This window comes from Acanthochromis polyacanthus, chromosome 5, assembly GCF_021347895.1.
Source record: "Acanthochromis polyacanthus isolate Apoly-LR-REF ecotype Palm Island chromosome 5, KAUST_Apoly_ChrSc, whole genome shotgun sequence".
In the NCBI taxonomy this organism is placed as follows: Eukaryota; Metazoa; Chordata; class Actinopteri; family Pomacentridae; genus Acanthochromis; species Acanthochromis polyacanthus.
This window is the reverse complement of record NC_067117.1, coordinates 27763645-27835733: the sequence shown is the minus strand read 5'-3', so window position 1 is coordinate 27835733 and position 72089 is coordinate 27763645. Positions and strand designations below refer to the sequence as shown.

At 39.6% G+C, this 72089-nt stretch overlaps 3 protein-coding genes and 1 long non-coding RNA gene across 6 annotated transcripts; 3 read left to right on the top strand and 1 right to left on the bottom strand.

Annotated features, from left to right (window-relative positions):
• Positions 1-2771: 2771 nt before the first annotated feature.
• Positions 2772-5587, bottom strand: barx1 (BARX homeobox 1). The gene is made up of 4 exons (XM_022202995.2): positions 5386-5587; positions 4025-4316; positions 3385-3469; positions 2772-3095 (listed from the first exon to the last, which is right to left on the bottom strand). Exons 1-4 carry the CDS (start codon positions 5585-5587, stop codon positions 2928-2930), a joined length of 747 nt encoding a protein of 248 aa, XP_022058687.1. The 3' UTR covers positions 2772-2927.
• A 6931-nt stretch (positions 5588-12518) lies between these two features.
• On the top strand, positions 12519-32924 carry ptpdc1a (protein tyrosine phosphatase domain containing 1a). Of its 2 annotated transcripts, XM_022202997.2 has the most exons (10): positions 12519-12735; positions 16930-17025; positions 21700-21871; positions 22188-22268; positions 22396-22514; positions 26028-26165; positions 26255-27366; positions 29856-30041; positions 31585-31695; positions 31768-32924. In XM_022202997.2, the coding sequence occupies exons 2-10, from the start codon at positions 16938-16940 to the stop codon at positions 31879-31881; spliced, it is 2121 nt and encodes a 706-aa protein (XP_022058689.1). In that variant the 5' UTR covers positions 12519-12735; positions 16930-16937; the 3' UTR covers positions 31882-32924. The 2 variants fall into 2 exon arrangements, with proteins under 2 accessions (XP_022058689.1, XP_022058688.1); XM_022202996.2 differs by lacking the exons at positions 12519-12735; positions 16930-17025 and adding an exon at positions 20942-21579.
• A 2903-nt stretch (positions 32925-35827) lies between these two features.
• On the top strand, positions 35828-41183 carry LOC127534109 (uncharacterized). The gene is made up of 2 exons (XR_007942067.1): positions 35828-35894; positions 40051-41183. It is a non-coding gene; the product is annotated as an uncharacterized LOC127534109 (long non-coding RNA).
• Positions 41184-43802: 2619 nt separating this feature from the next.
• Positions 43803-62282, top strand: wnt7aa (wingless-type MMTV integration site family, member 7Aa). 2 transcript variants are annotated; one of them, XM_051948511.1, is made up of 5 exons: positions 43803-43905; positions 44050-44504; positions 47365-47591; positions 50293-50564; positions 58994-62282. In XM_051948511.1, exons 2-5 carry the CDS (start codon positions 44434-44436, stop codon positions 59471-59473), a joined length of 1050 nt encoding a protein of 349 aa, XP_051804471.1. In that variant the 5' UTR covers positions 43803-43905; positions 44050-44433; the 3' UTR covers positions 59474-62282. The 2 variants fall into 2 exon arrangements, with proteins under 2 accessions (XP_051804471.1, XP_022058690.1); XM_022202998.2 differs by lacking the exon at positions 43803-43905 and having other exon boundaries at positions 43955-44504.
• Positions 62283-72089: the final 9807 nt, after the last annotated feature.

Here is a 72089-nt window from a genome sequence, read left to right as displayed (position 1 = left end):
CACACCCTTTCCCAGTAATTTGTTTATACCTTTAATGGCACCTAGTAGTGCCTCCTTCCATCTCGGCCATTAAGCGCTGCTCTGTGGTGTTTACATGGGAAATTATTAAGCATTAAATTGAGTTATGTTTGAAAAAAAATACATATTGCACCTGTAGTACTCTCTTTGGAATGCATTCATGATTTTATCCTACTTAATGATATTGTTTAAACACTTTAAGTATTCCTGTTGCACACTAAAGCCTTCGCAGTGACCTGATTTCTTGGTATTACGTCGCCTACGCTGACTTATGCAGTCTAGACAGAAGAGTTTGATGGAAGGATAAAAGCCTGCAGAGCTCCATCGTGTGAGATGCTACTAGAATATACCACTAAATAAAATCAGAAAACAGGAGCATCACTGTAACATAACACAGCTCTGTGTGATAGACTGCAGCAGCCTTTAATCTGATGTCCCCACTCAGTGATTTGGATGATTTTTTAACACTGTCAGATATTGTGTTTCCATACGTCTGTACAGTCGTTGTCTTTGGGTTTAGCTACTTTAACTGTTTATCCATCATATTTAGCTTTCTATTTTAACTGCTGTTTATCCATTTAACATTCCAATTGGTCGTTATTTTTATTTTATTTTTTAATTTAGCTGCTTTTTGACCATTTGTTCAAAAATATTATCTGTTTATTGCAAAAAAAGATCTACTATCCATTACTTAAAAAAAATTATTACAAAAAAGTGTTTACTTTTCATATATAATTTAGCATTAATCTATTTTTGCTTTTTTTTAAAAAAAACTCATTCATTCTTTAAAGTAGGCGTCCCTCCGTGCCCCTTTTAATTTTAAAATAATTTTCCCCCCATTTTGGAGTTTATTTAATCACTATTGTCATTTAGCTTTGACCCACAAACCGAAACTTCTACACACATTCCTGGGAATATTACTCAGAATTTTTGATAGTTTTACTCGTTGCATGCCTGAGTTTTTTTTTTTTCCCTGCACGGTGTTGTGAATAATGTGGTTTGTGTTAACCCCTCTATTGTTTGACGCTGTTGCTGTGTAATGTGATAATCTGATGCATTTTGGGGAAATATCGAATTAGGAACAAATCTCTCACACATTTTACCATCTGCATGACAAGAGACGTCTTTCTTTCTTCAGTAAATGAGAACAGTTCAGTTGAAAAAACCCCAAACGTGCGTAAATCTACTTTTAATGAACGGAAGCTGCCATAAAATTAAACGAACGTTTCTAATGCGAAGGAATTACTGAAGTATCGCGAGATATGGACATGCGGCTTAATAATGCCGCAACTATCAGATGTATATATTAATAAAAGGCCTAAGAAAGAGCAAATACTATTTGATTATTTTAAGGAACAAAAGGATTATTCCACGGTTTTTTTTTTTTTTTTTACCTGAACGTCTCAGTCTCGTTAATTCTATGTGCTGCCCATGAAAAAAAAACACACTTCCCCGCCTGTGTTTACCAAGATAACGCTAGATGTTGACCAAAAAAGACTATTTATAATTAAATGTCTTTTTTGAAAAAGAGAAAAAAAATCGCATGTTCGTGTGACGTAACATCTGCGCTGGTTTGACATCAAAATACCAACTCATCAGCTTTGGACTGCAAGAGCTACCACTGGAGAATAATAATAAACAAAAAACAATATGATATCAATAAACTAATAAATAAGCAAAATTCGTGTCACTACTGAAGCACAAACACACAGGTATGAAGAATGAACACTGAAATTCCTCCTCAGTCCAGTCAAGCAGCTTATAGAATGACTAAACATCCAACAGACCCCTGAAATGAATTAGAAAAATAATAATAATCTAAACTAATGCAAGTGCAGATATAATGCAGGTATTCTCACATTAAATACAACTACTGGCCAGATCAGCCTAATACCATGTAACATTTAGTTTTCTTCATCCTGAGACACAAAATCTGAGTTTTTCTTCCTTTCTTTTTTAAATTTTTTTTTTAAATTCCACTTTGTTTATTCTACATAAGAACAGAATGAAGCTCCAAATGCCCCTTTAGCTGCTCCATCTAATAACAGTGACAAACCAGGAAGCCACAACTTTCATCCACTTTAATAAAACTGAACGCAACAACCTCTGTCTGTACCTGACACCCATGAAAGTGCCAAAATGTTAAAGCATGTAACCATATTGAACTCTAAAAGATCATTCAGATGACCATTTCCAACCACTTAATTAGACGCATAGAAGCAAGAAAAAAAATCTAGTTTATTAAATTAAATAAATCTTCTTATCTGCAAACATTTTTGAGGAGTCTGGTTGAAGCAATCCAATATTGTGTGTAATTTGAACTCACATTTCCATATCAGCTGATTTAAAAACTAAATTCAAGCTGATGTGAGTAAAAGTGAAGAAATTTCCCCCTAAAATAACAATTTCAGATGGTTAAGACTGGCAAATAAAATGGCCTTTCATTCTGATAAGCTAATTCCTCTAACTTTGTTGTTTGAACATAATTTCATTTTCTTTAACTGAAAATTGCAATTTTTTGCTGGGCCCAGACATGATATTTTAGAATGTTAAACACACTGCATTAAAAGCTCATCATTTAGCCATGTGTCCTTTTACAATAAACGGAGAGCAGAATTAGTGAAAATATATTTAATAATTAAACATTAAGCACAGTTACACAAAAAAGGGGAATGCAAAACAGATGGGTGTGAGTGGATCCTTAGAATATAAAGGGTAGACCTACTGCAAAAGGTTTGAGTTTCCTCCTGAGCTGCAGCAAAGTTCACCAGAAACACAATCTGCTGCTGCTGCGCCTCCTGCACTGTCCGATTCTGCAGCGGCCTGCAGAGGACTTTTTTGAGCGAGAGCTCCAGCAAACGTCTTTTCTCTGCGCACACTGAGCGTCCCGGAGTTTCCTAGAGAGTCCGTCACTCCTCCTGAGTGTTCTCTGAGTGGGTGCTGCAGCCTTCGGACTGACGGTCAGCCTCTGCGGCCGATCTTTCCTGCTCGGAGAGCTGCTCGCTGCTGGGGATGGAGTTCTTCTTTGGGCGGCCTTTTGGCTTAGTCGGTGACTCCAGGCCTCCTCCCTGTAGCACCTGCGGGTCAAACTCCGCTTCAGGTTCCAATACAAACTCTGATAAAAGAGTGAGTGGGCATGCAACTAAAGCTACATAACAGCTTTCCAAATCCTACATTTTTACGCATATATTTTACGCACTTATTTTACGCATGTATTTACTATGATCCACCCAATAGAGTGTAAATTAATCCCACTGAACTACATCTCCCGTCAGCATCTGCTTAAAAATGAAAGGCAGGAGTAACGGTGGTTGTTTAGGTGTGTTATTTTATGAATTTTGTGCATAAAATCTGCGTTCAACTTACAATTTTCTTCCATTTCATCCGTCTGTTCTGGTACCACGTTTTCACTTGCAGCTGACTGAGACCCAAAGACTCGGCGAGGTCTATTCTGTAAGGAAGAAAATGCATGAATAAATCCAAAATATTCACATTATAAACTAACATCAGGTCAGGTTTTGCCATCAAAGACGCAGCTTGAGCAAATGATCTAATTATGTCATTTACATCAAAAGACGAACACCAGTCAGGATTTATTGCTGCCTGTTCCGACTTGTTAGAATCTGACTTGACTTAATTGAAGCTAAAGCCCTCTACATCAAATGCACACGCTACTATAGAAAACACTGAGGTCTCTGTAGTTTTTGTGGCTTTTAGCAGCCAGGTGGGAGTTTACACGATTAAAAAAGACACATTGTGGGTATTGTATAAGCTGATTCCAGTCATTTTAGCCTCCTTGTGTTTATATTTGAATACTTAGAGACCAATAAAATAACACTACTACTATATTTCTAGAAAATAGGCAACAGCTGAGGCTTTGTAATATTTGCTGTCGGGAAATATAATTCACACAAATTTCAGTTCAATTGGATGAATCCAAATATTAACTCGGCAAAGCAAAGCAATTTTTTCGTTATTTTATTTTCCCCACATGCTGTAAACGCACCTATCAGGCGTGGAGAGGTATTTCTGCTTCTCGAAGCGCTTCTCCAGGCCCATGAGCTGCAGCTCGGTGAACACGGTGCGGCTCCTCCGGCCCTTCTTGGTCTTGCTGCCTCCGTCGACTCCGTGTTCCAGCTTCCCCCGGAGGTGGAGGTCCAGCGGCAGGTGGTGAGACGCCGCGCCGATCTGCAGGCCCGGAGCCCCGGTTAGAAGCGGGGAGCCGAGCGGGGAGCCCAGCGAGCAGGACAGCGGGGACATGGGGAACTTGAGGAGGCTCGTCTGGTCCGCTTTTAGCACTGTAACGGTGCCGAACAGGGGACAAAGACACAGAGGGAAGGTGGTTTATTTAGGCTTTTAGTTTGGGCTCAAGAAGACGCACATTAGGCTGAAGGATCAATAAATATAAATGAGCTGCCAACAAATTAAAAGTGACTTCATCAGAGAACTCATATGTGACAGTTCAGGGCAGATCTCAGGTCAGATTTGCTACTTAGAGTGAAAATATCAGGCTATAATAAAAGCATTTAGGCCTAATATGCTGCTCCACACTGATATCAACATCAGCAGCACTGAGGCCTAAAGAAACGTCATTTAAACCAGCAGTTAGACACAGATTATGTCTGATTCAAATAGACTAAAGTCACGGATTTGATTTGATTACATTAAACAAATAACTGCGTGTGGTGTACAGTTTCAGCTCTTATTCACAGATCTGGAATAGATGTTAGAAGGTCCAATACGCACGTAAACACCTGAAGTGGCGAGGAATAGAGTTGAACAAATGCGCAAAAGGATGTAACTTTACGGATAATCTGAATAGTCTACACTGGCAGAATTATTACGAATACTTTTTTAATATTAATATTATTGTTAAATAGTTAAATGATGTGTATCATCGCCCCAAGAAGCGCTCAGAGAGCAGTGGTTAACCCCATACCCACTGGAGAAGCAACATTTTACGCACACACCTCTTTAAATCTTACAAATCTCTCATTTGCATATTTCATCGTTTCCTGAGCTCTTCAACGGGCTTTAAAGCCTCAAGTAAAATCCATTAATTCCACTAGTTTGCAATACAAATAATTTTACCTCACTTATGTATTTCCTTAATTGAGCCACGTGCTCAATAATAGACTGTGATTTATTGCAAATGATCAGTTTAACGCATTTTGCCTCGAGAGACATTTTTTAATTCTACCGTGTATTATATATGCCATTAAATGTCAGTTCTGTTTTAAATGTTTAGCCAGGCCTTTTAACATTAGTAATAATAATCCAGCATATCTAATATAATCCTTTGCTATATTTTCCAGCACGAAACCACTCGGACTGACTCATTCATCTTTCCACAGGCGCCTTTCTTACCCAGTTGGTTATGGAAAGGCCGGGCGGATAGCAGGGCTTGTACTCCGAATTTGAGCAGTTCCCCGGCCGGGGCGGACGCTTTGTGTTCCGGATGATCAGTCAGGATCTCCTCTATCATGAAACTCCTGTAACGGTGGGTTCTGTGGTCGGCATGAACTTCGGGTGGGTAGTAATGCGCTCCCAAGTCCAAAGGATGCTGCATAGTCTGGCCGTGCGGTCACCTTAACAGACACCGAGCGCGTACAGCGATTATCACTCCTTCAGTGGCATAAGCCAGAACTCATGTTCCCTCAGTAGCACCGCTATAGTCCGAAGATCAACTCTGTGGCCAAAAGCTATCCTCAGACCAAGCAAAGTTTGAAGTACAGGTAGCCCAGTTTTGCTGTGCGTCCTCTGTGGAAGTTTTACGCGCTACTTTTGTCCAGGTTTTGTTCCTTTTGGAGATGAAATCTGGAAAAGAGAGCAAACCTTTGACCAAAAACTCCCAAATCCGGTCGTGTTCATGCCCATTCCCTGTGTGAGAGCCCGCAGAGGTCGGAGCTATTTGTCAGGCGCGAAGCTCGTCACCTTGACAGTGAGTTAAGGAATAAGCTTTGGGTTTTATGAGCCTCGTTGTGGCTCCACCTCTTCTCGGGGTTTGTCTGCTCGCTGCCTGAACCGAAGTTAGATGCAAAGCCGCACTCGTCCTGCATGGATTTATGCAAAAGGGAAGAAAATAAGGAGCTGAAAGGACAGACATTTTAACAGACATTCTGCAAGTGGCTTTCCAACTTCTGGAGCTTTAGACTGATGATGGTGGAGGTGGCGGTGATGTGGAGCAGCTGGTGCAGCAGAGGAAGACCAGGTCGGAAGGCAAAGTTCACCAAGTTATATAAAGAAAACATGCTTGATGCTTTTCCATAACACTTTTAAAATATCTTGGACAGTGACTCTGATAAGATCCATATTAAGCCACTGCATGATTTAACATACATTTGATTGCTTTTGCATGCAGCTCCGATTTCAGGCAGGATTTAACAGCTTGTCCAAAAAGCAACTATGTTTTTGCCAAGAAAATCCAAGAAATCAGCACCGTCCTTTTCACTACTGTTGTGTCTGATTTCTCAGCATCTGTGATAATGTCATAGGATGTAATGAAAGCCAGACTTTTGCAGATATGCAAGTCATTCCAGGCTAATCAAACCTCAGCTGATAGGATCACAGTGTTCCACTTCAGGCCCTGAGAAGCCACTGGGGAAGCAGACATATATCAACGTTGAAGTAAAAAACAAAAATCCCACTCCAGAATAGCTCTGGGATTTTTGTTTGTCATTTGAAGCTGTTTGTTTAAAAATGAGAAAATATCTCTCGAAACATATTTTTAGCAGGGGCTTTGAAATAAACTCTGACCGCTTCAACGCAGCAGCTGAAAACCTTAAAGAACCTTTGGATGCTTTAAAGTTTGCGTTTATACTTTTTGCTTTATAAATCTTGTTTATTTTCACCTTTTTAAAAAAAAAAAAAAAAGACCAAATGCTGGACTGTATAGAAGCAGCTGCTCATGTGACAAACATAACAGGAATACAGTTTGAGCTGGACACAGCATAATATCTCTTTATGAATAAATTACACATTTTGCATCTCCCAAAATAAAAAAAGGAACAAAGTTTAAAGCTGTAAGGGAAGTAAGCAAAACACTATTTGTGCAACTGAGAAAATGATGCACTTTATAGTGTGTGGAAAAGTGCATGCATTACAGTGCTTCTGACAAAATGTTTTAAGTTCTATAACTTTGTGCATTATCCATTAAAGGAAAGAACAAATCTCAATTGGAAAGAGCCCTGTGACACTTACAGCTGGCATTCAGTTCCTCGTCTAATACACTGCATTTAAAGATGCCATTTTCTTCCCACAGGCCACTACATCCTACCCTGTTCATCACAAATTCTGCTATATATACACACTCTGCTTCTAAAGACTTCCAAAGATTGTGGATTCCCTTATCAAATATAGAAAAATTGGAAGGCATCTGATTGATCCTAATTTATTCTCCAGCAGGACACTGAGCTCAAACATCCAGATTCCTAAAGAACCATCTTCCACATGATGCAGATCACCCCCACATAGATCTGTTTTTGGTGATAATGAAGACACAACACAGTGAAAATCCATGATGGAGCTGTGGTAAGTTGTACAGGAGCTTCTTGTAGCCAAGTAGATAGAAAAACTGTGACAGGAGAAGTGGGGTCTTGTACAGGCAATATTTGTTTCATTCAGTTCTGTATGAGGTTAGCTGATAAAAAGAAACCATTGATAGCAATGCTTTCTAAAGTTTAGTGTAGTTTTAAGTGCCTAAACCTTTTGCACATGTTGCCAGAAGTTTGCTCCCAGCTCCAGAATGAATTACCTGCCATCGTTTGATTCTATCTTCCTCTGGTGGTCATTTCTGAGATTGCAAGAGGAGCCTTCCTGCAAGAGAACACTCTGCTCCCCCTGCAGAAATGACAGAAAATACGTCAGTAACATCAGATTTTAGAGAATACATGCATCAAAACACTTATATTAGGTGACAGTGGGACAGGTAATTGTTGAGTAGTCTGGCCAGAAAGTCAAGGCAGGTGGTCAGCAGGCAGACTCAGCAGACCTGTTGAGTGCAACAGTGGCAAAGACTTCACAACAATGCCTCTCCAATCAAGTGAAATTCAAAGCAGCAATCCATCAAAAAGGAAAAAATTCAAAAGACTCCAACAAATTTACATATTTCAGCAGCATATCCTTACCTCTGTCATCAGAAAGCAACCTCTCAACTGCTTATATACTGTGATCAATTCCCACCTTTTTCACTTGAGCCGTACCATCAGGCAGCGTGTGGACCTTCTCTATTTCCTGGATGGAAACAAAACCTCTAACAACGTCACTGCACAAGCTACAAATGTGCTGGCATTTCTAAACATGTCTGCAAGAGCTAAACATTTGAAATCTCTTGTAAATGATGTATTTTAATCCAAAAGTAAATTCAAAAAGAAATGTAAAAAAACCCTTGACTTGGTCTGGCCTAGTGATGTCACTCTGACGTCACCAATGACACTAATCCAGGAAGTGCTGGGCAGCCCCCTCCCCAAATACAGAACAAAAGAAGAAAGAAAGGTAAGTTTGAACAAAGGAACAAACAATTAAACCACATCTGTAACTTAAAAAAGGTCAATTCAAACATATTATTTACTTGGTGTTTGCTTTAATCTTCTTATGATGGATGTAAAGTGGAACATATTAACACAAACAAGCCCAGGATATCATGTGCTGCAATATTCCACTAGCATGGTTAAGTTAGAGCTAAATACACATGAAGAAAACAGTATTGTGTATATGTAATGTATAGAATGAAAATGTCAGGGGACAAGTAGTGAGGGAAAAAAAGAGAGTTTTCACCGTGTTTGTCACAATCATGGCAACTTTTTCAGCTTCCAGCTTCTTCCTCTAGGTGTTTTCAAGCACTGCTATCTTCCCATAGTATCTTCCACACATCCGCACATTTATTGCCTCGCTCTGATCTTTTAGCATTCTTTGTACGCTAACACTTCCCTACTTTGTGTATATGTTTGGATGTACTAGCATACTTGCATGATGTGTTTGGATGTATTTATTATCTCAAGTTATCTCATGAATCGTTCTTCCTTTTAAATTTGTTTACTATTTCTTTGATTCCGATTAACCTCCCAGCGTGCTTCCAAAGCAAAATGTATTCCATTGCATTCCAAGCTATGTAAATATTCTCTCTAAAAACCAAGCTGCATATCACCGCTGGCATGATTACTTAATAAACTGATCAGTTGATTGACCAAAAATATTTCCAAATCATTACTTTAAGCAGAAATTAATTTGTCCCAGCTTTTCACATGTGTATGTTTACATATTACATATTTCTGACCATTTATATGATATGTTATTTAGGGTTTTTAGTTGTTGTTTTTAAACAAATCACAAAGAAAATCAGAACATGTTAACTATTGCTCCATGGAATAATGATGGGTGTTTTCTTATTCAGCATCTTTTATAAACTGAATAATTTATTTCGCTGTTATGAGGAAGATAAATAACAGTCATAGAGAGGCTCTGGATTAAGGCTCCCTTTGTTCCCTCAGCCTGTGTCCAGTGGGCACATTTTCTGATTCATCCACTGAGCTCAGGACTGGTGGAACACAAATTATATGGTGACGCAAACATGCCAGCTCCTGTCCTAACATCCAGTCCTCTGGTAACTGGCACAGGTGGGGTCTTTTTAGTTATTTACTTCTGTAATAATGCATCTGATCGCTTACTGACACAATTTAGGCACTACATTGTATTTAATTTGAGTATGGAAGGTAATTCTTCACTTTGGGAACAACATAAGTGATTAAATAATCAAAACTAAAAGGTCCGGTTGCTAAATTTGTATTTAAACTTGTGCAGAAACTAGATAAAAAGTGTTGGTATACAGTTTGTTTTTAACTTTACTGACAATCCAGCTAAAGTGAATGTGTAGGAATTCAAAGAACAATAGTTTTGTCCTTTGTGTTGGCCTACATGTTTCTGAAATGTGAACAAAGTCATTTCATATCATTGTCAGTCCAGCAAAAAATTATATTAGATCTAGAGACTGACCTACTATACACCAGAATAGTAGCACCTTAGCATTTGCTGATTTCAGGCACAACTGTGACTATTATGTTCCAGCTTTAATACTGTTCAGACGATAAAACAATCTAAGAAAAATATACAAAAAAAGGCTGCTTTAAAAATATTATAATGTGGAACAGTAAAGGTGTTCTTGGGGTTTCGTAAGTGGTGTGTAAGTATGAAATTTGATGCAAACAGGGAACAGTAACATGAGATGTACGGACATGAAGGAGGTGAGAGTTAAGGTAAACTTTATCCTGTTCGTTTTCAGACATTATTTTAGTTTCAGGGTTTTGTTTGTTTAGTTTTTCATTGGGTGTTTTATTTTCACTTTTATTGTCTTTATGATACTGTGGCATGTGTAAATGAATCAAATAAAAACATCTTAAAGCTGATTTTACCAAAATATGTGAAGATAATAATCCTTTTTCTTTTGTATTTTTGCATTCATCTTTCACAGATGACTGAGCTTCTTGCAGCTTTGAAGTGGAGTTTTTAACAGAAAACATTCTTATTACCATCTATTTGGCTCATACTTGCAGTCGGTAATTGCTCAAGATCAAATATTTCTCTGTATTCATTGTTCTGTTCCACGCTGATCTGATATTCCTTCACAAGTCATCTCAGCTGTATCATTTTAATAAACTGCCACTAGGCTGCACCAGAGGACAGACATACGCTCATAAGTCCTCTATGTTTGTCAGAGGTCGTCTTTCTGTCAGTCAATTGCACCAAGAACAAGGTGCAAAGGAAAAGTCAACTGCATATATATGTATTTCCTAAAACCTTAAGTTGATAATCTCTTAATTCAACATGGTATTTATGGGGACATTGTGTGCTTGTCCACTGAGGTTAGGGCTGACAGATCAGATTGCAGGTTGTACCTCAAGTGAATTTCCATTCATCTCTATTGCTTTGGAGGTATTTCCCAGCCAGATGAATGAAATCAGTACTCTCGATCTAAACGTCCAAATTACACTTTGGAGATGCTAGAGCATTCTCCTTTTGGTTTTATTTATTTATTATTTATATGTTCAGGAACATTTAATAGTTTGAATGAAACAACAAAATGTTTACTTAAAGTGCTATGAAGCTCCTAACAACAATAACACCACTAAGAAACAGGCCCATACACAAATACACTGCAGTGACAGATCATTTATTTATGTTATTCTCATTTCATTTATGGATCAGCAAATGGTACCATTCCTGATCTACATAAAAAGAGCACATAGTACGTAGTAACATGCATGTTGAAGATAATAAACTGTGTTTTCATTATTTGATTGTCTATTGCCTTATTTTTAAAACATTTTCTGAAGTCATTAGATCAGTTCATGCTTGCATTAATACTAAACAATATTTGCTGAAAATAAAAACGTATTCACAGCTCTGATGTTGCAGGATTCACCCTCAGTTCAGCCTAAAGACTTCACTGTAGAAAAGCTTTCAGGCTAAAGGAGCTACTCTAGATCACAATGACACTTGAGAACACTGAAAGAATCAGTGCAGTCACTTGCTCTGCCACTTGTGTAAAGTGCACACAGCCCATCTCTTAATGTTGAGACCGTTTGAATCCTTCTGCTGTGTGGTGCTACAGCTGCCTCAGTGAAATGAAGACGAAATTCTACATTTATTTGTTCAGTGTCTCAAAGCAGATTTCAGGAGTTGTGTGCGAGCTGTTTTAGTGATATTTCAAAATGATGGATTATTGCATTTTTTGACTCTAATGACAAAAAAGATCGACAACAAAGGATACAAATGAACAAACATCTCCAAATCAGCTGATATCTTCCATCAATCAGACTTTATTATTTTTTAATACAAATGAAATGTAACACAAAGTACTTTATATTTGTAGAAATGCAATAAATGGACTAAATAACACAGGGATAGAGGAACCAAGGAAGCTCTATCCTAAATAACACATGCACCAAGGAAACGCCAAATAAAAAAACTGAAATGTATCAAAATGATAGCTCACAGAAAATGGTGAAACATGAAACAACAAACAACAGATGAGCTAAGAAAATACCATCTTAATACATGCAACGAGGAAACATCAGATGGGATAAAATAAAATAAGAATAAATAGAATTAATAAAAAATACAATATCTATTAATAAAATAGAGATGCATTGATAGGTGAAGGGCAAAATATAAGTTACAATGAATAAAACAGAATAATAAAATAATAAAATATGAAGTAACAAACGATACATCAGAATCAATAAACAAATGTAGTTCTAAGAAGGGAAATAATAAAATCCATCAAATCCATCAATAATCTGACTGAAAAGGAAGGTCTTGAGTTTGCCTGTCAGTTATTGCTCTTACTAAACGTTCTTATTTGAATATTTTACCACCAGAAACCACAAGAAATGTCTGTTCTCAGTTTTCTGAGTAAGAAAAATGATAAAGCACCGTTGTATTTAGTATTTTTCGACACTAAAAGTTGAACCTGTTGCATCCTCAGAGCTCTCGGATGCTGCGCCCGTTGTCACGTGACGTCACTGCGCCGTCCTCCACGACAACATGTCAGGTTCCTAAGTTAGCTAGTGAGCTAGCTGCACTTAGCTGACCAAATGATGTGGCTAGAGCGAAACGCCGCGTTACGACGTGCCAGCGACAAAACGACAAAGGCTTCGGAGAGATGAACTAACTGTGTCAACGCTTGTAACGACGGTCCCGCACTCTGACAACGGGAAAACGGTGAGTAACGCCCCGTTGTAGCCTCGGCTAACACGGTGGAGTAAGCTAATTAGCTGCCGTTAAGTCTTCAGCTTGCAGCATCAGCACCAGACGCGCTGCTTGACGGGCTGAAACGCTGCCGAAAAACACCACAACACAGGCGCTGACCTAGTTTCAATAAAAGAGCTGATATTAGCGCAGGTGTTAAGAAAGACAGCTGCTTCCTAGCTGACTAATAATCACAGTTTGAATGTATTAGGTGGCACGTAGAGATCAAAGTCAGATGAACTGCAACAGCCTCTCTGCTGCACTGTAGATAGTAGCGGTCATTTAAGAGGACCATATCTGTAAAACTGAGGTTGCAATCAGATTTTCTTCTGCCATAAAAAATACTAAATCTCCCTGATCATTGTTTAATATTAGAGAAATGGGACTTGCAAATGAAAAACACGGACTTTTTTGCTCATTGTTCCAATGCATGAACCAGTGTGCCTCCTTCATCATTGTTATTTACTTATACTCAAATAAAAGGTCTCTCTTTCCACACATTTTGACTTGTCAGACCTCGAATCACTGCTATAGTTGAACTGACAGCATTCTAAAACATTAATATTGCATTAATGTGAGCCAGTTCTGATAGCTCACTTTTATCAAGTATCCCACCACTTAAACTTGTTTTCTCTCCTAGGACAAGCTCAGATTTCAGTTTGTGCTGGCTCACAGAGACGCGACAGTAGTTTCACCTGTGCTTTTCTTTGTACACGTATAACTAAAACATTACCTGTTGACATGACTCATACCACCAAAGTATCAATGCGGTGTCACACAGATTCTTGCCATTGTGTTTTACTCACCTGCTGATTTCAGACATGGCCGTTCATTATGCATGTTTTAACACACTATAATTTGTCAGGAAATGCAAAGGCATACAGAATTTAAGCATTTATGATTTCCTGAAGTGACAAGATGTAAAACAATCCAATAGTCTTTTTAAAAACGTATGCATTTAGCAAATACTTGACAGCCTGAACCAGTGATTGTGACAGAAAAAGGGATGTTCTCAGAAACACACAGTTTGATGAGAAACTAAAATGCAGATTTTGGTGTAACGAGAACAAAGTAATAGAACATTTGGCAAAAAGCAAACTGTTCCCAGTACTGTTGAATTGTAAATAAATGTTACTTTGGGTCCAAATTCAGGGTTTTCTGTTCATTGTACCATGCAAATGATGAAAAAAGTCTCCTTTGAAGATTGCTATGGTACACAGCTGTATTTTTAAAATGTATCTTAATAATTGTATTGCCTTGATTCAATATGGATATAGTCATTGTCTGCTTAATTGTTGAATCCATTTTTTTTTTAGAAAACAAACATGCTCATAGAAATAAAATATTAAATATTTTCTGGTTGAAGGTCTCCAGTGAGCACAATAGCTGAATATTTTTGGGTTTAGGACTGTTTGTCAGATGGAACAAGACCTTTGAAATGATCATTTTTGGCACTGATAAGTTTTAATGAGCATTTTTTGCAACACATTGTGACAATTTATGAAAAGAAAAATGTCAAATTAAGCAGTATTGAAAATGCTGAGTCCTGCTTAATGTTTCCCAGCTCATTTAGTTTTTGCTCTCACTCCTTTTTTTGGCACGTTTGGACTATTTAACTGACCTTCTTGCAACAACAACTGTGCTATTTGTCAGGTTTCATTTCAGTTTTCACTTCAATCCTATGTTCTTGTCCTACCTTCAAAATTCACTCACTCAACTACTGTGAACTTTTATAATGCTTAGTAAATATTCCACTCGAGTCCTGCTGGTTTTTGCTTTAGTTTTCTTACAAGTGGCTGATTAAACCTTGGGACACATTGCAAAAACAGTTAAGCAGCTGATTAGACTCACAATAAACAGCAGTGGTACTCTGTGTCTTCATCGTCCAGGTTCGTAGTGAGTTGTTGAGACAGAAAGCTGTGATGTTGCTGATGAGGATCCCTTCAGACTCGTTACCATAAATTAAACATGGTGTGAGGAACACCATCTCATCGGCCAGGTCTCTTTATTAGCACTCAGTGGAAACGACTCTCACATCCCACACTCATTAGCAGCGTCTCTGAGAGCTCGCTCTCTGCTTTCACACTATCTCTGTCATGTCCACCAACACACTGACTCCCCAGAGGACACGAGCTTATGGTTCCACCACAAAAGTGTGAAGTTTCCTGGTTAATTAGCTCTTAAGTGATGGCTGTGTGAAGAGATTTATCCGTGGCTGCTGCATTAGCTCAGTTTCATATAAATGTTAATGCGCACACGTCACATTTGTCATGAAGACCAGCTTCTCATTCACCAGCTTGTTATCAAGAGCTTCCTATTAAACAATGCCAAGCGGTGTCAGGCTCCAGCCAAGACGGACTGATTGGATATAGGCTTCTTTCCGGCTGTAATGCTGGAAACACTTCAAGCAGTGTTATACTAGGTTTTGGTGCCATATCAGTTTGTAAGGAGAAGTGTGGATTACAGTGTAAAAGAAGTAAAAAAAAAAAAAACTAAAAAAAAACAGCTGTGGATGGAAAAAGACAGGCTCTAACTTTACATTGTCAATTATTCATAGACACCAGGAGCATTACTCTTAACAGAAGTGATGTTGTGACCTAAATGTAAGCTTTCTGTCTCAGAAATTTGTCAAAGATGCTGTTCAGTAACATTTTGACGGTAGGAAAAGCAAAAGTAACACTGATTTCATTAAGAATGGCTCATTTCCATCATGTGTTCTGTCTGTCCATCTGTGCTTTTCCAGCTGTGAAATGTCAATAAGGTGTATTTAAAATATACGTTTTGCGAACTAATTATATCTAAGCTGTTGATACACAACACACACACACAGCACCTAAGTTGTGTATCTGCACTTAGTTTAATGTGTCATGTACTCCATAACATTTAATACCTTGTCCTGCTCCGATTTCACCTTCAGGCTGCAGCTACTACTATTTACAACTGTAGCATTTCTGCCTCCCCATCTTCAGAAGCTCATAGCAAATGCTAACTGCATCTCTTCAAAACAGAGTGTGGAATGGGATTTTAAAGGATTGATGGCTTTGTGATGTAGTATTTTATTATTTGGGATTTAGTTTCCTCACCATAGTTTTTATTCATTGTATAACTTATTACCTTACCTCATGGGGTGCATATTTTACATTAACATGTTCGGAGTTGGAATCTCGCTTTGATTGGTCTGTCAAGTTAAAGTGAAACTAATTTGTGATATTGAATTTCTCCAGAACAGCCTTCTTAAGCAGAGCGATATTTGTGGCTATAAAAGATCCATTTAATTTTGTAATAAGTTGTATGAATGCTGTCATTTCAAGAAGCAGATTTATAAGAATCAAATCCTACTCTTTATCTGATACAGTCCTCTATCTTTGGTTAATCCTTCCTCAAGGACTTTATCAAAGAGGAAGAAAAGCATCACAGGTCAAGGAATCGTTTGCCCATCAAAAAGTTAGCATGTGAAGAACAGCGACCCTGCTCAATTGTTAATGGATCACAGTGAGGCAGAGAGCTGTAAAGGTGCAGAGTTTCACTCCTGCAACACCCGTTAGCACATGGTGGTGAGGTCTATCAGAGTGTAACATGAGAAACTGTTGGTCTCCTGAGTCAAATTGACACTCTGGGAGGTCTGTGTGACACAACACAGCTATCAGGCTACATAAATCAGATGTCAAGAAGTATGGCTCTGAAGCTGCTCAATAGCAGGCGGATGTGGTCAAACCTAATCTGTCTGTCTGGCTGCAAATCACTGAATTGGAGCTCCAGCTAAATTGATGAGTTCATTCCACCGCTTGCTCGTCTTAAAGCCTTCGTGTTTGCCGTGTGGCTGCTGCTGAAGTCAGTGCGGTTTGTAACTCAAGCTCGGATCTCGGATGTGCTCCCGGCTCCTGCTGTTGTCGCCGGTACACGCCCACCTGCTCCCTGAGGTGCAGTGGTCAGACTGACACATGAGCTGCTGACATGGCGGCTCAGTTTGCACATATCCCTCTCTCCCCTGAGTTATCCTGCCAGGCAACGCCGCTCACGCTCCTCATATCTCATCTGTGTGCACACCTTGTGACTGTTTGCGTTAGCGGCACAACCGTAGCTTTTGCCTCTAAGCTGTTGGGTTGTTTTCCTGTTTGTTTTTTTTCCCCACTCGCCTTTGACACGATGTTTATTCACACCTTTCAGCCCCTGCCATGGCAGCAGGTGTCAGCATACTGAGTGACCTGCCTTACTCCACGGGTGGAGCTCGCAGTGGAGAGATCAGCACAGAGATGGAGACAGGTAGGAGAGCTCTGCAACACAAAAACAACACAGCTGATGCTTTTTATTTGGCAAAGACGTGGCACAATACCAGAAACCTCAAATGATTTCATTCAGTGCGTTCTTTTATGAAGGCTATTGAGAGCTAACACTTTGCATGCCGGCAGCAAAATCCACAGAAAACATGTTAATTTTGCACAGTATTGTAATAAAATGTATCTTATGCACTGCATGGAGATGGAAATTAAAATTAGCGTATATTGTGTGTGAGGTTGACAACATTAAAATTATGTTCTTCAGAGTTGCTGAAGGAGTCAGCAGGTTTATATCTGACAAGGGTCATTGCTGAAGTGTACAAGTATAAGAAAAGCTAATGATTTACAGGTTAAGAAAGACCTGCCCATATACATGAAATACTTACTGAAAATTAGTAACGTTTTTATTGTTCATGCATCTTTCTGTACCCGGGATTGATCATCTTTAAAATGTTTCAACTTCTCACTGTATAATAATTGCAAAAACAGCATTTAATACATTTATTGTAATGCCTTGCCTCTATGCTGCATAATGAAAATCTGCACCCGGAAACTTAATAGCAAGAATATAACCAAAAGTGATAGATAGTACTTCATATATAATTTTTTCAAGCAACAGTGCCAAACATCTGTTGGTTTCTAATGCGTTGCCAGTGTGGGGATTTTCAGCTTCTCTCTGTTCTATGTCATTTTGCGCTGGTGGTTAGACAAGGCAAGGCATAGAAGACCCAGTGTTGTTGTTCAATTCCAAAGTTTTGTCATTTTAAAGACAAATCGATTTATTTAAAAAAAGATTCCCAGACTAATTAATTACATAAATAATTATTTGTTACAGTTCTTTTAAGGCCCTGTCACACTCTAGTGTATAGAGCCAGCGTATGAGGAACGTATCGAATATTTCTAAAAATTGTTGATATGCACAACTTTTCAGCGTATGAGGTCGATTTTCGGTTAATGATCGTTAGAGTAACGTGAGCCTAGTGTACCGTTAGCGTATGAGTAGCGTACACATAGCGTATGTCAGCGTATGTGAGCGTATGTGATGTGATGTGTTTTTGAGTTGGACGTATACAGACGTATGAGTAACATATATCAGTGTACCTCCGACGTATGAGAAGCGTATGCGGAACGTCAGCCTAACGTCTCATTCTACACCTTCTTCTTCTGTGTCTAGCATACTCAACTGCCAACTGTAACAAATCCCTGTCACACTCTAGCGTATAGAGCCAGCATATGAGGAACGTATGGACTTTTTGGGGATACGCTGACATACGCTGAAACACACTAGGGGTACGCTGGAATACGTTTCGTCTACGCCAGGGTACGTCGCTGTACGTTGACGTACGCTGACAGCCCAAAAATTTTTTTAACATGCACAAAAATTTTTAGCGTATGGCGACGTATGAATTTTACGCTCCTCATACGTTCCTCATACGCTGAACACGCTATAGGTATGCTGAAGGTACCTTACACATACGTCGAGTACGATTCTCATACGTTGAAATTGAGTGGGGCAGGAAACCTAGCGTTAGAAGAGCGTATAATGAACGTGTGTCTGACGTGTGTAACGAATGGCTAACGTTATGATGGTAGTTCTAGCGACAGTCTAACGTACTCAACTTATGCCTAACGTGTTCTGAGCGTACAGCCAACTTATCCCATGCGTATTACATGAGTATTTCCAGTGTATGGGGGGTATATAAAGTCTCACATTTCCAAATCTGTATCAGTTTGTACCAGCAGTTCAGAGATGGAGGTTGCTGTGCTGCAACATCACCAAGATTTGTTACAGTTGGCAGTTGAGTATGCTAGACACAGAAGAAGAAGGTGTAGAATGGGACGTTAGGCTGACGTTCCGCATACGCTTCTCATACGTCGGAGGTACACTGATATACGTTACTCATACATCGGTATATGTCCAACTCAAATAGAGCTCAGTACAGTACGCTAGGCTCACGTTACTCTAACGGTCATTAACCGAAAATCGACCTCATACGCTGAAAAGTTGTGCATATAAACAATTTTTCGAAATATTCGATACGTGCCTCATACGCTTGCTCTATATGCTAGAGTGTGACAGGGCCTTGACGCTACGTTTCGTGACCCACTCAATTTCAACGTATGAGAAGCGTACTCGACGTATCAGTAACGTATCTTCAGCGTACCTCTAGCGTGTTCAGCGTATGAGGAACGTATGAGGAGCGTACAATTCATACGTCGCCATATGCTGAAAATTTTTTTGTGCATGTTCAAAAAATGTTTTGGCCGTCAGCGTACATCAGCGTACAGCGACGTACCCCGGCGTAGTTGAAACATATTCCAGCGTACCCCTAGCGTGTTTCAGCGTATGTCAGCGTGTACCCAAAAAGTCCATACGTTCCTCATACGCTTGCTCTATACACTAGAGTGTGACAGGCCCTTTACCCTTTACATGAGAAAACAAACTACAAAAGCACCAAAGGAACACATTCTTCTGCAAAGGCTAATCCTCTGTCTTGCAAATTTAAAGAAAGAAATTTACTGAGTTATTCTTTTGACCGTGCTCCACCTCTCCTCCATGATTCATGAAATTAAGCCCGGTAATTTTTGCTTGTGTTCAGGTCTCAGAACAAACCTGGGTTCTGTTTTGGCAGAGGTTTTTTGAACACTCGGCAGGTGTCAGACCTCTTGCTGTGATTTGATGACATGCTGAATTATGGACAATAAGAACATATGAAATGATCAGTCTTAGTCCTTTTTCCTTTTCTCTGATGTTTTGACGATTGGCTTCAAAACAATATCCAGAACTGACTCTTAAGACTGCATGATACGTCACTCTATGAAAACAGCAGATAAAATAGAAGACAAAGAATGAATGAGGCTGATGTTCAGCAGGCGTGTTTTTCTAGCAATAGCTTGCGCAGCCAGCGATCGACTGCTCTCTGTTGCCTGCTGCTCCCACGCACTGAGAGCCTCAGTGATCCAGCAGTATCATTTCACCTTTTGGCTTCAGTGTGATGGTGGACTGGCTGCTGAATTGTTGAGTGGCCTTCAAGCACAGTGTCTTTTTCTAACTCCCTGCATACAAATCGTCCTGTTGTTACTTCTCTCCTATATGGATTGATTCATTGACAAACTGTTATTTTAGTAGAGATTAAAAATATATATATCCAGCTTGAATTGTGCAGAATATCTTGGAAGCAGTTAGGTGTTCCAACAAGAGAATGGCACCAAAAACACATAAAAAATGATAAAATTAAGTTGGAAAGAATAAGGTTTTAAACTGGCCATCCCAAATTCCTGACTTAAACCCCATCAAGAACCTGTTGACTGTGATGAAAAAACAAGTCTGTGTCAGAAAACCAACAAATGTACTTGGACTGCACCAGTTCTTTTAAGAACAGTGGTCAAAGGTACAACCAGAAGCTTGAAAGAAGCTTGTAGATGGCCACCAACAGCACCTAACTGAGGTGAAAACAATTTAAAAATGTTTTGATTAGCACTGAGACTAATCTTTGTGATTCTGTTACGACATTCGTAGCAATAATATGTTTGATGAATTGGTGAAATTAGCAGTATATAAACCCAGTCCAGTTCTTCTACTTATCAGTCATGATACTCTGGTTCACAATTTGACATTGAGTAACAACAATTACTGACAACTACATAGTAAAGTTGTTAAAAAAATAAAGAGAAGTGTCACAGTCTTAACCTTATAAAAATGTAACTCAGTATTCTATTGACCAACTTCATTACTGGAAAATTTTTCAGGACATCAGGAATATTTCTGTTTCTGTTAAATAGTAAATCAGTTCAATAGCATCTTTCCAAGACATCTGGACCTACCGATGCTCCCTTATATATACAGAGTTCTTCGAAGAATTGGGAATAAAATGATGCAGTGTAAGAGGCGTGTTGTACGTCTAAATTATCCTTTCATAGTTGTCATCGGCTGCTTTCAGTTGGTTGTTAATGATCCAGTCAAAAGCAGAAAAAAGCTGTGTCATTGTGAACACCGGTCGATGATGTGTGTTTGGGGGCTGCACCAGATGTACAGCCTTTTAAACAAACAGGAACAGCATTTTCCTCTTTCAGTCACAAGCCGCCTGCCTCAGATCTGTGCTGTGTGTTATGTGTGTGTGTGTGTGCGTGCGTAACGTTGGCCCCCGTCTACCACCCACTGACGACTTTGGAGATGGTTGTCATGGTGACACTTCAAATGCCGCTGATGAACTGATCAGCAATGGGCGATTGTCGAGCGATGATTCACCATGAGCACAGAGCCGTTGAGCCAGGAGCCCTTTGTTAGTTCCAGAGTGCAGTCTTCAGCAGCAGCAGCACAAGATGCAGCAGCACTGAGAACGTCGCTCCTTAGCCTTGGAGATGATGGCCAGCATGAGGAGGCACGACCGCCGGCACTCCGCATCGGACATCCTGCTGAAGGTCCTGCAGCGCAGACGCAGCTCTGCCCTGGAGATCCTCTCCTCCTCCTCCCACAGAGTGATGGTGGCGGTCAGCGTGAACCAGCCTCAGCCCCCAACTGAGCGCAAGACCAGGAGATGTAATCACGCAGAAGGAAAAACTATTCATTTGCATCTAGTGGTCTGATGATGCCTTAAACAGCAGGAGGAAATGTAAACTGACTGTCAAATAAATGTTTGTTTTCTGTTCTTTCCCCCAGCCAATGCAAGGGTCCCGACAGCAAAGTACACCAAGATGGGGGAGACCCTGAGGCACGTCATCCCAGGTCACATGCAGTGCTCCATGGCCTGTGGAGGGAAAGCCTGTAAATACGAGAACGCCTCTCGCTGGAGTGATGAGGAGCAAGCCATCAAGGGACTCTACTCGTCCTGGTAAGTTGGATTAGTCTCATTGCTCATCTCAGAGCTGTGCTCGTCAGTGCGGGTCACTAAAGTCCACATTTATAGTTACATAAAACATCAATACATTTGTCCTGCTTGTTCCTGTCGCTGTAACCACATCACAGTTTTTAAAATCGAACATGTTAGTCTGTTAGTATGTCATCAGCTGTGTTTTAACTTTGAGAGAGACAACGTCAGAAGTTACAGTTCCTTGTAAAACAGTCCTAACCAAACTTTTTTCTTCTTTTTTAAGGATTTTTTCCGTATAAAGCACAAATCCCTCTAACCTGATGCTCTCCACTTACAGGGTTACTGACAACTTGCTCGCTATGGCAAGGCCTTCCACTGAAATCATAGAGAAATATAATATAATTGAACAGTTTCAAAGGTACACTCTCTTTCTTCGTTTGAAGTGAACATTTTCATTTCGTATGTGTTTGATTAGAACTCTTAGATTAAGGTTGAAATGTGGAGTGTTTGTTGTGCTGACATGTTGTGGTCTGTTGTGCTATCAGGTGCGGTTTGAAGACGGTCATTAACCTGCAGCGACCTGGAGAACACGCCAGCTGTGGCAACCCCCTGGAGCAGCAGAGCGGTTTCACGTATCGACCTGAAACATTCATGGAGGCAGGCAGTGAGTTTTCATAACCACCCTTACACTAACTGACCGACTTACTGCTCTCTCTCTCTGAAACACGACCCAAACCAATAGGAATTTGCACTCATAGTGTCACAGAAACTGAGGAAATAAAATCCAAAATCCTGAGTATTATGTCTTAATAAATTCAAACTGATGGGAAATCAGTCTCTAAGCTTAAAATATTTCATCAACTTTATTTTGTTCTGCACAACTGACTTGAAAATTTGACAAAAATATATCTTTTGCACCTGATTCTGTAAAAAATCAAGAAAATTACTGCGTTTCGCCACAACTGTGACACCATTAGTAACTAAGTTTAGTAACAAAATTTATTTTAAAAAAGAAACATTTTTGATACAACAGGGCTGAACTGCAGGCTGTGTATGCACAGACCAGATAAAAATGTACGTAGCAACATATACAGTCACTGGTATCGTAAGACCTGTGGACACTTGTAAAAAACAGTAAATATTCAAAGATGTTTAACTTTATTATTATTTCTTTTTTATGATGTCTGGCAATACTGTCATACTGCTCAGAACATATTTCAGAGTTTTGTCTACTTTAAGCTAATAAAGTTAAAAAAAGACCCACTGAGTACAAAATTCAACAGGAACAAAAAACAAGCAGAAACTGCTCATGGTTTAGAGCAGGGATGTCAAACATATGGCCCACGGGCCAAAAATAACATGCCAGGGTGTCCAGTCCAGCCTACAGGACGACTTTGCAAAGTATAAAAATTACAGAAAAGACATTAACTGCAAATTTAAAATAATTTCTAGCCCTTCACAAGTTGTTTTGATCATAAAGTAAAATACTGCATTGTTCAGTTCCAGATACCTGTCACTAAATGTTTTTTGTGCTTTTGTAGAAGCCATTTACGTTTTTTACTACGCTATTTAATTATTTTTCATTCTTATTTTATTTTATTAACTGATTTAACTTGTGTATTTAAAAGGGAGAAAGTCATCCAGAATTTCATTTTACACTGCATATAATGACAATAAAGCATTCTTATCTTATCTTATCTTATCTTATCTTATCTTATCTTATCTTATCTTATCTTATCTTATCTTATCTTATCTTATCTTATCTTATAAGGCTAGTTCATTAAATAAAACATTTTCAGAATGCCCTTTTTTTGCTCTAAAACAAAGGGAAATATTTGGAATTGTGCTTATTTATAGGTTATTAGTTTGTGGTTTTAATGCTTCGGCCCACTTGGGATCAAATTGGGCTGTATGTGAACTAAAATGAGTTTGACGTCCCTGGTTAGAGAGTTGCAGCACAAATTGTGTTCATATCCGTTATGTGAGGATTATTAAATAACATTTCAGAAACAATAAAATGACTGGGCTGAAAAGTGCTAACTAGTGTTATAACAATAGCTCCTCCAATAAAAGCTTCCTAGGAGACATAGATGGTTTGTCCCTCTAAGCAGTACACAGTAAACACTTGCCTGCAGTGTCTTTATTTTTTTTTTATCCAGTTTAAAATGCTACAGGTTGTGTTCAAACCATCTATTTTTTAATGTGTTGCTGCTTCTTATGCTGCAGTGAATTCTGTGTTTACACTATCGGTAGCTTTCTTATTGGATCCCAGTGGAAATGTTCCCTAGCAACAGATTTACAAATGACTGAGGCTTTCACTAGCTAAGACCTTCTCTAGAACATATTCATGAGGTTCTTATGAGAACAGAACATGGAAACTGACTGAAGGATTGTTTTACACACAAGTGGTGAAACCTGGAATACTGTTGTAAAATGTGTGTAATATTGATTACAGGTTGGTTGGACTGTGTGACTTGAGAATAATGGTCACAAAGGTGTTTCTATGGGACACATTTAATCTGTGTATTAGCTTCTACATAAGACTGACAGACTAAGGTGGGTTTATAATTTCCCTCAGCGTCATTAGTGTTGTGTTTTGCCTTATATGCAGGATGTGATACGGTCCCGAGTAACCAAGAAATCGCTGAGGGATCTCACTTTTGTTCAGTCTTTGGAGGGTGACGATCCTTATTTCCTCTTCCTAACAAGCTCTCCTGGGATGTCAACCAAGTCACCTCATCAAAGCATCAGCTGCATTCTGAGCAGTGCTGTCTTTCATTTGACATTCAGTGAAAAGCATCCACCATGAACACCAGCTTGTTATCTCGCTGGAGGCTAAACCTAATCCCATGAAAGAGCAAAACCAACGTGGAACTGATCATCATTTCTAGCTTGACTTTCCAGAAACTGTGAAAATAGCGCCTGTTATTGGTCTGTGAAGTTGTTTCTGAAAAAAATCTAGTGTCAGTGTTTTTCATAATAAGGGAACATGACGTCCAGCAGCGATGAACAACAACTGAGCTCTGTAGTAAAGAGGAATAAAGTAAATCAAGCTTCAGATACACAGACTGGTTAGTTGGTACAGTTCATTGTCGGTTTTAGTCTTTTTATGATAAGGAGAGAAATGTAAAAATTGCCTCTTTCAGCATGCAGAGAGAGAAATGAAATGTACTTTGCTCTGCCTGCCAATTTATTTCTCTTACGCACTAAACAAATGCTTAACAAATCAAGAAATACAATGATAATACTTTTAGGAGGGGCTTTTCTGCATTCCTGCACCAGTATCGATAACGGAGAGCAAAGACAAGCTGCAGCCAAAATCACAAAGTAGCATTTCCATTCGTTTTACTCTACAAGTTCACGTCTAACTGAAATGTCCAGAAAAATAAAAATAAGACTAGACTATCATCACGCATGGACATAATTTTTGGTGTTTAGGATCTTATAAATAAAGTAGTCTGATGTTTGATAAGCTGCTGTCAGTTTCGATCTATCGCAGAATTGATTTCTTTAGTCTTTGCTTTGTTGTATTTGACAGATATAGCATGTACCACAGCTCTCTCAAGCACTGTAGGCAGTATGTCTGAAAGAAGACGAGAGGAACATGAGCATAAAAGTGATGTGTGTCTGAAAGACGGAAGGTCGTCTCTTTAACTGACTGATAAAGCTGCAGTGTTACACATCTCTTGTCTGAAATGGGATGATTTATTGCATCAGAATTTATGTATTGGAAAACATAATTTCTCAAAACAGCTGGACTATTTTTACACATAATGGCAACATAGGCTCTAAACACAAGACCTACAATGATGTCCTGTGGTGTTATTGGTAGTTCTGGTGGACAACAGTGGTGCTTTTAGAGGGGTAAATGGTGATCTTCATGTGTACAATATAAAAAAGTACTTATATACACTACACTGTACTCTGTGAATGCAGGCTAGTCATATTTGCGCTTTTACTAAGAAATGCTACTGAATTAAAGAGAAGGAAACTGTCAAAAATCTATCCGGCAATATTTCTCAATTGTATAGTAGTGTTTTTGATTCACCTCTGTGACATGTAGTGCACAAACAATAAAATTTATTGATTTGTGATCAAAATAAATCACACACTTGATGGACAGAAAGAAAAATTGAACTGAGCAGCTGTGAATTCTGTTTTCTGACTTTTCTTTCAGTCTATTACTATAACTTTGGATGGAAGGACTACGGTGTGGCATCTCTGACTACAATCCTTGACATGGTGAAAGTCATGTCCTTCGCTGTTCAAGAAGGGAAAATGGCCGTCCACTGCCATGCCGGTCTTGGAAGAACAGGTTTGTAACACCAGCAGTTTTGCATTACTGTGAGACTCAGTTGTGCTTTTAAAATCTAAATTTTCTGTCGTACCTTTTCTATCATTCAGGGGTGTTGTTGGCGTGTTACTTGGTCTTCACGACTCGGATGAACGCTGATCAGGCCATCCTGTTTGTGCGAGCCAAAAGACCCAACTCCATCCAAACCAGAGGCCAGCTGCTGTGCGTCAGAGAGTTCGCCCAGTTCCTCGTCCCTCTGCGAAGCGTCTTCTCCTGCGCCGAACCCAAAGCGAGCGCCGTCACTCTGTCCCAGTACCTCACGCGGCAGCGACACCTGCTGCACGGCTACGAGGCTCGACAGATGAAGAACGTGCCAAAGATTGTCCAGCTGGTGTGCCGGCTGCTCGTCGACATCGCAGCAAACAGGCAGGTTGTGATCGAGGAAGAGTGGCTAGAGATCCCTGACCTCACAGCTGAAGTGGAGAAGACGGTGTCCCAGCAGGCCCTTCAGCAGCTGGGGAAGGAGATGAGAGGGAAAGGGATCCCTGTTCCACCTTGTTCCTCTCATCCTCTCAGCCCACCAGCGCTACATACCAGACCCGCTCATGATCAGCCTCTGCCCAGCGACAACGAGCTCGACCCTCTGTGGAGGCAGCAGAATGTAGAAAGCCCTCTGAGATTCTCTTTGTCTGAGACCAGGCCACTCAGCTACAGCGATTCTGTCCTTCACATGCTTGGACAACCGCAGCACTACTTAGGGAATCTGAAGAGCAACAAACCAATCAACCGCCTGATCAAACATTCCTTGTCTCACACCAGCCTTACAGCCTGTAACTCTCCCCAGTGTTGTGACTTCTTTCCTCAGGACATTGTCAGAAGCGATCAGGATCCCTATACAGAAGTAAAACAAGACAGCGAATCCCCCGTTTTAACAAGGCCGCTGCTGAAGGGCCATCAGAGTTTGTCTTTAGATCTGTCTGAGCAGGGAAGAAAAGCCCATTGTAACGCCACACTGCCTGCCTTATCAACCAAGATGAAACTGGTAGCCAGCGAGGAGGATGTGTCAGGGGGTCAAGGAGATAATAGAGGAGATAACACAGAGATTCCTTTCATCAACCTGCAGTCTGAGCTCTCCCCAGAGAACAGACGTCTACTGGTGGCCAAAGCTCTGGCCGTGGATCTGACAGACAAGGATCTCTCCTCCAAAGTGTCCATGTGGCAGGTAGGACCCACGTAACTTCTGTGGAAATTTACCTTGTAGTAAATAGAAAATTAATTAATCCACTAATTTACCAAGTTAGATTTCTCTGAGATTTCTTAGCCACCTAACCAGATTTCTTATCTAATCTGACAGAAAATCAAGTTTTTAACCTCATATCCTGGTGGCTCGTTTCATACTTTATATACTTTTATGTATCATGTGTAGGTATCATGGGTGAAATTAGCAGTTAGCACCATGGCTGAGAATTACCATAGAAACTGCAGTATCATATGCAATGGCAAGTAGTTGTAGTTGTTTGGGCAATCATAGGTGAGCTGGTGTGCTCCAGCTGCACTGAGTGTAGGAAGAGGCAGGTATAGATCTGCACATTCTAGAGGAAACAGTGTGGAGTTTAGGGCTGCAACTAACGATTATTTTAATAATCGATTAATCGGTCGATTATTTTTTCGATTAATTGATGAATCGGATAAAAAACATTTTTAATTTCCGCCTCTTTATTCAGAAATAGAAGATTTGGACTGACAGTAAGTAAGATCATTGTAGTGAAGCCTTTGTCTTCAACCATCATCAGAGGCCTCACGTCAGTGACGTTCATGTTGAGGATGCTCTCAGTCAGACAGCTGCTTGCTGTGGTGGACATGATGTCTGTCTCATCATGAAGCCTGTCAATGCTGTTCCTCCTGCCTCACTCCAACACAGACCAGTGTCTTCACTCTGTCAGAAAATTAAAACTTGAGGCTTAATCTTCAAATTATTACCTCTATAGTGTGAAAGTTACGTTTATTTGTAATGCATATTCAAACCATGCTTAAGCTGATGAAAGTGAAATAAAAAGTCTCTCTCACAGTCACACACGGCCTATCACTGTCATTAATCAGTTAATAAGCTAACCCTAGCATCAGACAAGCTACCAGAGAGACTGATGTTACGTTTCCTCACTTTAAACCAAATGTAGGATAATGTAGTGACTTAAGGGGCGTGTTCACTAGATGCGACACATCGCATGTGGCATTCTGGTCCGGTTGGTGCGTTTCCAACTGCGATCCGGTGTGTTTACCTGCAGCTCATTTACATGAAGTAGACTGACTTCTACTGTCCTTAAACATCTAAACTAGCAGTCGGTGAACTAAAACCAGGACAGGTTCAGCTGCTGCACAGATTGTTTCTCACCTCAAATGCTTTAGAAATACTTTTCCCTTAAGTGTTTTCGAAATAATGGAGAAAGTTTGCAGCCGAGCCGCTGTGTTTATCGATTCATCTACCGGACCGTCAAGCTGAAAGCGCGGTCACGTGACCACGTAGTGGCCCGCTCACATCAGTGCGATTTTCAGATGCGGGCATTTGCGTGTAGTGGACACGCAGCATGTCTTTGTTTTGTGAAGGGTGAAATGCTCCCACACTTTTGAGGACTTCTGTCAAACTGTTTTCTCCGTGCTGGTCGTGTTTCATTTGTTGAATTTACTTCCCTTTGAAAATACCTCCTCTGCTCTGCCTCCACCTCCCTCTGTTCAACTCGCTCTGCAGGTGAAGTAGATGGCTCCACGACATGGCGAGTGACGCATGAATTGGGTGACACAACGAATCGATAATGCAATTCGTTGCGAGCGGATTTTTATCGATTTTATCGATTCGTTGTTGCAGCCCTAGTGGAGTTACATCCAAGTCTTTACAAGGGAGAAATTCATTATTTTATTGAAAGAAAAGATCTAAATATCTACTTTTCACAAATAGAGATGAGGTTTAGAGGTGTAATTAGTGATCAGAAAAGGACTAACTAGGACTGAAAGGACTCTAACTATAACTGACATGATAAAAAAAGATGAGATTCCCTGCAGAGCCTGTCCTCTCACTGGACCTTCAGTCTAAATATGTGTGAATGTAGATATTTACTTAGTGATAAGTCTCTGTGTTTATTCACTTCAAAGTAAAAAGTCTAAAACAAAGGAGACACTCCACAAGCACCACTAGTTGAATGTTTAGGATCAGCAAGAAGTAAGATGATGAATGGATATCGGATTTTATCAGCTCCACTACTCATCATCTCTACTGCTGCTTTGGATTACACTTTTCTGCACACGTTTTGTTTCAGATGCCAAACAGTGAAGTTTGTGTCCCGGTGTTGTCAGTGTGAAAAATCTTGATCATCATGACAGACTCTAGTTTCCATTTTACTGGCAAGCCGCTTCTTCCTCCAGAGCTGCAAAAGAGGTGCTAGCCGTGAGCCACATGGCATTTGATCCTCCTCGGCTCTTTTGAATTCTATTTAGTCGCTGTGAATGTGTGACACAGTTAAGTTTACACAGTACAGTGTTCATGTAGAGCATCTGTTTATCAGGGACGTATCAGGATTGTGAAAATCCCAACCCTAAGACCACATCCAGGGCTCCTTTTTCATTCATGAATTGTGAAGGAGATTTTAGTCCATTGTCTGTTTTTTTTTGGCACTGCTTTTCAGTGAGTTCATTGTCAGACTTTGTTGTGATGTGCAGACGGAGCTGAACTCCAGAGAGGGGGCGTGGGAGAGGCTGTGCATGGAGAGAGACCCTCTGGTCCTCTCCAGTCTGATGTGGTCGTGGCTGGAGCAGCTGAAGGATCCAGTCATCGGCCGTGAGGATGTGAAAGCCCTCAGTGAGAAGAACGTAAACCCCCAGAATGCACTCAACTCACTGGAAAAGGTACCTGTGTGGATTATCTTCTCGAGCATCTCTTATCTGTATCAAACAGTGATTACAGGCTTTGTTACAACCTGATTTTGACTCAGTATCAGAGTTGTACTTCCATGTCACACAGCTGTTGTACCTCTGCCTGGGACACATTTAAAATGTAATTTTTCTACTTGGAATATACTCTATACTCAGAACAGTCAGTATGGCTCCACAGTCAGACTGCAGCTGGGGAGCATCAGGTTACCTGCATTCGGCCGGTGCATGTTAATCAAAGTATTCAGATTTGAATATTACAAATACTGCATTGTACAGTCAACCATTAACAGTCATCTAATCCCTGTCAAGTATTTACAACCTCAGTGAGACCTACAGGTGGACTGCTATAGACTTTCAAGGCCAATATTGATGATCATTAATAATTTATTATCATTTGTTGTGGCCTGTAGAGATATCACAATAGACACTGTTTGTCTGGCAAATGCAACCATGTCAAGGGGGCAAAATAGAATATTAGAATATATATTTTTAGACCGACTGGAGTCTGTCACAGCTGATTTAGAGTGAAGGCAGAGGACACCCAAATACATCTCACCAGTCTATCACAGGGCTACACACACAGAGAAACAATCACACTCCCATTCACACCTACGGACAATTTAGAATATTCAGTTAACCTCAGCATGCTTTAAGACTGTGAGAGAAAGCTGGAGTACCCAGAGAAAACCCATGTATGCACAGGGAGAACATGCAAACTCCATGCAAAAAACGCAAACCACGGATCTTCTGGTTCCTGCAAGGTGACGGTGTTAACCACTGACACTCATTAGCTAACACAATGTAGCATTAGAACACAGGAGTGATGGTTGCTGGAAATGTTCCTCTGTACCTCTATGGAGATATTCCATTAAAAATCAGCTGTTTCCAGCTGGAATAGTCATTTATCACATTAATAATGTCTGGACTGAATTTCTGATTAATTTAATGGTATCTTCATACAAAAACTGCTTTTCTGTCAAAAATAAGGACATTTCTAAGTGACCCCAAACTTTTGAACGATAGCGTATATTGGAATCCAGAATGCACATCTGAAGAGATCTGAGTGATTTCAGTGATGCTGTTTTTGCTTTAAAAGAATGTAAAAGTGAAAATTTTGATATGTAATGTGACAGTATCTTTAACTATAGACATTATATAAAAGATGGATGCAGCATCTGTTTCTGAAAAGTGAGTTTTAACCTGCAGTCTTTCTAACAGCTAAAAGGCCCCACTCCTCACTTGATTGGTTATCAGTCACTAGTTAACAGTCACTCATTTTAAGTCCTCTTCAGTGGTCCCATGAATTGCAGTCTCATTCAGAGTAAGATAAATAAATCAAAAATAAAAATTGATGTTAAGTGGGGTATATTTTAGAGTGTGGCTGCGATAGGAGTCTACATCTGGTTTCAAAACACCTTTCAAATCAAATGGATAGTCAACAAACCAATGGGTCAAGGATACACCCATCTTTTATCTGCAGCGTTTAATTATACTTCCTCCTTCTTCCTGCTCACAGGGTCACCGGCTCACCTTGCTCTGTATCCTCGACTGTGCCGCTCATCTCCTGCCAGTGCCTCAACAAGTGGAGACCAGCTTTCTTAACCAAACCATTAAAGCTTTTACTAAGGTGAGTGCTTACCCACGATGCGTATCAAACACAGGATTTCACAGGCATTAAGACGTCTCCCTCGCCCTGCAGATCGACTCTGCCTCGGAGAAGAACGAAGCTTCGTACGCGACGCTGAAAGCAATCCTGACTCCCATCCTGTACGAGCTGCGTGACAAAGCCGTGGAGGAGAACGAAGACTCCTGATCGGCCTCAACACGACCAGTCAGACGAGATGAAGAGTCCCTAACAGGGTTCCACTCTCATTTGTGGGCATTACTGCGTTTTTAAGCCACTTCTTTGCACCAGATACTGCTGAGATCTGCCAATCTGTAGTCTTTGAAGCTATTTGATACAACACTATGTCATTTTAGCCTTCTGTTTTCATTTGAAGGTCTTAATAGACTCCAAGTACTGCCATTCTCTGTGTTAACGTGCCACTGTGCTCACCTTTCGTCACCTGTTCTACTGTAACTAGATGTTGCTTTTATTATCTAGCTCTGAGCTGGTAAGATAAAGACTAAGAAATGTTTTCATTATTTTAATGTACGGGGTCGGGGGGGAGCTTATTTAAACCAAAAGATGTTTTTTACACTGTGTAGATGTTACAGTGTGTCTTATTTATTCAGACCTTCTTATCTGAAATGCAGCAATTTGTATAATAGTTAAAACCCGATGACGAGGTGCAAGGTCGCTTCATTCCTGTAGAATGTAAAGTGTTTTCTTCGAGACTAAAACTGTGGCTACTGTTACGGCAATGCAAATTCAACGGGCCACAGTGCGTTTGCTTTTTTCCAATCAATTCTTTGTCCTTAATACTGTGTTTACCAAAAAAAAAAAAAAAAACTCACTCTGCTGTTCTGTTGTTCATGCATTTGTAAAACATGAATCTGCCTCTCCAGTTGCGTCCAACACAATGCTGTCTGACTCAACTGAAATTGCCTCTCTCTGTCTGTAACAACGCCTCGCCTCTGCGTGTGTGTCGGTGTGCGTTAGCATGTGTGTGTTTGAATGTATGAATGTGTGTGTAGCTGCTGAGACGAGTCGGCGCCGCCTCTCACCTCATATTGTCTCATAAGTGGACACGGTGTAATGCAGATCTGCTGACACGCTGAATGTGGAGCGCTGATGTTAATAATATTAATAATAAGAACGACATGAGACGTTGTACTGTGGGTTTTTTCAACAAACACTATTTTTTCACTGTTACAAACGGCTACTTCTTTCAGAATTAAACACAACTGACTGCAGCTTGTGTGGACTGAGTCTTTGTATTCACTTTTATTAATTGGGAAAGAGAGCTAAAATGAGCAACTGAGGTGTGGCATTTTGGTTTAACTTTGTGTTTTGCTGACTCATTTCCTGCTTACAAATATTTATCTGTTCTCATGATCAACCAGGACAGCTTTTGAGCTGCAGATGCAGCGCTCAAAGTGAATGTCACACCCATCCATCATCTATACACCACTTAATCCTCATTAGGGTAGCAAGGGGGCTGGAGTCTATCCCAGCTGACTTAGGGTAAAGACAGGGGACACCTTCAGCTACATGTAGAGACAAACAATCACATTCACACCTACAGACAATTTAGAATCACCGATTAACCTCAGCATGTTTCTGGACTGTGGGAGGAAGCCGGAGTGCCTGGAGAAAGCCCACACATGCACAGGGAGAATATGTAAGCTCCCCAGGATGTGAACCAGAACCCTTCGAGCTTCAAGATGACTGTGCTAACCACCAACCCACTGAGCAGCCCCAGCATGCAACAGCATTGTTTAAATGCAGCCCTACTGTAGGTGACTGCCTCCCAGTGTGCCAGAAGTGCATTACACCAGATTAAACACAAACTACACACTGCTACAAAAATTGTAGTTCACCACTTTCTCCTTACGATGAGGCTTTTTCTTGTTTTATAGAATCTTTTTCACTTCATGACTTATTTTGTCATTCAAAGCAATGCATTTATTATTTGATTTCCCTTTAGGAAGTCCCACTGAGATTAGAAAACTCTTTTACAAGGTAGACCTGGTCAACATAGCAGCCATACATGATTTAAGAGTTAAAGGAAGCAGATACACGACTGTTCAAAAGTTTGGGGTCACTTAGAAATGTCCTTTTTTTTTATTTTATTTTTTATAGAAGTTAGCAGTAAATGAATCAGAAATGACTATTCTAGCTGGAAACAGCTGATTTTTACTGGAATATCTCCATAGGGGTACAGAGGAACATTTCCAGCAACCATCACTCCTGTGATCTAATGCTACATTGTGTTAGCTAATGGTGTTGAAAGGCTCATTGATGATTAGAAAACCCTTGTGCAGTTTTGTTAGCACATGAATAAAAGTGTGAGCTTTCATGGAAAACATGGCATTGTCTGGGTGACCTCAAACTTTTGAACAGTAGTGTACATGCACAAATAAACAGTAAGACAGTAAAGCAGACTGACGACTATTCAAGAAAAACACTGACATTCCTCCTTTACTGCAGTCTTTATGACACTCTTTATCCCATTAATGGATTTGAATGTTTCTAATTTCGGACTTTTTTGAAGATTGTTCCATGACCATGGTGCATGACAGAAGAACACTGTTTTGCCAAAGTCTGTTAGAATCTGGGAAACATTCAAAAGCAACCACTTGTAATGAGGTCATGCTGCCACTAGTCAGTCATATAATAATATAATCCCAAACTTCTTGAAACTCCAAAAGGTAATGAATGTTGTTTTGACATAGTGACAGAGCCAGACAATTTTTGTGCGAGGGATCAAGCTAAAGCTGTTACTTACGTTGTTTCTTGTTTCTTTTCTTTTCAATAGTGTTGACCAAATAGTCATGTTTCTGTGTTCATGTTTGTCATATGCAGGCAGGACAGCCATGTAGAAACACATGAGGACTAAAAGCAAGCTTCAGAATTCTTATTTCATTATGTTGATATATTAGAATCATCATGAAAAAACTCTTCTGTAAAAAACCTTCAGAATATAGACAAGAAAAAACAAACAAATAAGAAAACTGGAAGGTTTGGTAAATGATGTGGAGATTTCTGGCTCAGAGTATAAGAAAAAAGAACTAAATTTGAGAAAACTAGTTGTGTAAAATTCCACACTGGAAACCATTAACTTCTGTGTAAAAATGTTAATTAATAGATACCACCATTTTCCCCAAAGGATTGCTTTGATCAAGGCATTTATTTTTGTTTTTTATGTTAATGAATGAGCCATCATCTCATAGAATTTGTGCTAATTTCCATAGATGTCCAATAGACAAAGTCCAAAAAAACCTGGATGTGTATTTTGAATGATTTCTATCCATTAGTTTGATAGAAGACATACAATAGAAGCAAAATATGCCATAAACAAATCAAAATTGACCTCTAATTAAAAGAAATGTGTTTTTGCCTGTGGTGTGCTGTCTTCATTTTTCATCCATCTAATACACAGCATTGCATCACCTCTTCATAATTGCATTATTTCTAAGTTTAACAGTAGGGCATTGGCGATTATGCACAGTTAAAAACAAATAATTTAGAAATACGATATTGAAATTATGATCAGAACAAGCATGTTGCTTGATTTAAATGCAAATAAAACATCTTAAGGGGTATTTTAGAGAGAAAGATCCAGCAGTGCAACTCCTTCTGAAAAAAAGCAAGTAAATAAAGAAATAGTATCTGAAGAATGTAGAATTGCACAACCATGGGACCAAAACAGAGACAGGAAGTGAAAAAAGGAACATTAAAAAAATACTGACATTGTTAAAAAAAAATAGAATTAAATTTAAGAATTTACAAAAACAATTCAGTGTAGAAAATAAAACTGGAAAAACACAGACAAGGAAAAAAAACCCAGAAAATTTGTCATTGAAAATCACATAAAAATACAAATAAATAAATAGATAAACAGAAACATGAAGGAAATTTTAAATATTTGTGTTTTGTTTTTCAAAAGATTTTTCATGCCAATAAAATAGTTTAATTACAAATATTTCAAGTGTAATATTTTCTTTTTTTTAATGACATTTTGTTTTTCAATACCAAACTACACTGAGGATCTAGTCTAACGCTGTAGGAGTGAATTAACCCCAGAAGGTGGCGGTAAAGTAACGTAAAGGAAGCTGCAGTTTAACCTCGAAGAAGAAGAAGAAGAAGAAGAAGAAGACAAACAAAAGCCCACGAAGAAGAATCAGCGAGAGGGTGGAGGAGCTTTCCGACATGGCAGACAGGTGGGTTCACTGTATTAATCCAACATTTTACGACACATATTTAACACCGTGTGTGTTAGTATTCTTGTGTTCCACTTTCTACATAACACCCGGTGTGGCGTTGGCGCCGAACAGCCGCCTCCTGCACTTTTTAATCCCACCGCAGCTTCTCTGGACAACCATGCTGGAACGTGCTGCTAGCTAGCCGCTAGCTCGACAGGGTTAGCTAGCAAGTTGTAAGGAGTGGTTAACAGACGGAGCTAGCACAGTGCGGTGCGACAATTACTGTACTTTACACGTCTGTAATTCAGTCCCTGCAGTTATTAGGACTTGCCCAACGAGTAAAACACCCAGATAAGACGTAGTAGTTCTTAAATGCCCAGTCACGTTGGCTGATAATTAGCCTGCTAGCTTCCATTCTGGAGGTCCCACGAGTAGCCGTCAAGCAGAAAGGCTGGTTCTGTGTCTGCTGGATCTGGAGAACCGACTGGACGGCACAGGCCTGAGTGGAAACCAGCCGGTCTTATTTTCTAAACTAAATCTGTGCTTACAGGTCGTAATGTCGGCGCTCTAACGGACACCGAGTACCACCCGTGTTTGATTAGAGGGTTTAAGGAAATGTGGGTGTAGATTAGGACAGCCACTAGCCACCATTCTTCAATCCATTATTGTGTTCCCGATTAATCGGCTAATATCCCTCCAAAATAAGCAAAATGACTGTTTCACTGTAGCCTATTTTATTCCTTGTGTGTCATTTTGTAATGCAGCACAGGAAAAATAGAAAAGGGCAACACATTAGTGGAAACTCCTAATGATAAAAAAAAAAACACGGTTCGTCATTTTTAATGTAAGCCTCTATTAAACCATTAATGAAATGAAAAAGCAGAGACCAATTAAAGCAGCTTTTCCCCTTATGGTGTAATTGTCTGTTAGCTTTGAATTTTAAGAAATATAGTGGATTGTAGTGGACTTTAACTTCTATGTGTGGTAAGTTTGTCAGATGACCTTATAAAATCAGACTTGAGCCACAGCTTGGTTAACATGTAGTCTTAATTAGTCACCATAAGTCACAGATTTATACTTGTTCTAATGTCCCACAACAGAAAATGTGCAAATGTGAAATTAAGCCTTCAGTCTTTGGTTTACATTTAACTTAGCAGGACTATCCAGAGCTGCAGCTGACCAGTGACTGAAGCCTGATACAGCTGATGTCATAATGCAACAACTGCTATAATAAATAATTCTACAATTGGAAGTTAGTTTTTATTAGTATAGTGTGATTGATGCTTGTAAGTATACATTTATAGCTTATTTAGGTAAAATGATCGCTTTACTGACTTATGCCAGGATTAAAGTCCACATTTGAGAGTAAATACAAATCCTCTTAGTATAGATACTTGTAGTGCTGAACAAATAATCAATTTAAACAGGAATTTAGGATGGAAGAAGTGTGGCTGTTAAATAATGAGACCACTGTATTCATTTAGTAGTAGTGAATTCAATTTTAATGCTGCCTATTGATCAGTGTGCACTTGGTGGTTCAAGCTGTGGCTCAACTAGTCTCGTAGATCAACACCGTAATGCAGCACAGAATGGTCTGTGAGCCGAGGATGCAGCGACAGCGCTCCTGCAAAAAATAAAATGGTGATGATGTTAGGAATGGCTTTGGTAGAACGTAGAGCACTGGAATTCAAATAGTGAATTCACCACACCAGAAGAAAAACACCGGGGCTGAATTACTGAACCATCCTGAGCAAAAGTTAAAATTTCCAGTGTGATAGGCTGCAGCTCAGAGGTTGTCAATACCTGAAGTAAAGGGGATTTTTCAAACTGTAACGTGTAAGTAGTAGATGAGGAGGGAAAGCTTTGATAAATCCTTGGCCAGTGGCAGGTCTGTACCCACAGTCCACATCTGGCAGGTCAGACAGTAGTTCAGCTGACATGAGACCAATCTTATTATTTAGCAGCACACCTCGTACATTTTGCAGCACGTCTGACACTGGGTTTTGTTGGTGTTTTTTTTTTTAAATTTAAATCCATGCCGTCTTCCTTGTGTGACTCCTTGGTTCGTCTGTTCCACAGTAAACACTGAAGTCTATCAGCCCTGTATAGTAGTAATACCAGATGATGGTGTGCTAATATGTGAAGTAGTGCTACAGCTTGTACTTCCTCTGACTTGGATGGCCTTATGGTTTATGTCATGTTTACTACTGATGTCAGCACAGACTCTTTATTTTAGTCGAGGCGGGGCACCTCCTGTATGCTGCTTTTCTTTTACGTTTCCTTGTTTTATATTAAATGTCTCATTTTCCATAATACTCGCTGTAACTGCTGTCTGGCACACTGAACAACAAAAAAATGAATGACACGAATGCTGGTGATGCTTCATAATGTATGAGTTAAATCAAAAAGTGCAGCATATTTATCATTAACTTCAATAAACCATTCAATTTCAGCGTGCATTGTTCTAACGGAGGGCACGGCCAGATCATTTCAACTTAAACTGGGATTGTCAGCGGACAAACTGAACAGCAGCTTTGTTTTAACGTTCACTATGACGGTCTATGGGATGTCAGTGTGAGCAGAGAGGTCACAGGTTCTTGGAACACCAATTAGAAGGCGTGGCGCTAATGAACACATCACATGACATCCCTCTGCAGCTTCGAGGGTTAATGGGGCTCACAGGCTACAGCTGACTGACGACGTGTGGTGTGAAAATGTTTTTGGGCTTTGATATTTTTGTGTGAGAACATCTGTGAGTACGTAAATAAATTTTCACGGTTGATCCGAAAATCCCAAAGTTCGTTCTGAATACTCGAATTCCTGACAGAAATTCACCAAATATTTAAACCAGCTGTCTGCTCCTGAACGGAATCTGTCGCACATTTTAGTTTAGTTCAGTCAGAATCCACCCAATAATGGCCCTGATGTCTGGCATTTTCCTTGATTATCAGTATTTTTATTGACTCATTGCTTAGCAAAATTACACGCACTGCTGTGGCTCTGATGCAGTGGTCTCAAGCAGCGCCCATATTGCTGTTTTATTGGTTGCATATTGTGACGAACAGCCAACCACTGGACACTATTGATTGTTAAAAAGTGAGTTGATTGTTTGTGTAGCCAACAGATTATTGGAGGTTTAGCTAGCGACATGTCATCATGACAGTGCAGTTAACAGATTCTGGCCAGTGCACACGTGACCCACTTACACGCCCAGATTTACTGCGACTGCGTTCCTGTAGCAGTGTGGCTGATGAAACTGAGCCAAACTGGTGGTAAATATTACGCGTCTGTGGTTAAAAATGAGAATTTTCATGGAATAATAAGGTGTGTGTGTGTGTGTGTGTGTGTGTGTGTGTGTGTGTGTGTGTGTGTGTGTGTGTGTGTGTGTGTACTTGCTACATGGTGAGTACCATTTTCTGCATTTAACTATCAAAGTGAGGACATTTTGGACGGTCCTCACTTTGAAACAGCCATGTTTGAGGGTGAAGACTTGTTTTTAGAGAACAGGTATGAATTGAGGTTTGGTTAGGGTAAGGATTAAGTTTAAGCAATCAGTTGTGATGGTTAAGGTTTGGGTAAGGCTCTAGGAAATGCATTACGCCTATGGATGTCCTCACTAAGATAGAAGTACAAACGTGTGTGACTTCACATTTTGCATCCCTCGTAGCTACATAAAGCGGTTTACTTTCACTTGACTGTGCTGTGGAGGGATGGTTTGCTCTTTCTCGTGTCCTGTGACGTACCACAAGTCACCATCTGTGTCCTTCCTCCAATAAAACTCTGTGCTTCGGGGTCCGCTCTTGTTGGCTCAGATTCTAGTTGGGACAAGTCCTAACAACGGTTCTCTTGGAAGAAGACTGACACCAGAGCTGGATATCATCCAAGTGTTTTCATACCAGTGCCAGTTTAATATTCAGATGGAGGTACTGACACTGAAACAATACTTTCTTTTAAGCTGCACCCGGCTGTAGAGTTCGGTGTACCCCAGAACTGATAATGTGGTCGTTTTAGGGCTCATCAGTAGTGGACAGTGAGTTCAGCGTGTCTGCTCGGTCGGACACTGAACAGCTACGGTGCCCTGTTTGGTTTAATTCAGCCTCAGGTGTTGTGTTATCAGTGTTGTGTTATCAGTGTGGACTTTAATTCCTCTCCATCCGTCTGTCTGTCTCCACAGGTCTCAGCCACGTCAGAGGAGGTCTGGGTTGAGTTTCCTTCATTTTGGAGCGTCCTCCTCATGGTCTTCAGCCACCAGCCTGGTCTGCACCGTGGGATGAGGTAGTAGGTTGTATAGTTTTAGGGTCACACCCGCACTGGGAGATAACTATTCAACCTACTGTCTTTCTCAAGGTGCCACTCGTACGTCTGTGTATTCTGGAGACCGTCCTCTTCTTCTACATCTTTGTTTAAATGCATCCAGATGTTGCTTCCATCGGCCGTTTCTGCTCCAGCTGCTCACACAGTGTGAGGTAGTAGATTGTATAGTTTTAGGGTAGTTATTTTGCCCTGTTTAGGAGATAACTATACAATCTATTGCCTTCCCTGAGGAGTGGAATCTCTTCGTCTTGTGGTTCTATAAAAATGGTTCATACGTCATTTTTGATTTCAGTTTTGTAAACAGCTGTAATGGCTGAACTTTGACTATATTTCCACACTTCTAAAAGGATGTGTGCTGAAGTCAGATGTTTAGTATAAAGTCTGTTGTTATTGCAATGTGCAGTGATTATTCAAATGTTTATCCCTCCATTTTATCATTGTTGTATTCCTTGCAGTTTCTAAAAACGGTTTTAGTTAAAACGGTAAAGTTTAAAGTATCGTCACCGTGCATTCAGAATGGCTGCTATAGTAGTTATAATGTGGGATTATTTCTGATGCAACCCCATGTAAGCAGCATTTTATCGTAGCTAAGGTGGACCTATGTGTCATTTTGCAAAGTTTAGCTTCTTGTGTGGACATCTAGATCAAGGACACTTGCTTCTAAATTCCCGAGTACAAAATTTTGTCCATTTTTTTCGAGGTTTCGTTTTGTAATTGTGCCTCTTGATGACAGCTTGGAAACAACCGCTACATACTGCACTGGTTCATTCACTTCAGATGATGGTAGTTCTATAGTTTTACCAGCAGATGGTGTTAAAGTCCTTCTACAACCCAATCCTTCCTCCAAACACAGAGCGCCACCAGGAATCTTTAATTGCACATAAATACTGAGAAAATCTGTTCCTTAATGAGTCTCTGCAGCTGTTGTGTAATAAATGTATTATTGTTGAACCAGACTGACACTTGGTGTTAATAAATAGAGCTTTCATAATATATCGGTTGGTAAGTTTCTGTTTCCAAACACTGCTTCAATTTGTCAATCATGAAGTCTGTATTTTCTGTTCCAGTCAGCCTTCACCTGTTTTAGGTTTATACCTTGATCATGATTGGCAGAATTTCTGTTCAGCAGCCTGCAGAAAGCTTGAAATAAAGCCACAAACTGTCTATCACTGGTAAAAGACACATAACTAGAAATGCTTACAGCCCTCATCAGCGAAAAAGTGTAATAGTCAGTGTTCCTCTTATGTTTGAGCTGTGGCTAAGGAGCACTCCATATCATTTGAAGGAAGCATTTTTATGGAGAAATATCAATTCTTCATTCATAGGGGATCAAAAATACAAACATCAAACTGAAATGATCGTGTCACAATGCTGAGCGCCTCTACTTGTCTACATTCAGTCTATATTGATGCATTACTATACAACTATGATACTGTGGCAGCTAGATGAGCTAAAGCTAAATACAGTGGGGGGGTTTTTCAGATTTTGTTGATTTTTGTGTATGAAATCTGTTTTTTGTTTCATACAGGAATCATCTGATGAGCTGAAAACTTGAGTAAATGTGCAGCTACATTTTCATCACAGGTTTTATGTCAGTTTAATTGAAATAAGGATGAGTGAAGAATATGGAAGAGTTACTGAATGAGCTGAGATGTAGGTAGTGTTTGAATTCTCTGTAAAGATTACCGGTCTCATGGAAAGAGTTGTAAAGCTGCACAAAACTAAAGACATCTGCAGCAGCTTTAAAAAAAAAAGGGGGTGAAGGAACACAAGAGTACTGCTCATGTATGTGAAATGACTTCAAAGAATTCTAAAACTATTATGAAGAGACACAAAATGACCACAAAGAGATATAAACAGATACAAAATGACCCAACTAAAATTATGCCAAGCTACCACAGTGAGACAAAACAACTGAAAAAGATACACAAAACAGCTACAAACTGATGCAAAATGATAATCAACGAAACAGACAACAGCTAAACGACACAAAATGGCTACAGACGGATACAAACAACTGTAAACTGATGCAAAACAAACAAATACAAAGTGTCAAACAACTACCAAAAAAAAGATCCCAGTGTTACAAAATGACTAAAAAAAGATGCAAAATGATTAGAAGGAAGGCTAAATTACCACTGAGACAACCAACAGCAGATGCATGCAACACAACAGCCAACTGCAAGACTGAAAAGTGCCACAAAATGAGCCTAAAACCTCACAAAGACAGAGATGCACAACATGGACGGTCATTATAAAGACTACAAAGAGACACAAGTGCAAACAGATGCAAAATTTATAAAGACACAAAACAAACACAAGGGACACAATTAAAATGACACAAAACTACCACAAGGAGTCACTTAACAACCATAACAGACAAAACGATGCAAAATGACTGTAAACAGATGCAAAACTAAAACAAACATAAGGCAAATACAAAGCAATTCCAGCATCTAAAAACACGCAAAAAAAGACCACAAAAAGATAAACACAACTCCAAACAGATGCACTACTAACAAAAAACTACAAAAGAGTCATAAAATGCCGACCGAGACAACTATAGACACATGCAACACAACAACTAACGGTAAAGACTAAAAAGTGGCACAAAATGAGCCAAAAAAATGATGCATAACAACCACGATGGCACACAAAATGACTAAAAAGTGTCACAAAATGAGCCAAAAAAAACCCAAAAGACACAAAAAGATGCATAACATGGACTGAAACTGGAGAGACTATGATGATGCAAAACGATTAAAGACGCAAAAGAAATACAAGACACACCCAAAATGATGAAAAAGTGCCACAATGTGACACAAAACATCCGCAACATAAACAAGCTGATAAATAACAACTATCAACAAACGACTGTAAAGGGACGCAAGCTGGAAACAAACACAAGGCAAATACAAACAACCCCAAACAGATGCACCACCAATAAAAGGATGACAGAGATGCAAAAAGATTAGGAGACAAAAAACACCACTGAGACAATCAAGCAGAAGTACGCAACACAACAATCACCTCTGTAGACAAAAAGTGGCACAAAATCCACCAGAGACGCCAAAAACCACAATGACACGTGCAAACTGGTGAAAAATAACTCAACAAAAAGAGCTGCTTTGCAACACAAAATGGCTGCAAAAAGACCACAGACATATAAACAACTACAAACAAATGCAAGACTGCAGAGACACAAGTGCAGAAATTAATAAAGACACAAAACAAATACAAAATGATGCATAACAACTACAATGGCACACAAAACGACTAAAAAGCGGCACAAAATGACGCCAAAGAGACACCAAGCACCGCAAAGATACACATGATTCAAGGCTTATATTTTGTTTAGTGCTCATACAGTCTGAGAGGCGAAATACAAAGTTCCTGAAGGCTGTGCAATAAGAATAAGACATTATAATAAAAGAATATTCTGTAAAAAACAACAGAAAAGTGGGGGAAAGTCTCATAAATAATACAGAGGTAGTGATTGTGATGCTAAAGTGCATTGTATGTGTGTTATGTTGCGTATGCAGACATACAAATGTTATTTACATATTTATATGGTCATTATAATAATAATAATTTATCTCCACGTTGGGGACTCGAACCCGCGACAGTCAGGGATTCTGTTCACTGTACAGCAAAAAGACGCAAAACAGCCGAAGAGCGTCTCTGTGAATGAACACGAGGCTTAAACCGCACTAAGGTAAGACGGAACCAATGGGAGGAGCTTTTATTGATGGACGTCAAATTAAAAACAAAAAATAAGAAGTGTCGCTTGTCTTACAGTCCGTCCTCTGTGCAGCAGCAACGGTCGTGTTTTCAGGATTTGCGTCTTTTTCCTCCACAGTGTGTCACCTACAGACACACACATGATCCGAGCGTGTACCTGCAGGCTGAGCAGTGTGTGTCTGCGCGTTCAGATCCTCCACTGAACACGCCCTGATAGGAAAAGGTAGAACCACACACACACACACTCCCTCTCTCTCTCTCTCTCACACACACACACCACACGGAGCCCCTGATCAGTGAGGAGCGGAGCCGCTTCACCTGAACGCAGCAGCCCCGATGCTCCCACGCAGGCTCCCACCAGCACCGCCAATGAAACCAGTCCACTTCCACGCACTCTGGAGTTTCACGTCGTGTGCAGCTCGGAGCACCTGGACGCTGCAGCGGGAGTAAAGCTGGTTGTGTCGGCGGAGCGTTCAAATCCACCCGGCTGAGGCTGAGCACCATGAGCAGGAAGACACGCCGCTGGATTTTCCATTTTTTCCTCTGCCTTGGAATAGTGTATCTGAAAATCGGGTGAGTTATGAGGAAATGTGTAGTTTGTGGACACAAATAGGGGAAAAAAAAGGAGAAAAATCTGCAAAGTACTGGTGCTGTATTCTAATAAATCTTCTTCAGACTGTGCAGGAGAGTAAGAAGTGTGATCTGGTTGTTTATCATTTTAGTTTATTCTAAGGAAAAGTCTTGTTTTTGAAATTCAGAGGGCTTCCTCACCAACTGATAAGCCTCTTTATTAATAGGATGCTTCTTCACCTACTTTATATGGTTCTTTAAAGTGTATATGTTCTTACCTTTTATTGCAGTTATTTAGTTTTGGTGGCAGGTAAAACTTAAAGAGAAAGTCATTTTCTCGATTTTTATTTATTAATTTGATTTGTTTATTTGATTTGTGATCATTTGGCCGATAAAACATCAGAAAATAGTGAAAGATGCCATCACAGTTTCCTTAATTCCCAATAAATGGCATCTTGTTGTTCTGTCAGACAGTACAGAACCTAAAATATTAAATGTATCATCATGGAATGGATCCAGAAATGATGCAACTTCTTACATTTGGCTTTTTTTTGCTTAAAATTTCCGTTTAAGTCCTGTTATTGAAATACAACCAAGTGGTTCTGCAAAGACAATATTTGGAAAATCCTCCAGATTATTTTTGCTGAAGTTGTTGAGTATCTAAAGCTAATTAGAGCTTATTCTACCCACGACTTTGCTGATTTTTTGTGCATAAAATTCATCAGATGAGTTGAAAAAGTGAGTAAATGTACAACTTTACATTGGTAAAACTGGTGTTCTGTCACTTTGTAAACTGAAAACTGAAATCATAGTCTCCCAAATCCCACCAAATGGCATCTTGCTGTTCTGCCAGACAGTTAAGAACCTAAAATATTACATGTATTGTAATGGAAAATACCCAGAAATGCTGCAACTTCTTACATTTGGCTATTTTTGATAAACATTTCCATTCAGGTCCTATTATTGAAATAAAACCAAGTGGATCTGCAAAGAAAATGGTCTGGAAAACGTTATTTTTGCTGAAGTTCTTTGGGGTATTGACAATGAAATGCTGATTAGAGTTCTTTTTTATACATGATTTTGCTGATTTTTGTGTATAAAAACCATCAATGAGTTGAAAACTTGAGTAAATGTACGACTTTACATTTCTACCAGTGGTGTTCTGTCAGTTTATTAATTGAAGACTGAAATCACAATTTCCCAAATCCCCCAAAATGGCATCTTGTTGTTCTGTCAGTTCAGAACCTAAAATATTAAATGTATTGTTATGGAAGAGACTCAGAAATGCTGCAGTGTCTTTGAGTTGACTTTTTGCTTTAAAATTTCTGTTATCGAAACTGAACCAGGTGGGTTAACAGAGGTCTGTCTGGAAAATAGTTCCTTTAAGAGCTTATTTTTGCTAAAGGATTGCTGAGTATTGACTGACTGATTGCATTCCTATGTAGCTGTGATATTACTGGTAAGGCTGGATGAGTTAAAGCCAATTACAGTTGTTTTTTGTGTCTGGTTTTGCAAACTTTTGTGTATTAAATCTATTTTGTGTTCGTGATCCCATAGAAGAATCATCTCATCAGTTCAAAACTGCCTGAGTAAATGTATGATTTTACATTTTCACCACTGGTGTTCTGTCAGTTTGTTCATTGAGAATTGAAACACAGTTTCCCAAATCTCCAAAATAGCATCTTGTTGTTCTGTCAGACAGTTAAGAATTTCATTCACCAATTTCTTTATACACCGCTTTGTCCTCACTAGGGTCGTGGGGGGTGCTGGAGCCTATCCCAGCTGACTCAGGTGAAGGCAGGGGACACCCTGGACAGGTCGCCAGTCTGTCACAGGGCTACATATACAGACAAACAACCACACTCACATTCACACCTACAGACAATTTAGAGCTATCAATTAACCTCAGCATATTTTTGGACTGTGGGAGGAAGCCGGAGTATCTGGAGAAAACCCACACATGCACAGGGAGAACATGCAAGCACCATGCAGAAAGATCCCAGACCCACCCTGGGATTTGAACTGGGGATCTTCTTGCTGCAAGGCGAAAGTGCTAACCACTACGACACTGTGCAGCCCCAGTTAAGAACTTGAAATATTAAATGTATTATCAGGAGGATACCATGAAATGCTGCAACGTCTTACATTTGGCTTTTTTTTTTTTTGCTCAACAATACCAATCAAGTCTTGTTTTTCTTTTGCTAAAGTTCTTTGGAGTACCATTCATGGTGGCTAAAGGAACCATTTTTTCATGCTTTGAGAGCCTGTTGCTAAAAGGTTCTTTGTGGAACTTTAAATGGTTCTTCTGTGGCGTCACTGTGAAGAACCGTTTATGATTTTCTTGCACGTCTATACAGAAGCCCATTCAAACACCTGTAGTGGGACAGTACAGAACCTCATGTATTGTGCCATCTTTGCCGAACACCTCAGAGACTTCTGACGGGGGCCGGTACATGCAACTTTGGGGGGCACCGCTAGCTTTTCACGACACTGCCATCCAAATGTCTAAGAACCTTGACTATATTAAATGTATTATCATAGAAGGGACCCATAAATGTTGCAACTTCTTACATGTGACTTTATTTGCTTAAAAATTACCAATCAAGTCTTATTATTGTTTTGAAAGTTCTTTTGAAAAACAATTTATGATCCCTAAAATGACCATTTTTCCATTTGAAGAAAAGGTTCAAATGCTAAAAGGTTCTTCTGTGGCATCACTTTTTGGTGTTTCTGAGTGTATGTATGGGTCTTCAGAACGCCTGCAGTAATTTAGACGTGCCAAAAGCCAGAGTAGTTCCTCAGATGAAGCATCGATACAGTAACACTGTAAATGCCATATTTTAACATTTCCTCTCTGGTGCAGGGGTCTGTCGACGGTGGTCGCGCTGGGAGCGAGCATCATCTGCAACAAAATCCCTGGCTTGGCCCCCCGTCAGAGGACTATCTGCCAGAGCCGACCCGATGCCATCATCGTGATCGGGGAGGGAGTTCAGATGGGGATCAATGAGTGTCAGTTCCAGTTCAGACACGGACGCTGGAACTGTTCGGCCCTCGGAGAGAGAACCGTGTTCGGGAAAGAGCTCAAAGTGGGTACGTAGCTGGACAAGCTCCAGGGAAACACATTTACTCACTGAGATGAGCAATTTATCTATTTCTATGTCACATTAAATTTCTGTCATTTCTGCATATTGTTCAATGAGTTTGCTTCTTTTCATGGCTGGAAACAATTAAACAAATAGCAAACTCTGTCAAGGGTAAAATGCACTTTTGTTCAACCGGTTCACTAAGTAGGGTTTAAATAAGTCGCTAAAGACATTTTTTTGGACCAGATTTGGTTATTTTGGACAGATTTTCAGTCTTTTTGGACATAGTTTGGGTCATTTCAACAATGTTTTATTGTTTTTGACAAATTTAGTGTCATAATGGACAAATATTAGACCATTTTTTGTTACTTTGGATCAATTTTGCATCATTTCTGACACCAGCTTCAGAAAGTCGAATGTGTTGGTGATCAGGTCAGACAGATCTCTGATGCAATTTGATTAATGTCTTTTCCTGGAAGATAATTTCTGTCTTTCCTTTCAGTTAGACGGAAAATCAAAATGATTCGTGTAAAAATCAGGTTTGTTTTCTGCAAATTCTTCTGTGAGGAAGCTACTGTGAGGTTTAAGTGGTTTTATTCCACTTTAATCTGACACTGGAGGCAGACTAACACACCTAGTTGTTATTATACTACTATAATTCTATCATAATGTTACTATTATACTATGAAAACTACTGTAAACCATTAAAAACATGAATGAAACCTGCCAACATGTCTTGAGCTCCTTAGTTCCAGAGCTCATGGGATTTTTTAAAATTAATAAAATAGTTGTCACTGTTATTGTATGCACATGTTTTTCTATTTATTGACCCGTGCATTAAGTTTAGCGTGCTTGTGGTGTGGTTCCAGTAGATGCAGGGAAAATTGCTATAAATTCTCCAAAAACAGTCCGAGGAGACATTCCTCCGAGGTACTCGACCTCTGACACCGGGACAGATGTCTGCGAGTCTGAAGCCCCTGCTCTGTTGCATCTGCTTTCGGTGGGAAAATAAGCCTCTGATTTGATCCTGTATGTGGAATAAGACTGCAGGCCATGCTTGCTCCAGAGACAGCACTGCGGAAAAATAATTTTTTACCAGGCCGGTTTTCCGCTGTCTTGTCCTTTAAGTTCACCCTGTCATCTCTGAGACACAGATGCAAAGCCTGGGTGTCATTTTTCACTCTGGGTGTCATTAAGGATTACAGCTCACGTCTTGTTTGAGCCTCTGTTGCTGCAACATACATGATGGCTTCATGCTGTTAAAGGCGAGATAGATTTAGCAGCAACAAATACAGTTTGAACGACTCCACCAACACGTTTAGTCGGATTTAGTCGGATGCACACAGTTAACAGCTGCAGCGTACCTACATGCTCTTTTTATCCACTTTCAGCTCAACTGCCTTCATGTATGTTCATAAAATGCCGCCTCCCCACACCACCTCCCCAAAAGCTTCAAGTTCAGACAAGTACTTTCTTCTAGGTTTACAAATTTACCTCCAGGTTCTGCAGCTTTGGCAAGAGACGCTTTATGTAGAATGATTTTAGTCCGGCGCTTCGGGGCAGAGCTGCACTTTTCATGCGTATCATCAGATTTAGACAGCAAGAGAAGACGACTGCAAACATTTTAGCATCGCAGAATTTTAGTTTTAGATGACACTCGGTGCTCAGTTCCAGGTCGAGTGCTGCTGCTCGGGGTCCAGCTGCCCTGCACGGAGTCTGTGTGAATCCATTGTTTTATCTCAGTAGACTGGAACACTGATAACTGACAGAATACATAAATTTGGGATTGTTGTTGGCAGTGATGCAGTAGTGTACAGTATTTTGGCATCAGGATCAAGTATCCTCCCCACCCACTAAGTTGGCTGCTTTGAGTGGATCAGTGTGAGTGCTCGCTTCTTGTTTTCTTGCAAATTATGTGATTAAAAATATCTTTAGAATGCAAATGTAAAGCCACGATGCTGCTATCGCCTTTGATTTAGTCAAGTGAGTGTCGCAGCAGAACACGTAATCGTGTCCAAAGCCGCTGCACAGAAACGTGACCTTAAATGTCTGAATAGTCTCTCCAGAGGGTTAATAGTTAAACATGATGACTTAATTAGTGGTTTCTGTTTGCTGTCCGTGTGCGCTCCAACTGGAATTGTCTCTAGTTTTAATTAAAAAACTGCAGCTGAGCTGAAGTGCTCAGATTTATGGAGTGGAAATCCATCCATGGAGGGAGGCTGTGCATGCCTCTCAGATTCACCTCCGCAGGGTGGATCCCTGTGTGACGGCAGCTGGGACAAGAGCCAGAACTGATGCCTAAACATTTAGTCTTATATCTCCCACGGAATGGTTTCAGAAATACAAATGTACCGTCCGTGTTTGTTCAGCAGATTGACATGTGTTTGCTGAAACAATGAAATGTCGTCAAGACTGCTAACAATTCTCATCAAAACTTATCATAAATGCAATAAAACTGGAGAAATACTTTCCTTTTCCTTATATTAAAACTGCTCTATTACATTCTCTTCACCGTTCGGAGCTTCCTCCTCAGGTTTATCTGCTCAAACAGAGCTTGATTAATGAATTGGACTTGACTTGGCTCATGTATTTCATGACTTGGTTTGAGGCAGCTATGCCAGGTATGTAAGGAGGCTTGACAGTGCCTGAAATACTGAATCCTGTTGTCCGTGATTGTGGTTAAAAAATGTCTTTTCTCTTTATCGCAGGCAGCAAGGAGGCTGCGTTCACCTACGCTATCATCGCTGCCGGGGTCGCCCATGCAGTGACCGCGGCCTGCACCCAGGGGAGTCTGAGCGGATGTGGCTGCGACAAGGACAAGCAGGGCTTCTACAACCAGGAGGAGGGCTGGAAATGGGGCGGCTGCTCCGCAGACGTCCACTACGGTCTGGGTTTCTCTAAGGTGTTTGTGGACGCGCGGGAAATCAAGCAGAACGCCAGGACTCTCATGAATTTACACAACAATGAAGTGGGACGCAAGGTATGTTTGTGTAGGACGTCATAATCACCAGACAGCAATGTACAGGAGATTCTGAGGGATGTTAAGCACTAATGTAAGGCAGAAAGCATTGTGCACAAAGCAACAAAGAATCACAGAGTCTGGCTGTAACAGATCTGGTAATAAGCATGTAAACTGTAATGATAATCTGCAAGACAACCCAGACAAGACAGGAAATAGCGGTTGCTGTTGACGAGATGCTCTTTTATTCGTTGATTCACTCAGGTGTACCGTTCGGATCCCATTTCCAAATTTAAAATCCATACACCTCATTGCATGGAAGTGATGGGATCAGTTTTAATTAAAGTAAGATGAGGACCAGGGACAGCTGTAGCACGAAGCATGGAGTTGGCAGCCTCCCATAACTGTCGCTATGAATTTTAGAATGATTTTATAATAACATGACTGATATAAGATCCGACGTTCTGGATCACTGCCTGTTTAGTTGCCACTTGTAGATTCACACCTACAGACGATTCACAGTCTCTGGTTCAGCTCTAATAGCTGAGCTATCAAGGCAATACAGAGAGACACAAAGCTTTATTTTTGGTCTTCCAGCTAGAAAGACTAGAGCTTTTCCAAACTGGGCATTTTGGTGTTTAAATCTGCTGGTTGTTGCAGTCTGCATGGTAAAATTAAGATTTGTAGAAACACATACTGCTCAGAGAAACAGATGGTAGTAGCAGCACTGCATTTCATTATTATCGCACTAGCAAGAAGAACAACATCAAAACTGTGCTGACGTTGTTCTATGGGTGTGAAATACAGAAGCCTGTAGACTTTATATTGTGGTGATTTTAAAAGTACAACTTGTGCAGGCTTTGTCGAGACTCAAAACTTTTCATCACTGAAATCTGTTGCATTAAGCAATGTATTGAAAATGGCAGAGAGGCACAGTGGAAGCAGTATAGTGGGGTTTTTGCTGGTTTTTCTGTGGCTGGCTTACTTGTGCAGAGAACCACCTGCTTTGGCTTTTTAATGTGGACTGAGTTTGTGGCAGAAATGTCTGAGGAGTAGAATGTGCTTCGATACAAACTACAGTTGGGGAAATGCGTACACAGACAAGAAGACAAGTCCCTTATACTAGATAACATGATTGTGACACTCTGTGACACTTTTGTTTATTCTTTTGGCCAGACAACATGAAAAGGTAAAAAAGATGCAACTGTGTATGCAGCGTTTTAACAAGAACAGAGCTGAGAATATGGAAGACAGAACAAACATCATGAAAAACAAGTGTTGAACATACTAACCGTCCACGTTATTCTTCCCGTACACGTGCAGTACCGGTTATTTGTCGTCACTGTGTGCCACAATTACAGAAAAATGAAACAGAGCAAGAAAAACAGCACAGGCTGTTAGGTATGTGATTAACAAGAAAGCAATATCTCTATGAGTATTATATTTTAAAATATAGAGAACATTATTAAAATATTCATTTGTTTCTTGTAAGGTTCCCTGTGCAGTTTCCTGAAAGCACAACATTTTCACAATAGTTACTGATTAATTTTCTGCCACTATGAAAACAATGTTTTTACCTTTTTTATTATTCCAATAAGTTAGATAATGTATCTTTTAGTACAGCAGATTTGCAGTAGATCAAGTAAACTGACCCGTTGCGCTTCACTGTCCCGCCCGCGGGATGTTTTGAGATCTGCATAAGCATTTCTTTAAATACTGAAGCTGCAAACGTGATTATACAAACACTATACGCCGATGGAAAGCTTAGATTCTCATGAATCCGCCGATATAAACCACTTTCAGATGTGATTACCACAGCGGGTAATATAAACACATTTGTCCGACAAACAACGAATATCCATCCATCCGTTCTCCATACACGGCTTCAACGTACACAGCGCGACTCACATTTCCGGGTTCATTATTACACACAGATGAAAATATTCCACAAAAAACGGCCATAATCCAACCTTGGACATCCAGACGAAACAAGCCAGTAAAATATTTTGTCCAAAACATGTCTTGAAGTCGGTATATAATCCACAAATAGGTTGTTTTCGAGGAAATGCACCTCGCGATGCGCGTCCAATATTCCCTGTATTTTTCGTCATATTTTTATTTACAAATGAAATATTAGCGATTTTTTTGTACTGAAAATGGCTGGAATTGACTGCAGCTTATAGGACTATGACAGTGCTGTTCTAGGTACAGTTTATGCTGTGGTATTTTCTCATTAGTTCTTGCCAGTGGGCTGTGGTCAACGTAGGATCCTAAATTCACTTAGAGAACACTGAATGAAGAATGTGTGTCCGACTAGATGAACAATGAGGTGAGCCACAGACCAGGATCGTCTGGGAGTGCATTATCTAGACTGATGTTGTTTTCCTGGAGACAGAAGCAGGGAGCCAATTGACAGATCAATAGAAATTGCAGGGATATCCTGAAAACGGCCCTCCAGGAGAGCATCGGTTGAAAAAGCAACTGAACATGGAAGCATTGCCTTGGCTTTACGCTTCAGCTCAATGTGGGGGTGAAGGATGAATTGGGACCCCAGTTTCAGGTCTCTACGCTCAGTTCTAACCCACCATGCAATGATGCTGCCACCACCGTGCTTCACTGTTGGGATTTTAAATGTCATTAAGCTGACTCAAGTGAACTGCCATGCCTTTTAGTCCAGCAGCATCCTTGTAGCCATTCTACCATAAAGGCCTGATCTCGTGCTGCTGAGTTGGTCATCTTTCTGGCAGTTTCTTACCTCTGAGGAACAATTAAAGCTTTAGGAAATAGTTTTATATCACTGATCTGACTTTATGAGGCACCACAGTTAAATCGTAGAGGTTCACAGTTCGTGGACCCCTTGAGTTGGTTTTCATTGTGATATACAATATGAATTGTGGGATGTGTCTCACTAAACTGAACAATCTATTCAGTTTACAGCAGATTGCCAAGCGTTAGGCACAGCTGAAGGATGGTTAAAGCAAAATCCTAAAAATTCAGCACAATTTAGAGCCATAGCCAAGAGTCTGAATATTTTGGGGACTTTTAGTTTTTGTTAATTTTTGATTTTTAATTAATTAAATGTACAAAAACATGTTTTCATTTTATTATAAAGAAGCATTTAGTGTTGAATGATGGGGGGAAATGTCAGTTTTATACCATTAAAATGCAATTTTTAACAGAATGAACCAGTAGGAGAGCTATTTTTTTTTTTTTTTTTTTTTTAGCAATGCACTTCTGGAACATAACTCAAAATACTTCAGTCCAACACACACATACATTGTGCATTTTGGATTTGAACTGGTCATTACAGTTTGAATATTCATTTTTTTTTTTTGCCGCATGTTTAAACAACTGTTTGAGTTTTTAATTGGCAGCCTTATCATACAGTGAGTGTTTGCATGTAACTGCTCCTTTAGGCCGGTAAACATTCCACAGTGAATCAGTGATTTAGCTTGTGTATCAACAATAAGTGGCAAATATATGCCAGCTACAGCTGTTAAATGTAAGAATGTGTTGCATATCCTTTTTTGTAAATGTAATCCCAGATAGCAAACTATGGGTGAATCAATGTTGAATCTATGTTGAGACCTAACGTAGAAATTATACAGAAAGCGCAAGGTTGATAAAATGTTGAGTCAACGTTTGCTTACATAGATTACGTGTTTGCAAACATAGATTCAACATTAATTAAACATTGACCTGTCAAACATTTTAATTAAACCAAAATACAATGCAGATTCAATGGTATCTTTTAAACACAAACTTCAATGTTAACAAAATGTTGTTGAATCAACGTTGATCCAACCATCAGTCTTCAACCGTAACCACAATTCAACCGTCTTAACCCTAATTCAACATTGATTTAACATCTTTTGCTATCTGGGTAAAGTGTGATTTATGGTTGAAAAGCAAACGTTGACTCAACATTTTATCAACCTTGCGCTTTCTGTATAATTTCGACGTTAGGTCTCAACATAGATTCAACATTGATTCACCCATAGTTTGCTATCTGGGATATTATTTTACCATCGTTGCAGTTCTATGGTTGGAAGCGTTACAGATGGATTGTTGCTAAAATTTCTAGAAATATGAGAGAATGAATCCTTATTGAATGTGGTGACCCTCTGACTTCAGAAATTTGCATCTACTACACCATGAAATTAAGCCCAGTCTTTTTATCTGTTCAAAATGAAGATGTGTCCATCATCTGTAAGTAAACAGGGTACACAATACATCTGCTAAATATCATGATGAGTGTGTGAGTTGTGTCTAAGTACAGCCTCACCAAGCTACAAACATCTTTGTGAACTCTTTTGGTTTGTCTGATCTTGGAAAAAAAAATCGAAATTTTCTTGCATTGTATCAAACAAGCAAACAATTATAGCAAAACCTAACATATTAGCAGATAATAATAACAAAGTTGATGGCAGCCCTTCCACAAACAGAGACGTCTGCAATTATAGGAAATTGATGCAACAACCAACTAGTCAAATGTAGTATTCATTCCTGTTTAATTACCTGCATATCAGAGCATAGTTTCAGCATGGTGATGATGAAAACCAGAATTTCCATGTTGTAAAGATAGAAGTATAAATTCCTGCAGTGCCTTTCCTTAGAAGTTGTAGTTGATTTCTGTCTGACAGACTCAAAAATAGCTTCTGTCGCTTCTCTATTGCCACATTTCTTCTTGTGCGCCGCTTTCTGTCAGAGGAATATCCCTAAAATGTTGTTTTCAGAAGGCTGTGCCTGTAAAACCGTGAAGCCTCTCTGGACGACGCTTCATATTTGAGGCCTGGCATCAGTCACAATGTGATACAGTGTGTGAATCTCTTAATATACACTTACTAAACTGATACCTCTGTAATTATTGTTGCAAAGCTTTCATGTTTAATTGGAGATGATGTCAGTCTGTGTGTTTCGAGTGCCAGCCTTCAAATTTCTTGAGAAGAATAAACAACGGTGTAAAAGGTGCCACGGGAGGCTTACAGGGGTTCTGCTAGACAAACAATGGTAGCTTCAGTGGGATTTCACTTCAGTGAACTCCATGAATTAAATGTTTGTCGGGTCTCGGGGGCATGACCACACTAAGCTGTATGCATCCAAGGCTTTTGACAATTACCCTACGAGACTCCAGAAAGTCTGAGGCCACATCGGAGTGGAATAATTAAAAAGCAGGGTGAGGCTTCTCTAATGCCAGCAAGGGTTCCCACTCAGGGAGGAGGAAGGAGGGTAAGCTGATGTCATTCAGCCTGAGGCGCTCAGAGAATGCCCTGGCTGCGTTGCCAGACACAGCCGAAAGGTCCCACTCCTAAACCGTGAAAAGGCCTTTCACCGCTGCCCGTCTGCTCGCTATAAATGTCCCCATGTGGTGACAAACCAAACTGTCTCTTCAGTCACCACAGGAACTCGTAAACTAATCCAGCCTCTGTCTCTGTTCATCACAGTTTCGGGGACACACTGAAGGTTTTTATATTGTTGTTGTCCGTAGTGAAGTTGGTCAGAATAATGGAGCTCTTTGAAACAGTAGACAAAATATGCATGTATCTTTTTGTAACCACTGATGAGCCAATTATGATTAGAATTTAGGCAGTGGGACCAGATGTCTTTTCCAGTTTGTGGTAGTTGGTGCTGAAACCTCATCAGTCATACAGTGTGTGATATGTAAAGACTTTAATCCTCAACCTATTGATCCAGTTACTGCCATTTAGTCTCATCTATATTTTTTGAATCCATGTTTGGTGTTTGTAACCGACATTGGCAACCAATGACATTACTTAGCTGAAGTTACCTTCGTTTTACAAAGTTCTTGTACCTCCAGTTCGCTTTGCAGCTCTACAGTCCTTCATGCATCTTGTACCAGAATCTCAGTCTAAAAGCCAATTCATCTTTCCTGTCTGTGCACGGGTACACAAAGGTATGCATGACAAAATTTTAGTCATTCACCCAAGTCTGCCAGAGTCTGACTGGACCACTCAATGGATGTCCACGTACAACTCAAAATATGTGACCGTCTAAAACCAATGGTACTAAAAACAAATGCTTGTTTCGAGGAGGCTCTAGACAAGGAGGTTTTCCATCATCCATGTTTTTACAACTCATTTAAAGAGTTGGAATTGATGTAGTCGCTACAGGACTATAGAAGGGCTATAACTTGTACATGGTTTCCATCAGTGATGCTCAGATACCATAGGAGGTCCTTATTTTTCCAGACATCCTGTGCTTTGTCCACCATAATTGCATTGACACAGTGATACACTCCAATCTGTAAGTACATGTTATATCCAGTAAAAAGTGCATTTTCCTTTGTGCAGAGGAATGGCCACAGAAGTATGCTGGCTTGACTACTGCAAAATGATGGAGTTGGACTTTCTGGTATTTTTGATACACTGCACTTGCACTGGGACATAAATCTTTTTCTGGCCTACCATATATACACTCAACAAAAATATAAACGCAACACTTTTGTTTTAGCTCCCATTTTTTATGAGATGAACTCAAAGATCTGAAACTTTTCCCACATACACAATATCACCATTTCTCTCAAATATTGTTCACAAATCTGTCTAAATCTGTGATAGTGAGCACGTCTCCTTTGCTGAGATAATCCATCCCACCTCACAGGTGTGCCATATCATGATGCTGATTAGACACCATGATTAATGCACAGGTGCCTTAGACTGGGAGCAAAAACAAAAGTGTTGCGTTTATATTTTTGTTGAGTGTATTATGGTGGTAGGGGTACTGGAATGCATCCACGGTACAGGTGCACTTCTCCCAAGTTAGATAAAGAATCTTGAAACTTCACTGAATAGTGATAACTGAATTAAAATTCTTGACGTTTACAAGCATCACCTGTAATATGTGGAGCATTACAGTTTGATATGTTAAAAGGAAATCATGTTTATGGACTCTACTGTTTTGCATGTTAAGGAAGAGTGTTTTTTGGACTGAAGTCTAATCCCCAAAGATACTAAACACAGAACAATCAGAGATGTAATAATCAATTAAGCTTTTTTAAGTGCTTTTTTTTTGTTTAGTCACATTTATATTTGTGGAATTTTTGTTTGAAACTGGATTTGTAACTTTCACACTTGGTTGCTCAAATACTTGTACGACAGTATTTGTATTTGTACTTAGTCACTGGTGTGACATACCTGAAATGCATAAAGTACCTCTTGAAATTTATCCTCCATTATCGGAAGTTTTTAATATGCCGGCCATTTATAACACTGAATTAGATTAGATATTTGTTAGTTGGTCCCAGTTTCAAAGTAATTGGCTATATCAAATTTGTTACAATGCAAAATCAGTCAAATGAAGGAAAAATGAAGTGTGTGTGTGTCTTCAAGCTGCTTAGATATGCTGTTTTCTCATTTTGTCTTAAAGACTGTGATACCATTTGCATTTTCACTCATTCTTTCACATCACGCAACCCAAAAATTTCTCCAGCCATGAGTCTTGCCATGTTTTTCCACAAATTGAAGCTGACTAGTTAGTGCACCTGTACTTGCCACTTCCTTTATACATGTTGTTGTTATTGTTCTTACTTACAGCACCATAGAAAACCAAGTGGTGTCATATTTTCTGAATCTTGGCGTCTACTTGGTCCCGTAGTATCGAGTATTGTTTCATCCTTATCAGTGTGGATATCAGGGCATGCAAGAAGTTAGAATTTCTGTGCTTTCGTGTGCAGGGTTTCTGCAGTGCTTAAAATAAAGGTAAGGTTTTCATGGGCTTTTGCACCATCTCACAGAAAGCAATGTGCAAACACCCTTTTCATGGTCATCAGATCAAAGAACCAAAAGAAACCAATAGTTTTTTAGGTTTGATTGATGCTCAGAAGAGAATTAAACAGATTCTTGCAGCACAGTTTGCTAATTTATTGGTGAAGAACGTCTCCTTACAGCCCATAAGCACACACAGACACTTTAGAATTAATCTGATTCTGGAAAGAAAGGAAAATCCAAATCCAAAACCTTTACATATGAAAATATTATATATATTTCTGAGACAACTAAATTCAAATGTTTTAAAGACTTTTCAAGGGCCTGCAGATACTTCATATATGAGTACGTTTGTTCCACGAGTGTGTTTTGAAGCTCATCCTGACTTGTAAAAGAATGGCACATACATAGCTACTAGCCATAGGGTGACATACTGTAGCAGCTCTGAGATCCCTGGAATGCTTACATTCATCTGGAATGCCAGAAAACTTTTGTCTCAACCTGTTGAACTATTCATGCAATATGTTAGACTGAGTATTTAGGGGAACTCGTATGTTTCCCACCTACTCAATTTGGAAAGACAGCAACAAACAAACAGCTGAAATTGTGCAAAATGAAAAAGATTTTGGGTTCTACACAATTGTTTTATCAAGATTAATGGTTGCTAGTCTGCACACTTTTCAGTTCGACACCTTGCTTCATCTGAGCGTTTCCTCTGTTCTACAGGTTCTGGAGAAGGGGATGCGTCTGGAGTGCAAGTGTCACGGCGTTTCCGGATCCTGCACCACCAAGACGTGCTGGACGACGCTCCCCAAGTTCCGTCAGCTTGGATACATCCTCAAGGACAAGTACAACCAGGCTGTACATGTGGAACCGGTGCGAGCCAGCCGCAACAAGCGCCCCACCTTCCTTAAGATCAAAAAGCCACACTCCTACCGCAAGCCCATGGATTCGGACCTGGTGTACATCGAGAGGTCGCCCAACTATTGCGAGGCTGACACTCTGACCGGCAGCATGGGAACGCAAGGTCGACTGTGCAACAAAACGGCTCAGCAGCCCAACAGCTGCGACCTGATGTGCTGCGGTCGGGGATATAACACGCACCAGTACTCACGCGTTTGGCAGTGCAATTGCAAGTTCCTGTGGTGCTGCTACGTCAAGTGCAACACCTGCAGCGAGAGGACAGAGGTGTACACGTGTAAATAGAGATATTTATTGGACCCCTATTTAGACACACAGCAAGACTGGACTGTGTCTGTATGAGTGTTAATGTGATTCACGACGTGGATGTGGAGGGATCGCATTACTGAGTTGGCATGACAGCAATCACAACTGGTTCATCCAATTTGTGTTGATTATAATGATGCCAATGGACATCTGCCGAGACACTGGACTCAACCTGTAGGCTCGTAAATGTTATTTCTATGTTTTAATGCCGCATGCTTAACTTCTCTGCGGGACATTCTGGTCTACTGAAATGACTCACCTCACACAGTTATAAGTTTTTTTGTAGACTAATAATTTATTGAATGAGAAAACTACTGATCATTTTGAAAAGTCACTGTCATTTAAATCTGGTAAAGTCATAAGTTGGTAAAGATGCCTGGTTTTCATATCAAGTGCACTTAAAAGCTTAAAGGACTTAGTTTTTTTTTCTTTTTTTACAAGACAATTTAAACACTGGAGCTGAAAACTGAAACAGGAGTGAATGGCACATTTGGGACCCTGCAGCTCTTTTGCATGAAGTCCAGCAGAAGAACATTAAACTACTGATCCTGGGCTTGGTATGATAGTATTGTTTTCGACTTGTTTCTGTCCCACTTCCCCTCCATTTTGCTGCTAGTTGTCTGGAAAGTTCTGGAGTTTGTGAACCGAGCAGCCATATTGACTCTTCAAGCTATCCGCCAGGAGCAAACGCAAGCTTCCAGACAGAAATTGCCCTTAATGTTGGTTGATAGAATATATTTTGTAAGAGATTATTTTTATATAAATATGTTTTTTAATTTATTTTCTATCTCTGTGTAAGATATTTTTCCCTTTAGCATTTCTAGCGGTGCAGTTACTGAGTTTAGCAAAAGGAAACGACCCATTGAAGCACTGGTTTCAAAAAATGTGTCTTTTTTTCCGCAGCAAAATATCATAATGTTACACTGAAATGTGCAGTATTGTTCAGGAAAACTCTTGTAGAGAGCTGAAGTCTTAATGTCACCTCAAGGCTATCTGTTTTTCCATTAGCTTCTATGAGTCCATCTTACCTCTGGTAGAAATAAAACATGTTTTTGGAGTTTAATATTCATATGCTGATATAAGCTCATGCAATCATTATAATAATTTCAACTCGTGTTAGCTAGCTAAGCAAATTACACATCAGTCATACTGCTAGCATGCTGAATTTAGCCTCTATGAAGTTTTAAAAGCATTGTACACTTGTGGCAGAAATGAGAGTAACACCATACCTTTTAAGAATCCCAGTTTTCATGAGATTCTTTCTTATTTCTCACTCTCCAGTTGTCCTGGCATTTAAATATTCTCCCATTATTGTCATATATTTTTTAGCTTTCCTAAAAATACTTGTGGATATGGCCTGTTGATGGTTGGTGTAACCCAAGTGTTGCATTGACTACACAAATTGTAAAGGAATCAGACTGTATTTACAAGATGATGTAGCCTCTGGGTTAAATAAATGGAACCAACTGCCTTAAAACTGCATTCTTTCTAGCAGCCAGCAGGGGGATAGAAAAAGTCTTGTGATTGTATAGAAGAAAATGAACAAATTTCTCATTTGAATTGTTATCTGAGTAAACATGTTCCCAAATAGTTTATGGTCTTAATCCCTGGTTAGAAGTCTGCTTTAATATAACACGGTATTCATTTAGTAAATTATAGTCTCTTTTAGAGTAAAATAGATGATAAAGCCAAGTATGTTGCAGGGAAGGTTCTTAGTCAGATCGACTGCTCACTTATTACATTAAAGCTTCAAAACATCAGCCCACAACAAGTAGCTGACATCATGGAGCTGCTTCCATCTATGATATCCAACCTTAGTCATTTTTTACATTTGCCAAGGCCGATACCATATCTCACAGTTTTAAAGAAAGTAGTCCAGACCCCATCAAAGTTTAAATTTGTTCCACCAAACTTTATAAAATACTGCTTTGTACTTCTTGTGTAATCCTGCTGATAGATGGACAAACTGACACATACCACCACCTTGGTGGACAAATGAGGACTCTCAATCCCTTTGGGTTTATCTACATGACACTGTTGTCCAAGGTGATGTTTCAAGGCAGTTGTTACTATAAATGTGCCATGAATGATGTATTATTACTTCAGGAATAGCACCTAGAGGTGATGGTTCCACTTTGGCTCTCTATGAAGGTTTTCCACTTTCTAACACCAACTACACCGAGCTTATGGACATATGTCAGGCGCGTTTTGCCTTTTATTAGATAGTAGAGAGTAGATGAAATGGCTGCAACATGCAAAGGGATTGACACAAAAAACAAAGAATACAATCAAGTAAAATGATCCAATACAAGTTGTTATTAAGAAGATGAAATATTTGACTAAGCCTTCGGTCCTAACTTGACAATTTTTGATACTTCATTCGTCAAACACATTTTGGGTGGTTTTTGCCATACCATGAATTGGCCTTCAGTGTCAAAATTTTATATCTTATTCTAACAATTATATAGAAATTAATCAGAGGTACCTTAACAGGGACACTTCTGACCCGTCATGATAACAAACCAGCATCATGACAGGTTGATTTTAGCTAGAACTGTAAGACACCTTCATCACTGGAGGATGAGTTACACAACTATGGTTGCATAAACCATGAAAAGTCTAGTCAACATTGACTCGGTCCTCATTAAAGGTTGTTCCGTGTAATTTAACTGATGCTTTTCCAGCTGCTGTAGTTGCTCTTAAATCAGAGGTCACTGTTGACCCTTACCATGTAAAACTACGTTTTTTTTCTGCATTTTGGTTAATAAATGTCTCAGATTTAACAGGAGGAGGTGACTCTGTGTTTAATGCTCATGTCTTAGACTTTGTGTTGATTGGAGTGAAGTGGGGGTGATTGAGGGCCGCGGTACAGCTCAGAGGGTGTCACAGCAGTGCTGCTCCTTGGCGAGCAGTGGGAGTGTGGATCTGCCGGCTGATGGATTACTCTGACATCTGCTTCATTCACTCCTCAACAACGTTGCTACAACAACCACACAGTGCCCCTCAGAAATGCTCCGAGTCTCATGGAGAGGCCAGACTGCCCATTAACAAAATGGTAACCATGCAAAACCCAGATAAAATTTGGATGCTATTTATTTTGTGGAAATGGCAAATGGGCAGAAAGCAGGGAGGAGGCTTTACAATTGCGAGGGGATGATGTCAAGAAGGATTTCAATTTGAGAATAGAAAAGGTCTGAACTCCCGGAATAATTGGCACAAAACATTCCCCAGCAAAACTTCAGACCTCAATAGAGTGACGCTTTGAAAAGGCAGCTGGCCAAATAGCCTTGGTTATAGTAACATTAAGACTCTGTCACTGAGAACTTGACATTATCTGAGTGTCTCACACAGCTTAACTGCTCTACTCATATCTCCAGTGATAAGACTTCTATCAAGGATATGACACGATCACAGACAAAGAGCTGATATCCAAACATGCTTATTGTCTTAATATCTATTCCACTGATTCTGGTTCTAATGATGTCTACTAGCATTTCTTTTATTCTTTTCATCAATGTAAATTTAATCTACTAATGCATGTGTAAATATCCTTAAACCTCATGGAATACCATCAAGATATTGTTTCATTCATCCCACATTCATTCTGCAACATTCATTCAGTCATAAAGAATTATCTTTAGACGCAAGAAGAACAAGCTGATGGTCTGATCCCCAAGAGACAGAAGACACTTAGAGTCTGAATCCAGATAAACTCTCGTAATTTCACCAAGAAGCTGAGCAACCCTCCTGACGAGTAGCTTAAAGATCTCCGTGCAAATGTACTGAGAAACTCTTGAGCTGCTTTAAAATCAGAATTGATTTGTTTTACATTTTTAGTGAAATTTACTGTACTTTGTATTGCCCTAGTTAATAAGTATACACTGCATTACTTTTATTAAATTGGTTCTTCTGACTAACTTTGAGATTCCCAAGGTATCCTGTTAAAACTGTTAACACAATTTGGTTGAGAGTGTTCAAACTTCTAATCCTATTTTTACAACTTCACTGTAATGACATTTCTGTATTATTAATAACCACAGGACATGTCATGGTTGACTTTCGTATAGATTTTGATCATAACACAAGATGCCACAGACGGTTGCACTGCTTCAGTTATTTATTTAATTAACTTACAATGTCAACTTTTGCAAACATGGACAATAGCGTTTAACTGCACAGAAAAAAAATGTAATTTTACACTTTATAACTTGGTGACAAATGTCATAAGTCATGATATGAGCTCAGAAAGACTCGTTATAATGGATCATGTGAATGAACCGAATCCAGTCCATTCATGAACAACTTCTTACTTTTAAACAGCATTTAGAACTCCAGGATTTATGGGTAGCTACATAAATTCTTATATCCATACAATTAATTTGTTAATTTGTAAAATATCAACTTATGGAACATTCCCATCAAAAGTGTCCCAAGTCTATGGCAATATAAATAAATATTTTTTTGTCATATCAATTCCTAAAGATATTCAAATATTGGCAATTTGAAGAGAAAACCAGGAAATTGCTGCATTTTAGATTTTAGATTCTACATTTTTAGCATTTCTGTGGTTAAACTTACAGAACAACATGAGTCTAAAAATCATTGCAAGTTAATTTTTTTGTCACTTGACTGACAGTTTTACCTTGAATTTTACTTTATTTTTAAAAAGAATTATAATGTAGTTTTTTAGAATACAACACTAGTTTGCAGTAGATGGCATTTATTATCTGCGCTGGCCCAAAGCAATGCAGAATAAAAGATTTAGTTCATGATATGAGACTTTTTCTGATTACTCTGCTCAGTTTTGTACTTTTCCTTACATTTCAGCAATATTAGCCGAATCAAAGCGTGCACTCTCAGAAGTCAAACCACCCTGACTCATCCTCCAAAACACCACAAGCAGATCATTGAAGCATTAATGAAGTGTTTCATGGTGTTTTTCCTATAAACACCAGTGCGTCACTGCCAAGGTCCCCAGTGTTTAATGCCTGTGCTTGTTAAAAGGGTCTGTATCTGCTCTGCTCTGTGTACAGTGCACCTGTGAACACCTGCACTAAGGTGGTAGTTCAAGATTTATGACTGTCAGCCTGAGCTGTGCCTCGTCTCGCTGTCTGTTCCCGGAGCTGCTCGTGTCAGTTGCCTAACAGACCCTGTAATCCAGAATTTCATAAAGAATTTCGTTCTATTTTCGAAAAGCGTCTTCCAGTGAGACAAGCGTTTGCTCTGCAGCTAAAAGCCACTGGGAGCTGTCACGCTTGGCTTGTGCAGGAGAGAGTCTTTGTCAGAACGTTGATTATTTAAGACAGGGGGCTGCTTAATAACTATCATTACAGCAGTACCTTGAGAGCGAGGGCCAATCAAGGTCCAAACAGCAACCTCTTCTGCCAACAATGACGTTGTAGCCGAGGAATGAAGAAACAAGGTACACATACTTTGGAAAAGCAAAGGGTGTTATGAGGATTTTAATTGAAGGATGCATAAATCAAACGTTTCACATCACGCACTTTAAAGACTGCTTCTACAATAAATCAGAACTTGGCTCTGAAGTGATTGAATAATGAATGATGTGTTATTTGTTGGTTAAAATAGGCCAAGGTTTGAGCATGCCAGATAATGATAAATCCATAGCCTTGAGCTAAACTTCTGCTGTCTGCCTGTAAAACACTTTCAGTGCTGAAGCATATTTAATAATGCTGCATGGATAGCATATCAGGAATTTTAGACGTTTTAGACTTCATCTTTTGGTTAAAAAATGTGTCGTTTAACCTTTTAAAACTTTAGTTTTTACTTCAAATACTGAAGTGTCAATACCAATCTACCCCAACACAGTGGAGGTGGATGGAATTTGGTTTGTTGTATTTACATGGTTGGAAAATGACAACAGAATTAGTCTCCTGGTTGTAGAAAGTACACTTGTTGAACATTATATTAGAAATAGTATATTAATACTTGGTCCACTGGATTCAGGTCTGCAGCCTCATGTAAAACTTTTGTGAGTTGAAACTGGCGACCCAGATGGTGACCTAGACTGAAGGCAGAATGTCGAAATAAAATATGAGAAACATAATTATAAATACAATGTTGCCCCTCACACATTTAATGGCATTAGAGGAGATTTAATTTCCTACGACTTTGAACGTAGCATGCGCATGCGCACATACAACCTCTCCCTCACCCCCCTCTAACCTCCCCCCTCTTAACATTTACGAAGAAACGCCCCTCTCCAGAAACTTGCGTAGGACTTGTGAAGTTGTCTTTTACGGCTGGGTCCCCCTGGATCTTTATGTGCCATTATGTAAAAAAAAGATGAGCAAAACAAGTCGCCAGCTAACTACGAAGCTATACCAAAGCAACACATACAGAAAACACGTAAGTCCAAGGTGTACGTAATCTACGTAACTAGGCCTGAGCCGGAAGATTTTTGATTGACAGGAAAGGGAGCAAACCAAACGCCTCGGTCCGAGCGCAATGATTGACTGATGTTTTTCAGGTCCTGCCATGCCCACAGTTATTTTTTTTAATTTTTAATTTTTTAGAAACCATACATACAAGTCCACTAAAGGTCAATATATTCATTTTATGTGAATCAGACAAATTAAACAAAAAAACATCCTCCATAATGCCTTTAAGGAACTTAAAGATCCACTTTATCATAAACTTTATTTATTTAAACATTCAGACCGGCAGCTTTATCGATACTTGTATAACAGTCGTAACCACAGGCGTTTCTAGCCCATTTTGGGGGGTGCTCAAGCACTCCTAAATTAAATCCCAGCACCCCTAAAATTTGACAGATTTTTTTATTTTTTTGTTATTGCATGTCCTTTTTTTTTTTTTAACAAACCAGAAAAGTTTAAAAATCATACAGTACTGGTTGATACGTAAAGAAGGTAATGTGCAGCAGTGGGATAAGTACCTGGTTAAAACCAGGATATGTGGCACAATTCTTAACTTGTACCACTCAAAACCGACACATTATTATCATTACAAGTCCCATTTTTGCTGCGTTTAATCTTAGGTTACTGTTTATGTTGTTAGGTAGGAGTTAACTGGTTCTAACTAGCAAGCGTTACAGGTGGTCAGTGTCTGTTTGAACTGGACTGAGACAAGCTAGCTGTTGTGTCAAGTGCATGTGTTCCTATTAAAGCCAAGGTGCTACAGACTAGCTAACTGACTGGATGCTCATAAACATTATACCTCCTATTGTGTGTGTGTGTGTGTGTGTGTGTGTGTGTGTGTGTGTGTGTGTGTGTGTGTGTGTGTGTGTGTGTGTGTGTGTGTACAGACAGACAGCCAGACAGACAGCCAGCCTCATCATGGACATAAGACTGTTTTTTTCAGCAACAACAAAAAAAGAGCCAGGTTCAGGTAAGAGTGTAAGATCAAATGTTCTATCTATCAAGAGTAATGTTGTAAGTTGGATCAATGTATCAGTGTTTATATCTCTTATATGATATAAAACGCATTGTTTGGTTATTTGCCTTTAGGCTGACAGTACAAAGAGAGAGAGAGAGAGAGAGAGAAGATGTTATTTATTCGTATTCTTAGTATTTTTTTCATATTTATGTAATTTTTCATCGAGTTGAATACAATCTATTTGTGTATGATTGTCAGTCCAAACAGGGAAAGATGAAAAAGGGGAAGGAGAGGAGAGAGGGCAAGGTCAGGAAGAACCAGGTAAGAAAACAAACTGAGACTAGTGGCGTGCAAAGCAGCAACTGCTTTCCAGAAGCACACTTAACAGATATCAGTGGACTTCATTCTAAACAGGACATCTTCATTACATTTTCCTAATTATCTATATGCTTTTCTATTTGCTTAATTTCGCAATACAGGGAGGAGAACAGGGAGGGACTCTGGGAGATGAGAGAGAACAGACCAGGGAAAGAGACGCTGTGCATCGCATTTCAAATAAAAGTCAAACTGTGCTTGCGCTAGCCATTCGCCACTTCGCCATAGGCGAAGCCTTCCTCAGGATGGCGAAGCCATTTTTAGCATGTTTAGCCACGGTGGCGAAGCTAATTTTGCCTAGTAAATAGGGAAAAATGGTTAACTTACAACTTTTTCGTAATTTGTTGAGCGCTAATCAAAGAAAATAACAATCCGCGTCTCCTTTACTGAAGAGCGCTACCGAGTATAACTGGAACGACCCGAATGCTTCCGATCATTAATAGATGCACACTGTCACGTGTCTCATCTCAGCCAATCAGAAAATAGGATTTGGACTAACCCCGGGAAGGCGTACAACAAGGAAGACAAGGAGAGGGCGATCGAAGAGTTGAAAATCATTTTAAATAGAAAGATACTGAATCTGCACTAAGCTCTTGTCAAGGAGGATGAAAACAACAATGTGGCTACCCTGGACAATCTGACTGCCCTGGACAAGGCTATGGAGGCCCTGTGTGCCAGGGGTGAAGCCCCGGTGCAACAGCTGGCTGTGGCTACAGTAGAAGCAACCAAGGCTGTTGGCCCAAAAGATGAGGAAGCCCAAGATGATGAAGAGTTACCCATGGATCTGTCAGTGGCTGGAAAATGTTCAAAGTCATAAACAATTGCAATATCACATAGTGACTGTTCAATCAAAGGCTTTTCTATTCTGCATTATTTTGTAATACAAATTAGTAATTTCTAGTCTGAGGGATAATTTAATGACTGAGAGTACTTTCCAGTGATACTTTGTAGTTTTAGAAGAAAGACATTCTATGGCAAAAATAATATTTTTGTTTAGATGAATCTCATTAATTTTTTTCATGAATCTCGTCAGGAAAGTAAGATTCAGTACTTTCTAGTCTTAACAAGTATTGAATGAGTATGTATTTTATGTTACAGTGACATGATTGATATATTGATTTTTTACAGGAATTGTTGTGCATATTTCTTATTACTGTGCAAATTGTGTGTGAGTAACTTTTTTAATTAAAATGTTGAAATAAACTGAAGCAATATTGAACATAATTTTTGGAAAAAATGCACCAGAATGCAGGAAAAGGACTCCATTTTTTTTTCAAAATTTTGCACACCGCAGTACAGATACTGAAAAAGTGTGGCTAAATGTGGCTTAACATTATATTTTATTTGCTTCTAAACTCTCATGTGGCTTAATTTCAATGAACGTCCAAAAACTGGAAACAGATTTGTACACCAGAACTTTGTTTTTTTCTTTGCTTTCCTCAACTATTATTCATGTGACAACCTCTCAGATTTATCAGGTGTCCCTGTATGTAAAAGTACATTTTAAATAGTTCAAACTGGCTCCATCTGCAGCAGCTACAACAGTAACAGGCTGTTGCTATTAATATTCTAATGACATCCTTTGTGATAAAATATCAGTCAGAGCAACCAAACCTGTACTTTTACTTTAATGCTTACATTATGCTGCTATATACTTTTTCTTAAGTGAAGAGTCTGAGTGCTTCACCCTTCACTGATCACTGTCACACAGTATAGACAAGAGGAGTCACTAATAATTCTTGTATAGCAAACTCTCTTTATGTCCCTGAGTGACGCTGACTTCCCACTTGTTGTACTTTCGCTGCTAATTTTACCCGAGAGAAAGTGTTACAATGTGGACTCAGTGATGATGGTCATGACAAAGACACGTTGTTGTTGCTACACATATACGTGTATAATCTATATTTAAGGGATTAAATGGGTTTTGGAATGTTGCGGTCATGCTTTTTCCATCACAGTCCAAACAGAAATCAGTGTGGGTAGCTGGTAGAGATTCTCCTGCCATCGGCGCTGAGGCTTCACGCTGTGGTTACGCACTGAGACATGAAGCCATGCTGGAGGTCCCATGCAGGCCCCTTTTGTTTCCTGCGGTGATTGACAGGTGGCTTAATCCCGGAGAAGCCGAAGGAAATAACATCAAGATGCACTTAATTACACTTTTTTTCTCCTGCAGGCCTTTCTACCACATGTGTGGCGTGTATCTGAAATTACACTCCACGCATGAAAAGGATTAGAAACGATTCTCGTGCTTGTGTTAGCTTGTAGTTCATGCCAATTTGTGGAGTGTATAAAGGAGTATCACGCTGTTATTAGAGCTTACAGCGCAAGGGAACTAAATTATGAGTTGTCCCTACAAAGGTTTACATCAGACGCTACACCCTGGGCTCCTTTGACAGTAAAAATGTGTGAAGAATGCAATAATGACACATGGTGTGGACCCTATGAACCGCTGTACTGACAGCACATGGGAGGTATGTCCCTGTGGCCATGCTGACATGAAAACCAAATAAGCAAGCATCGGCTACACAAACGACTTCCTGCTTTACGCCCAGCAAGCTATAATTTTTCCACAAATAAAAGGATGTAAAGTTCCTGGAGCATATTGAGCCATTAAATGATGAGAAAACTCTGATTTGCGAAGCCTGAAGCAGAGAGAGGTTGAATCAACAGCCTGTTCAGATTTTGTGTGTCTTGTTGCAGTTGGCTGCATAAGGAGCTCTGATTAAGCGTAGCAGAAATCATCCTTTATACAGGGACCAGGTATGCTTTAAGTGGCGCATAAATTCCTGTGTAGAATTTGCTCATTCTTGATGGTTTCATCACCTCGCACCATTCACAGTTGATTTGGGCCGGGGAATGCGGTGGATCATCCTGCAGCACTGAGGGCAGCCGGAGGAAGCTGAAAACAGTTGTGACAGTCATGCTAAAATAGGTTTGAGTAATGAACAGCCTGATGACAGACTAGCGCTATATCACTACATCCAAAACAATTGAGCCCTCTTCAGATGCTTTGATAGATGAATGAGACGCATTTCTAGGAGATTTTGTTGTGCAATCACAGAGCTTGTATCAAAGTGATGTTCTCTGTCGGTACACGTCCATGTTGCTGTTCTCTGATGCTGATTGGCACAACGAATCCTACCTTTCATTTTATTTAAAATGAAACATGTATGTCATTAGGCCTTTCTGACATTTTTGTTTTTACAGTTATGTTATTGTTGTTATTTAGCTAAGACCTTGGGGATCTTGATAGGTCAGCTGACAAAAAACGATGGAGAATTCAACGATTATAATGAGAAAAGCTACACGATTTAACATTTCTGCACTGAGCCTGAAATGTCTTAGCTTTGGAAAGTAGCATTGTATTGATTAATACTATGAACGTAGATAGCATTATCTCTTTTTACCAGGTGTGAACTAACCGTGACGTCACCCGTTGGTTTCAACGCCGAGAAAATGAAGCCCGGATTTTGCTACTTCCTGGTCGCCATTTTGGATTTTTTGGAGCCAGTGACATAAAAAGCGTCATCAAACAGACTAGACCGGAGAGCAACTAGGGGCAGGATTGGCTGAGAACTCTCTTATCCCGCCCACATTTTACCGCAGAGGCTTCTGTTGCTGTCTATCAAGTATAGCCATGCCCCCTGGCTCCGCCAACTTTAACGATTTATTCAAAATTCAGTATTGATTTATTTTAAGATCGGCCACCGGATCTCTTATTTTGACCATGAAAACTAACGGGAAAAAAATTTGAGCTGTAGAAAATCAGTCTATCAAATTTTATTTTTTCCAAAAATGAATTGGGGTCTATGGAGAAAAAGCTTTTTGGCGCCAACCCCAGCAGACGGCGTGATATTGCAAGTTTTTGACACTTCCAGGTGGGCTTCAAATCTGGAGCCAGATGCTACGTCCATCTTTATATACAGTCTATGCTTTTTACCAACTTGCGTTAAGCTGAGCTGCATAATATCTAACAATGTGTTTACATTCCCACTGAAAAATTACTTACTGTTCCCTTCAATTCTACAAAATTTGACAAAGCTAGCAGCCAGCTGGTGAACTCATCCGAAGTGGAGCTAAAATGTGAACAAAAAGTAGTATAGCTGAATGTTGATCAGTGATTTATGTTATTTTATTTGTTTATTTTGCAAGAACAGTGCACAATTAAAAGTACCTGCACCAGAATTAGTTAGCAGGTGATTTGCATCATACTTTATATTATCCTTTATTATTTGCATAAAGCTGCCACACATTATCTAATAATATTGTTTACATTGCCCTTAATAATGACTTTGATTTTCAAATTTTTAGTGTCTTTTAGCTTGTAAGAACCTCTTGAGAAAACTCTGATAAACGCATTATTCAGTAGAGAAAGTTAGCAACCAGCTGATGAATATAATGGAGCATTTTAAAGCTAAACTGGTGGAGGAGTTGACCAAAGCAGAGCTAAAATGTTGACAAAAAGGTTGCTTGTGTTGTTGCATGTCAGCAGGATACTGAACATCAGCATAAGCAGTGCTAGCATACAAGAAGAAGTTCCACAGTAAAAGTTATTTGAACATTTGCTTAACACTTTTACACTTTGCCTAAAATTATTTAGCTCTAAAAATTATGTTGATCAGTATAGTAAATGATGCACTTCATGGATGTTATCCTCTTTTATTTACATAAAGTTATGCTAATAGCTAATAGTATTTTTATACTGTCACTTAAAATAACTGCTCTTTTAAAATTTAGTGTCTTTCTGGTTTTAAAAAAGGTCTTGAGAATGGTCTGATTTACCCATTATGCACTATGCAGCTAAATTTAGGAACTAGCTGGTGAACATTTAGCAGCTAAAGACATGGAGGAGCCCAAAACGGAG

Coding starts and splice junctions, on each gene's coding strand:
- barx1 (XM_022202995.2), bottom strand. CDS start 5,587: ATGCAGCATCCTTTGGACTTGGGAGCGCATTACTACCCACCCGAAGTT. Junction 4,317..5,385: donor GCCTTTCCATAACCAACTGG/GTAAGAAAGGCG, acceptor GCACCGTTACAG/TGCTAAAAGCGGACCAGACG. Junction 3,470..4,024: donor TACCTCTCCACGCCTGATAG/GTGCGTTTACAG, acceptor TCTTCCTTACAG/AATAGACCTCGCCGAGTCTT.
- ptpdc1a (XM_022202996.2), top strand. CDS start 21,402: ATGATGGCCAGCATGAGGAGGCACGACCGCCGGCACTCCGCATCGGAC. Junction 21,580..21,699: donor TGAGCGCAAGACCAGGAGAT/GTAATCACGCAG, acceptor TCTTTCCCCCAG/CCAATGCAAGGGTCCCGACA. Junction 22,515..26,027: donor AACATTCATGGAGGCAGGCA/GTGAGTTTTCAT, acceptor CTTTTCTTTCAG/TCTATTACTATAACTTTGGA.
- wnt7aa (XM_051948511.1), top strand. CDS start 44,434: ATGAGCAGGAAGACACGCCGCTGGATTTTCCATTTTTTCCTCTGCCTT. Junction 44,505..47,364: donor ATAGTGTATCTGAAAATCGG/GTGAGTTATGAG, acceptor TCTCTGGTGCAG/GGGTCTGTCGACGGTGGTCG. Junction 47,592..50,292: donor CGGGAAAGAGCTCAAAGTGG/GTACGTAGCTGG, acceptor TCTTTATCGCAG/GCAGCAAGGAGGCTGCGTTC.